The following is a 67,582-nucleotide window of genomic DNA, read 5'->3' as shown; positions in this document are numbered from 1 at the left end:
TGTAGCCAAAACTGTTCAGATGCTACAGGAAGTTGGCAGATCGGCTGTGCCAACTTCAGACAAGTCCCAAGACGCTTGTGGGGGTTGTAGAGCAAAACAGAACACAATTGTGTTCATGAGAGTCTCATCGGTCCATAGATGGGTCATAATTAGTAGGCCAAATCGGACGCTACAGACAATTGTGAGAAGACTGATTTTTGGGATGTCTCATGGTCTGACAAACACCGCTGTAGCTCTGTCACCACAGATGTGGAAGTGCGACAGGCGCATGCAGTGGACTGAGATGTATCCAATGCAAAAAAACATCTCTTAAACTGACAGATTTTTATTACTATCCTAATTAGATTTCCGCAAGGGCATCGACCTTAGGGCGTTAAAGAGCAACTTCCCCTAAAAATCAACTTCTCACTTAGAAAACAGCCTTTGGTATCGGTATTTACACTGACTACAAAGTGTAAATAGGATCATTTTGGTCATAGTCAGTCAAGTGCAAAGCAGAGTTGTGTGAGACTTCACAACATAAATGGGGTCAGTTCGGGATAGTCAGTAAATTACACATGGGACAATGTTAAAATTCCAATAGCTCCAAATTACTTAAACCTGAAACCAACTAAATTGTATTAATTCATTTACCAATACTGAAAGCATTTAATGAGAAAACTAAAAAGTGTGCAACTTGAACATTGTGTAATTTATTGACAGTCCCTAACTAGCCCCGAGACACCCACAAACCAAAGGTTATTTTTTTTACCTCTATTTAACTTGGCAAGTCAGTTAAGAACAAATTCTTATTTACAATGACGGCCTACCGGGGAACAGTGGGTTAACTGCCTTGTTCAAGGGCAGAACGACAGATTTTTACCTTGTCAGCTCAGGGATTTGATCCAACAACCTTTCGGTTACTGGCCCAACACTAACCACTACTGTAGGCTGTCACCCCGAAACAAACTCCTGTTTGAATTCAGTCATGGCCGCTATAATTTGTTAATGAACCAAATCTAAACGACACCAAATTAGGAAGTTCAATTGCCTTGTAAAAAGGTCCAATGCAGTCGTTCTTAATATCAAATCATTTCTGGGTAACAATTATGTACATTAGTGATTGTTTTCAATTAAAATGGAAAAGAAATGAAAAACAAAAATAGCTTCTTAGCAAAGAGTAATTTCTCAAGCAAGAATTTAGTCAGGAATGTCTAGGAGTGGTGTGAGTGGGGAGGGGAAAACTATCTGTATTGGCAGAGAGGTTTGGATCTCTTTCTTATTGGTCTACTAACTCATTTACCACCACATAACAGGCTGAAATTCATGTGGTTTTATTAAAACAGCTCTTACACCAAATTGGAATTATCAATTTTCACAGTACTATTCCAACCTCAGTGTTGAAATATGTATATAGAAAAACACAGGAAAATTACCTTGACTGCACTGGGCCTTTAAGACTCCATAATGCTCAACAACTGTGGGAGGCATCGAGTCAACATGGGCCAGCATCCCTGTGGAATGCTTGACACCTTGTAGAGTCCATGCCCCAACGAATTGAGGCTATTTTGAGATCAAAAGTGGGTGCAACTCAAAATTAAGGTGTTCCTAATTTTTTGTTCACTCAGTGTATTGTTGAACATAAAACACTCTACAGAAGTGGTCAAACTCTTGAGTCAAGATTACTTTTGCAGTCAAAAAGCAAGTCTAACTTTGATAACAACATAGATCAGTTGGTGTAGCACTTGCAGGGCACAGCTGAGCATACATTTTAATAATTTGCTTTATGTTACAGGACTGACGGTACACTACATGACCAAAACTATGTGGTCACCTGCCCGTCGAACATCTCATTCCAAAATCATGGGCATTTATGAAGTTGGTCCCCCCTTTGCTGCTATAACAGCCTCCAGTCTTCTGGGAAGGCTTTCATCTAAAATGTTGGAACAATGAAAACAAGTCCCCGCAGCATTCATCCAGAAGAGCATTAGTGAGGTTGGGCACTGATGTTTGGCGATTGCCCTGGCTCGCAGTCAGCATTCCAATTCATCCCAAAGGTGTTTGATGGGGTTGAGGTCAGGCCAGTCAAGTTCTTCCACACTAAACTCAACAAACCATTTCTGTATGGACCTCACCTTTGTGCACGGGGGCATTGTCATGCTGAAACAGGAAAGGGCCTTCCCCAAATTGTTGCCACAAAGTTGGAAACACAAAATCGTCTAGAATGTCATTGTACACTGTGGCGAAATCCTGCACGGAGCCGTCACCGTGCGCTGCCACTTTAAGAAAGCATCAGCAGTAAGGAAGGAGGAAATAAAGACAGCTCTTTCAGCTCTCTGGGGAGGAGCTCTTGGTTGGCGCGACAGTTTGATTGTGTGTGCTATGCTGCAGATGTCCTTGTTTATTTTCAGCGTGTGTAGTTTATAAAGTATTTAACTCAATCATCGGTGTGACCACTAGGTCGTGGTTGTATCGCATGGATTAGTAGCAACATTGTTGCGAAGCTTTGACATACAAACCAACAAACCATCGGATGGTCAGACAGGACAACTACAAGCCTGAAGACCACAGCTCTCGCTTGCCCGCTCTCTTTCTTCCCTCTATCGTTCCAGTGCTTTACACTGCAGTAGACTTTATACTTTTTCAACTGCACTTCCCATTGATGTTCATTTGAGCTGGACTATTGCCCTGCCAGAAGTATTTGGGTGAACATTTTAGTTAAAAGGGAGGTTGCTTGCAAGTTGTGTATTGTTAGTTTAACTGTATTGAGGTGGTGTGTACTAATGACATGTGGCCGAGAAGATTGTGGACATTTAGGGCCTTTGTTTTGTCTATGAACACCCCCCACATTCATACCCTCTGCACTCCACTGGAAGATAATACAGATTATTGCAAATCCTCTGATGACTGGGTTCTTTCTTGTAAATTGTTTCTATTAAGTTGCTGTTCATTTGCTCTGCCATTATTATTATTATTATTGTATGAGGTATTCTTGGTGGGGTTACCCCTGTGCTGTGCTGTGGGTATTATAGCCAGTGGAGAGAATACACCCCCCATCTGGTAAACAGGCTACACTCTAGGCAGTCTCTTCTGCTGATGTGTGTGGGTCTGGTAGTGGTACTCTCGCTATTCTACTCTTTTCCTTTCGGCATGGTTAATACCTGCCTGGCGCCCGAACAAAATCTCTCTTTACCCCTCTCTAATAAATACCGCTACAACTGTAGCATTAAGATTTCCCTTCACTGGAACTAAGGGGCCTAGTCCGAACCATGATTTGTCCATTGGACTGCCAGATGGTGAAGCAAGATTCATCACTCCAGAGAACGCGTTTCCACTGCTCCAAAGTCCAATGGCGGCGAGCTTTACACCACCCATCCGACACTTGGCATTGCGCATAGTGATCTTAGGCTTGTGTACGGCTGCTCGGCCATAGAAACCCATTACATGAAGCTCCTGATGAACAGTTCTTGAGCTGACGATGCTTCCAGAGGCAGTTTGGAACTCAGTAGTGAGTGTTGCAAGCGAGGACAGACGATTTTTACAGGCTACGCGCTTCAGCACTCGGCAGTCCCATTCTGTGAGCTTGTGAGACCCACTTCACAGCTGTTGCTCCTAGACATTTCCACTTCACAATAACAGCACTTACAGTTGACCGGGGCATCTCTAGCAGGGTAGCAATTTGACAAAGACTTGTTGGAAAGGTGGCATCCTAAGACAGTGCCACGTTGAAAGTCACTGAGCTCTTCAGCAAGGCCGATCTACTACCAATGCTTCCCTATGGAGATTGCATTACTGTGTGCTCCATGTTATACACCTGCCAGCAACGGGTGTGGCTAAAATAGCTGAATTCACTAATTTTAAGGGGTGTCCACATACTTTTGTGTATATAGCGTAAGTACCTGTCGCTGATGATCATGGTGCTTTCAAGACAACTGGGAATTTGTACAAAAATTATGACATCAGTGAACTTCAGGTCGGAAAGAGCTCTAGAAAGGTGCCAGAGTTTCCGAGTTGGATGACAGTTCAAAACAATGTTTCTCAGTTGTATTTAAAAACATTTTCCCCGAGTACTCCGTTGTCTTGAACTCACTGAAGTTGGAAGTCTGAGATTTCTGAGTTCCCAGTTGTTTTGAACACAGCATTAGTCTCAGCAGAGAGAGGGCAGCAGAGGATCTGCCTCTCACGGTCCCACTCTCTCCTTCCTTTCCTCCAGCAAGGCTGACCAGAAAGAGGGGACACAGTCTTCCACCTGATGGCGAATCTCCAGTCGCACCACATCTGCCTCAGGAACAAATTCATGTTGTTCCTATGACCAGATAGTGAAATATTCCTCTAAAATAGACAGGACTAGCTGCTAATAATAATAAAACCGCAGGGCTATCAGCTACTCATTCATTGCAGCTGCAGCGCGAGCAGAAGTAGAGAGAAGCTTGTTTTATGTTTTGTAGTAGTGTTGAATAACAAAAAGTGTTGACAGTGTTGAATAAAACTTAGACATGAACTCACTCAAAAACAGCAGCTCTTTGCTGTATTATTTGAGTCTCTCTAGTCATGAAATCTATCATAGGCTAGTATCGAACTTTGCTGTGGCCGGGGTCATGGACCTATACGTAGGCACGGTGATAACTAAAAGTAGCAGAGATCACACTCTGGAACTTCGATATGTAAAGTATATTATGTTCAACAATATTGAATTTTATATATCAATTTATATTTTCAATATTCATGATTCTATTTTTATATTCATAAATGCATGTAAGAAATGTTATTGAAATCAATACTACTCATATTACAGAGAAAGCGGCAAAGCGTCATGTGATACCAACTTTTGCTTTGTAGCACCTACAGATTAAACACTATGGAGTTTTAAAGGAAGCCTGGGTTAGGCTAAAATGTCAGAAATATGCCGACTTTGATGAATTATTTCTCAATTATGCTTCCAGATACAACTGGCAAATACATGTCAACAATCCTTCCACCAAAGGACCCTTCTATGGATATAATTTAGTGAAATGGTCTTTGTTTGATGATATAGTTTCATGAGGAATGACCCATTAGTCTGAACAGTTTGAACTGTTGCACTGACACTATCAAATCATTGGAGACATGCATGGAATGCAGTGTTTGAAGGTATGTGTATTCTCTCCCAGTACAAAAAAAAAAAATGAAATGTATGCATTCACTACTGTAAGTCGCTCTGGATAAGAGCGTCTGCTAAATGACTAAAATGTAAAAATGTCTCTCTCGCTCAAAGATATTTTTTTTCTTTCAGACAATGAGTAATCTACTGGTGGCATCAACATATACACTTTACATTATGTACGTTATGTGAAATGTGTTGTCTCGTGATGTATCGCCAGAGGGATTCCTGGAGTGTGTGTGAGCATATTAGTGCATGCATTAGAGATATAGATATGGCATTGAAAGACTGTCACCATCAGGTGTAGAGCATCAGGAGGCTGCTCAGGGGAAGATGGCTCGTAATAATGGCTGGAACGGTGCAAATGGAATGGCATCAAACGTGAACAAAAATGTGTTTGATACCATTCTCTAGATTCCACTCATTACCACGAGCCCATCCTCCTCAGTTCACCCCTGGGGAGGACGCGTACTCCTGCAGTGTAGAGTATGTCATGATACTCCTGCAGTGTAGAGTATGTCATGATACTCCTGCAGTGTAGAGTATGTCATGATACTCCTGCAGTGTAGAGTATCATATTGATCAAGCATACATTGATAATGATCCATAAGTACCCAGTGAGCATTCCTACATATACATTACTTTTCTAGTCATGGTTACATGTAAAACCACTCTCGCCATAGCCACAGTGGGTAGGAGAAAGTGTTCTGTTACTTTAACCTGAGTCTATCATGTTCTGTAGGGAGGGGTGAACTGGTTGTAGCCTGGAGCACTGAACTCCATGCATGTTTCATTCATACATTAACCTACACCTCATACCTGTAATCCTGCCATGTATGGTCATATACTCAGGCATCAAATGCTCTCTCTCTTATGCAAAAAAATAAGTTATGTTCCTTTAGAATGCAAAATAGTTGATCACTGACCTTCTACAGTTAGTGCAGAGGGCGAGGATGATGGAGAGGAGGAGGAAGAGCAGAGAGAACACGACGAAATCTGAAGAGAATGACCCCAACCCTGGAACTGCCCATGGACCCATGACCTCTCTCACCTGCACCATGGCAACTGCTGTTTTAAGGGGACAAGTTAGTGAGCGAGGTGGAGAGAAAGTGGGTAGGTGAATACATGCTTTCGTGTGCTTGGTTGAAATACAAGCGTTTCATCTACTGAAATAAGTGTTTAGTTTGTGTATAGTTGGATTGATTGTCAATATGGACACATTTATGGTTACATGATCAAAGAAAAGTTGCCAGAGCAGAGTACACATTTGTACACAGGATTTAGCTACACCCTACCCATGTACAGTTTGCACATAATATTATTGAAGTAATGTTTAGAGTTCTTTGTATATTCACAATGTTGACTTAATTCTCATTGGGTGATTCCTTACGAAGCTATAGGACAAAAAGACCATGTTTTGAGGATTTTCAAAAAATGTAATCCAAGAATGGTTCTTTGGATGAAGGATTGTTGACATATCTAAAAGCATAATTAAGAAATAATAAAAGCTGGTATATTTCTGACATCTGGCCTAACCCAGGCTTCCTTTAAAACTCCATAATGTTTCACCTGTAGCTGCTACAAAGCAAAAATTGGTGTCATGTGAAGATTTACCTCTTGCTCTAATACGAGTAGTATTTTGATTTCAATAAATTTCCTTACAGTAAGTTATGAATATTGAAAATTATAAACATAATATTGAAAAAAATGGCTTATTTTTCAATAAATTGTTGAACATAATATACTCTACAGGCATTTCAAAATTACGGATACAAATGTTAATTATTTTTCCAAAAGGAAAAAGTAAGAGTGACAGACTTGTCTTGCCCTAGTTTAGTAAGGAATCACCCTATTGTCATGTAAAACCCAGCTCTGTCTGCACCCATATCTACTTTAAGGAGGTGTTGGCTGCTTGCTTATGCACGTGAGGGTGAGAGCCTGCTTAGCCCCTTACAGTAGATGGTAAGACAGCAAAAACATTGCCATGATTTTAAACAAAATAGTGAGGGATTTATATTGCTGGCAGTAATCAGCACCAATATTTCAACAAAAAGAAAGAAAATGGGCTTAAAATAATAAATGTGCACATGAACAAAAACAAATATTTAAAAAAATTATTAAATGATTACCACCTCCCGGACCACATCACTTACTGATGATTAAGTAAGAGTAGCTGACTTTTCCAATCACTTACTGATGATTAAGTAAGAGTAGCTGACTTTTCCAATCACTTACTGATGATTAAGTAAGAGTAGCTGACTTTTCCAATCACTTACTGCACTTGCTCAATCAATGATTGTGATAGCAGCAAAAAGAGTGTCTGTAGGTAAATGCAGTGTTATCAACAAGTGTGCAAAACATTTAATCAAAGTAAAACAAATTGAAATGGTGATAAACACATGTTCATTATATACATGGCTTCTACAGATAGTTTGTAACAAAGCTACATTATTTCATACAAAATAGCTTACCTTGTGATTCACAGGGATAATGTGTTGATTGTTACAATCCAATCAAATGCATAACCCAAGGCCATCTGTCAACATCCTGTGTGTCCAATAGCAGAAAGAAAAATACTCAGTTAACATTCAGATCAAATAAACATCTGACAACTGATATCATTAAGATTGTTTATATTCTACCATTCCAAGTGTGACCTAATGTCAGTTCCATTATGTGTTCTCTGAAACACTTTCACCTGGTGGGAGGGGTCTCACTGCCAATCAATAACCCATTGATTTGAGCCAATCAAAATGGGATGCTGTTAATTGAAACACATTTTTATAGGATGATACAAAAGCCGGTGCTCGTTTTACTCCTCGCTCTGTACCTGGGGTGCATTCACGAGGAACAGAACAGAAACAGAACAAAATGGGGAAGGGCCTACATGTATTTGTAAAATAGAATGTTTTTGTTGTAAAACACAACTATTTAACAGTTTGGACTAATGATTACACCCCTGATGCAAACAATCACAAAATCCAAACAGTGCATTGCAGATAAATATTGAAATAATTTTGAAATGTAACATTTTCGTCCATGTAACCGATGAGCAAACACTGATCCTTACACACACACACCATGCATGCTTGCACAAAGGAACAGGTTGTTTCGGCCACACCAGAAAACTCACACTTCAAAGAACAGTGTTAATGAACAGGTATTACCTGACACCTAAAGCTTTGACTGTAGCCTACGGCAATCTTGCAATTCACAATGTGACCGCGCCACTGTATCGAAACAGAATTCTCCCTCCTCGAAAGCCAGCCAGCTTGACAGCCTTGAACACACAGGACAGAGGGCAAATACTGAACAATACTGGCATTTGTACGTGTTAAAGGTACATGACTAACTTTCACTGTACAGACTGAAGGCTGTAATCCTGAAACACACCATCTTTCTCTCGCTCTCTTTCATTCATCTCTTTCAAGAGGCTCTTGTTTTGTTGTGTGTCTTGTGTTCTGGAAATTGTGATCAAGCAGTTGATGTTCTCGTACAAGACCGACAGAGTATCTCTTGCTGTGCATGCATTTGGGACAGATAAGGAGTTACTGTACAATGATATCAAACTGACAACTATTTTATCAGTGCACAGCAGCCGCCAACTGACGTTTAACCCTTGATCACTGGTGGTGTGTGTGCCACTGAGATGATAGAGGGAGAGAAAGGAGATGAGAAATACCGATAGTGTATGACACATGACAGTTTTAGGAGATTTAAAATGTGAACAAGCATATAGTTTTCATGGAGTATACAGTATTCACACAAGGTCCACAAGCACACACACGTAAAAAAAAAACTAACAGGTGAAGAGAAATTATTACAAAGATTAAAAATCTTTTGCAGGGTCAGACCTCTGACCTTGTCACAGAGAGCAACACCTCACCCAAATGTGCAATGTCAAACGGCAGAAGCTTTTTTTCCTTTAACGAGTCCGACGAGCCCAACATGAACGACGTACTGCTTTCCCGGGAACAGGCCCAAATCCCCGTAAGTTGCGTGAAGAGACGATGGAGAAAGAGGACGGAGGTCGGGCTGCCTTCTGAGAATTCGTAGGCGAATTCCATTCTTCTAGCTAACGCGCAATCATTGGAAAATAAAATCGCCGACCTACAAGGAAGATTAAACTACCAACGGGACATTTAAAACTAATATCTTATGCTTCACGGAGTAGTGGCTGAACGATGACATTATCAACATACAGCTGGCTGGTTATACGCTGTATCGGCAGGATAGAATGGCGGCGTCTGGTAAGACGAGGGGTGGCGGACTATGCATATATGTAAACAACAGCTGGTGCACAATATCAAAGGAAGTCTCAAGGTTTTGCTCGCCTGAGGTAGGGTGGTCTACAGCTTATCATGAGAAACGCCATCTGTATTTTTCATAGCTGTCTACATACCACCACAGACCAATGCTGGCACTAAGAACGCACTCAATGAGCTGTATTCCGCATTACGCAAACAGGAAAACGCTCATCCAGAGGCGGCGCTCCTAGTGGCCATGGACTTTAATGCAGGGAAACTTAAATCTGTTTTACCAAATTTCAGCATACTAAATGTGCAACCAGAGTGGGAAAAAAACTCTACACCACCTTTAGTCCACACAGACATGTACAAAGCTCTCCCTCGCCATCCATTTTGCAAATCTGACCATAATTCTATCCTCCCGATTCCTGCATACAAGCAAAAATTAAAGCAGGAAGCACCAGTGACTCAGTCAATAAAAAAGTGGTCAGATGAAGCAGATGCTACAGCACTGTTTTGCTAGCACAGAATGGAATATGTTCCGGGAGTCTTCCTATGGCATTGAGGAGTACGCCACATCAGTCATTGGCTTCATCAATAAGCGCATCGATGATGTTGTCCCCACAGTGACCGTACGTACATATCCCAACCAGAAGCCATGGATTACAGGCAACATCTGCACTGAGCTAAAGGTTAGCTGCTGCTTTCAAGAAGAGGGACTCTAACAGGGAAGCTTCTAAGAAATCCCGCTATGCCCTGTGATGAACCATCAAACAGGCAAAGTGTCAATACAGGACTAAGATCGAATCGTACTACACCGGATCCGACGCTCGTCGGATGTGTCAGGGCTTGCAAACTATTACAGACTAAAGGGAAGCACAGGCGAGAGCTGCCCAGTGACACAAGCCTACCAGATGAGCTAAACTACTTCTATGCTCGCTTTGAGGCAAATAACACTGAAACATGCATGAGAGCACCAGATGTTCCGGACGACTGTGTGATCACGCTCTCCGCAGCCGATGTGAGTAAGACCTTTAAACAAGTCAACATTCACAAGGCCGCAGGTCAGAGACCTGGCAATGTGGTGCCAGGAAAACAACCTCTCCCTCAACGTGATCAAGTCAAAGGAGATGATTGTGGACTAGAGGAAAAGGAGGAGCGAGCATGCCCCCATTCTCATTGACGGGGCTGTAGTGGAGCAGGTTGAGAGCTTCAAGGTCCTTGGTGTCCACATCACCAACAAACTAACATGGTCCAAGCACACCAAGACAGTTGTGGAAAGGGCATGACAAAACCTATTCTACACCTGTTGTATTCGGCGCATGTGACTAATAAAATCTGATTTTATTTGTATATGGTACACTACAGCCACCACTTCTCTTTGTCCGTCTCTGTCACAGTAACTTTCTGTCTGTTCACTTCTCACTGATATCTGATTCCATGTGTCACTCAGCAGCAAGTAACTTTTGAACTTTACTTCCTCATTCCCAACTCTCTCTCACTCAATGTGACACACTTGTCATATTCTGGCATGCTTTATCCCTTTCTCTCACCCGTATCACCTTCCTGATAAGAGTTAACATGTCTGCCTTTAGCTTTCAGAATCACAACTACCAGAGCTGAACTTTATTACGTTAAGTTTATGAATATTTTGTATGGTAAGACCTGCACAGATTTTTGTAATTTTATGAAACACTTTACATTCAACCCTTACATTAGTGTTTTTTTATTACTGGGAAAGTCTTACTCTTAAAACAGTGCAACGAGTTTATTAAGTGTTGTTGCACTGTGCTTACAGCAGTGAAAAGTACTTACATCTTATAAAGCAGTAAAAGCCCAGTGTCATTATGTAAGAGATGAATACAGTGTGCAGGTGGCATTTCTTGACCTGTAGGCAGCTCGTCATAAAATCTGATTTTAAACCTAACCTCAATCTTAACCACACTGCTAATCCTAATGCCTAACCTTAAATTAAGACCAAGAAGCTTTCATGAATTTTTACAATATAGACAGTTTTGACTTTGCAGCTGACCCATCTAGTGTTAGTGTGCCATTATGTGAGAGGTAAATACAGTGGCTGTGTGTTTGAGGCGAAGCTAGAATGTTGTAGAGGAGAAACATAGTAAATCAATCAAATGTATTTTATAAAGCCCTTTTTACATCAACAGTTGTCACAAAGTGCGTTACAGATACCCAGCCTAAAACCACAAAGCATTGCACAGTGGCTAATACAAACTCCCTAGACAGGCAGGAACATAGGAATAAACCGAGGGGTAGCCTGTCCTCTTCTGGCTGTGCCCAGTGTAGTCACAGAATCATTGTTCTTGGTGAAAAAGTATTTATATTTGCTTCACAACGCTCCCTGCAGTAGATAGTAATGACACACTGCCTCCCTGTGGCCAAAGGTGCACACTACAAATTAAACCACCATGAACATTTTTTAACATGCTGACCACACCAATCACGTTGCAAAATAAATGTACACATACATGTTCTTCAATCATTGCACCCACACTGCTCGCGCACGTCAATGAGCATCTGCATAGCCAGGTGCTAAAATAGAACTTGATTCTATTTGTGAAGCTTGACTCGCTGCAAGTCCTGCCTCTCCCATCTCCTCATTGGTTTTTAGGAGCATATACCCATGTGGGTGATTGAAAGATGAACTGAGGTCCACACTCCAGTCCAGTTGGTGGTGGTAATGCACCTTAAGGTTGGTTGACAACCGCCACATAAAGTCCCAAGAAAAGTAAGTCTGAAGGAAGAGAGATTACTAGAAACTAACTCAGTTTACCCTTTTATCTGTGGATTAATTGTCAGAGTAGAGGACCTTGTGCATTTCAGGTAAAATAACAAACCAATGTTTATATCCCAGGACAAATTTAGCTAGCCACAGCAAGCTAGCTAGATAATTTGCCATACATGTTTAATGCTTTTTGACCTGTCCCCAAATAAATATAGTTGGTTCAGAGTTCGTTTTGATATTCAACCTTCATGTCCTGATCACGTCTGGTGTGGGTGGATAAAATCAACATGCGATGGCACGGTGTGGTCAGCATGTAAGCCTATGATCATCAATGGCTTAAAGTTAGATATCAAGTCATCGTAGGAAGGCCTTGCAATGTATTACAAATCCCAAATCTCTGTATCCTTCCTCTTTTACCCCTTCTTCCTCTGCTCTCTACCTCCTTCCATCCTCTCTTCCCTCCCACATCCTCCTTCCTCAGCCTCCTCTTCACCCATCTCCTCCTGACCACAGCTGTCAGCGTGCTACAGAACACCTGTACAGGATATTACATGGCTGCCATCAGGAGGCGGCACTCCACGTGCTCACTCGTCAGGGACACCCGAGGAAGTGGAAGAGCTGGTGCCCGTGGCCGATGACGCGCTGGGAAGGAACACTCAGAAATGGAGAGGAAAAGCAGAATGCTGCCAAGTGGAACAGCAACACCTGTGTGTGATATCAGTGTCAACAAATGCATTCTACAGGCAGAATCTCTCTCTCTCTCTCTCTCTCTCACCTGAATTGCTTGTAGTGTCATAGCAGAGTCGTCTCCCCAGGTCCCGCTGGCCAGGGGACTGAAGTTTGCATGTACGCCAGACCGGTTTTCACAACCTGGAATCACTTGCGGCAGAGTGGGTACGGGCGGCGGTAACAGAGTTTGGCAAAGCAGCAGCATGCACAGGGCAGCCAAGACCCCAAGTGGTGCACGTTTTGTTTTTTTGCCCTAGCACTACACAGCTGATTCAAATAATCAACTAATCATTAAGCTTTGATCATTTGAATCAGCTGTGTAGTGTTACGGCAAAAACCAAAACATGCCTTGGAGTCCCGAGGACCGAGTTTGGGAAACGCTGTGATATTGAGTTAGGTAGCGTTTTTTGAGGTGTTGCTTTGCCAAAAACATTGTAAACACAATAAGAGTTGTACAGGATCTCTACATTTTATCCTCTGGCATACAATGTTCCTCTTTCATATCAAGCACGGGTACCATAGCAACCGGCTCAAAACAACATCAACAACATCAACATGGTACTGATTAATCAGGTTACATTTTCTTAACAGTGACATCACAAAGACAGACAAGGAAGTCAACTTTGTGAATATTGTAGAATATGCTAACATTTAGCAGTAAACATACTTTTAGATGTCCTGAATAAACATATAAACGCAACATGCAACAATTTCAGGGATTTTACTGAGTTACAGTTCATATAAGGAAATCAGTCAATTGAAATAAATTCATTAGACCCTAATCTATGGATTTCAAATGACTGGGCACGGGCGCAGCCAAGGGTGGACCTGTGAGGGCATAGGCCACCCACTTAGGAACCAGGTCCACCCACTGGGGAGCCTGGCCCAGCAAATCAGAATTATTTCTTCCCCACAAAATGGGTTTATTACAGACAGAAAAGGTCCTCAGTTTCATCAGCTGTCCAGTTGGCAGGTCTCAGAAACTCTTGCAGTTGAAGAAGCCGGATGTGGAGGTCCTGGGCTGGCATGGTTACACAAGGTCTGCGGTTGTGAGGCCGGTTGCTGACAAATTCTCAAAAATGACGTTGGAGGAGGCTTATGGTATAGAAATTAACATTCAATTATCTGGCAACAGCTCTGATGGACATTCCTGCAGTCAGCATGCCAATGGTACGCTCCCTCAACTTGAGACATCTGTGGCATTGTGTTGTGTGACAAAACTGTACATTTTAGAGTGGCCTTTTATTGTCCCCGTCACAAGGTGCACCTGTGTAATGATCATGATTTTTAATCAGTTTCTTGATAAGCCACACCTGTCAGGTGGATGGATTATCTTGGCAAAGGAGAAATGCTCACTAACAGGGATGTAAACACATTTGTTCACACAATTTAAGAGAAATACACTTTTTGTGCATATGGAAAATTTCTGGGGTCTTTTATTTCAGCTCATGAAACATAGGACAACACTTTACATGTTGCGCTAATATTTTTGTTCAGTATAAAAGCACAACCAAATTATAATATAAAAATGTCATATTTTTGGTTTAGTTGTCATTTAAATTAGTTATTACTGCACTTTCAATCATTTAATAATAATTGGGTGGGTGCTTACATTTCTCCTATTTCACACATGTACAAATGTGTATTATATGTGAATTGGATTTTTTTTATTTTTTTGCATATCCCACTCTCCCTGAGACACCCTCGGAGAGTGGGGTCATGGCCAGGGATCATCCATTATTAACGGTGACCCTGGAGCAATTCGGGATAAGTGCCTTGCTCAAGGGCACATCGACAGATTTTTCAACTAACCGGCTCAGGGACCCGAACCAGTGACTTTACGATCACTGGCCCAACCTCTCTTAACCGCTAGGCTACCTGCCACTCAAAAGTCACAGCGAAGTTCAAATGCTTATGAGGGAGGTGTTGCTGTATATATTCAGAGTCATATCCCTGTAATTCTTAGTGAAGATCTTATGTCAAGTGTTATTGAAGTGTTGTGGTTGCAGGTTCACCTGGCACATCTAAAGCCTTTTCTTTTGGGGTTTTGCTATAGGCCATCAAGTGCTAACAGTCAGTATCTAAATATGTGTGAAATGCTTGATAGTGTACAGTATTTGATTCAAACAGAGGTCTACTTTCTTGGGAACCTGAATATTGACTGGTTTTCATCAAATTGTCCACTCAAGAGGATGGTTCTTGCTGTAACTAGTGCCTGAAATCTTGTTCAGGTTATTAATCAACCTATCAGGGTGTTTACAAACACTACAGGAACAAGATCATCCACATATATTGATCACATTTTTACTAATACTGTAGAACTTTGTTCTAAAGTTGTATCTGTACCCATTGGATGCAGTGATTACAATGTAGAGGCTATATCCAGCAAAGTCCTAAAAGCTGGGCCTAAAATGGTGTATAAGAGATTATACAAAAGATTTAGCTGTGACTCTTATGTGGATGGTGTTAAAAATATTGTGGACAAACTTAGGCAAGAAATGCCAACAACAAATGTATAAAAAATAATAATAATGGAAGAAAAGCATTGCAAGTTTGAATTTTGTAAAGGTAGTGTGGGAGAGGTGGGGAAATTATTGTTATCGATCAACAATGACAAACCTGGCATTGACAACTTAGATGGAAAGCTACTAGGTAGCTGACTATAGCCACTCCTATCTGTCATATTTTTGAGGAAAGTCTTTGTCCTCAGGCCTGGTGAGGAGCCAAAGTCATTCCACTACCCAAGAGTTGTAAAGTAGCCTTTACTGCTTCTAACAGCGGACCTATCAGCTTGCTGCCAGCTCTTAGCAAGCTCTTGGAAAAAATGGTGTTCGACCAAATATAATGCGACTTCTCTGTTAATTAACAAATTAACAACAGACTTTCAGCATGCTTTTAGAGAAGGGCAATCAACATGTACTGCACTGAGACAAATGACTGATTGGTTGAAAGAAATTGATAACAAGAAGATTGTGGGAGCTGTACTGTTAGATTTCAGTGCAGCCTTTGACATTATTGACCATAACCTGTTGTTGTCACACCCTGATCTGTCTCACCTGTCTTTGTGATTGTCTCCACCCCTCTCCAGGTCTCGCCCATCTTCCCCATTATCCCCTGTGTATTTATACCTGTGTTCTGTTTGTCTGTTGCCAGTTCGTTTTGTTCATCATACCTACCAGCGGGTTTCCCCTTGCTCCTGTCTTGTCCATAGTTCCTGGTTTGACCTTTCTGCCTGCCCTGACCTTGAGCCTGCCTGCCGTCCTGTACCTTTGCCCCACTACTCTAGATTACCGATCTCTGCCTGACCTGAGCCTGCCTGCAGTCCTCTACCTTTGCCTGCCCGTGTTCGATTTAATAAACTTTTGTTACTTCGACACTGTCTGCACCTGGGTCTTACCTTCAAACCTGATAGTACGAACTGGCCATGACTGACCCAGCAGACCCGGGCCAGCTGTGCAACGTCATCTCCTCCCAAGGAGCCACCATCAGTAGGCACGAGGAACTGCTTCGTGGCCTTATGGAGGGGGTCCAAATGTTGGCTGAACGCCATGACCGGGCAGTGGCCATTTTGCTGGAGCAATTCCGCGGGTTGTCTGGGAGGCAGCCTACCATGGTGGTAGCCCCACAGCCCCTCAGTAACTCGGCTGTTAGCAGCGCCGTCTCATCGTTCACTCCACCTTCTCGGGAGCCACGCTTACCTCTCCCGGAACACTTCAATGGAGAGCCGAGCACCTGTCAGGCGTTTCTAGCTCAGTGTGCCCTCATCTTCGAGCCCTCCTTCCCCTTGGATCGCTTGAAGATAGCCTACCTCATCACGCTGATGTCTGGGCTACTGCTGTATGGTGAACAACTGCCGGTCATATGTGTTAGCCTGGTGGGGTTCGTGGGAGAGGTGAAGGTTTTTGATGCACCGTTCTCCGGGACAGAAGTTGCCCGTAAGCTAATCCAGCTTCTGCAGGACTCCCGCAGTGTGGCAGACTATGCAGTGGATTTCCACACGTTGGCAGCAGAGTGCTTGGAACCAGGAAGTGCTGTTCGACATGTTCCTGCACGGCGTCTTGGAGGAGGTCAAGGACGAGCTTGCTGCTTGGGAGTTACCTACGGATCTTGATTCCCTCATCGCTTTGAACATCCGAATCGATGGGCAGTTACGGGAACAATGGAGGGATAGGAAATTCAATTTCGCGTGCATGTCCAGGGATTCCACTTTGCCTCCGACTCATCCCGGAAGTCCCCAACTTCCCGACCTCCCCCGACAGTAGCCAAAGATGGCTGAGTCGCCGCTTCGCGAGGCAATGTAAACTAGGCAGAGCTGGGCTGTCGCCAGGGGAAATGGCAATACAGGATCAACACAAAGAGTTGTCTGTATTGTGGGACTCTTGGTCACTTAGGGTCCTTTAAAAGAACAGGCTCACCGGTAGGAGCGAGTATTCTGGTGGGCCATATGGAGAACTTTTCTGCTTCCCTTGCTTGCACCCCTTTTCATGCCATTCTGCTGTGGGGAAACCAGGCTAAATCTCTTCGGGTCCTCATAGACTCTGGAGCCGATGAGAGCTTTTAGGATGCTACCCTGGCTTCCGAGCTGAACATCCCCACTCAGCCCCTCTTCATTCCCATGGATGTTAGAGCGCTGGACGACTGCTCTATAGGCCAGGTCACTCATAATAACACTCCCATCAACCTATTGGTGTCAGGGAATCACAGTGAGACTATTCAATTTCTGCTTATTAAGTCTCCTCAGATTCCCATGGTTTTGAGATTCTCCTGGCTCCAGCGACACAATCCCCTCATCAACTGGTCTACTGGTGCAATCATGGGCTGGAGTCCGTTCTGCCACACCCATTGTCTGAAGTCAGCGCAACCTCTTCCTGGGGGCTTGGAAGGTGCCCCGGACCTCTCCGCCATTCCCGCGGAATACCAGGACATTCGAGAGGTGTTCAACAAGGCCCGGGCCACTTCGCTTCTGCTGCACCGACCATATGACTGCGGGATTGACCGTCTCCCTAGCATCACTCTGCCCCGGGGACGACTGTACTCGCTGTTGGGACCGGAGACCAAGGCTATGGAGACCTACATTGGGGACTCCCTAGCTGCAGGATTTATCCGTCCTTTGTCCTCTCCCGCCGGCGCAGAAGGACAAGACCCTGTGCCCGTGCATCCCGGTCCGGGAGGCGCAGCGTTACCAGCCGAACCCCAGGGGTGGTCCAGATAACCTGATGTTTGTGGCTGACGTGGTCCGCTCCAGGGCCCACTCCTCCAGACTGGCCTGCCACCCAGGCTCCCGTCGGACCCTGGCTTTTGTGCGACAACGCTTTTGGTGGTCTACCATGGTCCCTGATGTCTACGCATTCGTTGCCGCTTCCACAGTTTGTGCACAAAACAAGACTCCTCAACAAGCTCCGGCTGGTCTCCTCCAACCTCTGCCTGTCCCTCACCGTCCCTGGTCTCATATCTCCCTGGACTTTGTCACGGGTCTTCCCCCATCTGATGGCAACACTGCCATCTTGACAGTGGTAGATCGGTTTTCCAAAGCAGCCCACTTCCTTCCTCTTCCCAAACTACCCTCTGCCAAAGAGACGGCCCAGCTCATGTTGCAGCACATCTTCTGGATCCATGGACTACCAGTCCTCAGTTCTCATTCTGGAAAGTGTTCTGCACCCTCATTGGGTCATCGGCTAGTCTGTCCTCCGGGCTTCACCCCCAGTCCAATGGCCAGTCGGAGTGAGCCAACCAGGACCTAGAGACTACTCTGTGCTGCCTGGTCTCCGCCAACCCCACCACCTGGAGCCAGAAGCTGGTGTGGGTCGAATATGCCCGCAACACCCTTCCCTGCTCTACCACCGGCCTATCTCCCTTTGAGTGTTCCCTGGGGTATCAGCCCCCACTCTTCCCTGAGCAGAAAGAAGAGGTTGGCATTTCTTCTGCCCAGATGTTTGTCCGCCACTGTCGTTGTACCTGGTGGAGAGCCCAGCCCCCATCAAGACCACATCCAGGTATCGACGACATGCGGATCGCCACCGGACCCCGGCTTCCCGGTATTGTCTCGGGCAGCGGATATGGCTGTCAACCCGGGATCTACCCCTCCGGGTGGAATCCCGCAAACTCTCCCCCCCGTTTCCCATCCCCAAAATCATTAGCCCCTCTGCTGTTCATCTTCTGTTGCTCCGGACCCTTCGTATACATCCTACCTTTCATGTGTCCAGAGTTAAATCCACGTCCCATTGCCCTTTGTCTCCTGCTTTTCCATTGCTCCTGTCTTGTCTATAGTTCATATTTTCCCAATTTTTCTACTTTCCCTGAGCCTGCCTTCCGTCCTGTACCGTTTTCTGCCCATGTTCAATTTAATAAACGTTTGTTACTTTGACACCATCTGCACCTGGGGTCTTACCTTCAAACCTGATAGTGCTTGAGAAAACGTATGTTTTATGGCTTTTCAACCTCTGCCATATCATGGATTCAGAGCTATCTATCTAATAGAACTCAGATGATTTTCTTTAATGGAAGCTTCTTTAATGTCAAACATGTAAAGTGTGGTGTACCACAGGGCAGCTCTCTAGGCCTTCTACTCTTTATTTTTACCAATGACCTACCACTGGCATTAAATAAAGCATGTGTGTCCATGTATGCTGATGATTCATTCAACCATATCAGCAACCACAGCTAATGAAGTCACTGAAACCCTTTATAAAGAGTTGTCTGTTTTGGAATGGGTGGCCAGTAATAAACTGGTCCTGAACATCTCTAAAACTAAGAGTATTGTATTTGATACAAATCATTCCCTAAGTTTTAGACCTCAGCTGAATCTGGTGTGGTTATTAAACAAGTTAAGGAGACTAAATTACTTGGTGTTACCTTAGATTCTAAACTGTCATGGTCAAAACATATAGATTCAATGGTTGTAAAGATGGGGAGAGGTCTGGCCGTAATAAAGAGATGCTCTGCATTTTTGACACCACACTCCACAAAAAGTCCTGCAGGCTCTAGTTTTATCTTATCTTGATTATTGTATATGCTACAAAGAAGGACCTAGTAAAGCTGCAGCTGTCCCAGTACTTGCTCTTCATTGTAATATGAGGGCTAATATTAATATTATGCATGCCAGTCTCTTTTGGCTAAGAGTTGAGGAAAGACCGATTGCTTTACTTCTGTTTTTTATAAGAAACAATGTGTTCGAAATTCCAAATTGTTTGCATAGTAAACTTACACACAGCACTGGTTACAATGATGACATACTAATCATGTGGTTGAAATTCCACCCTCAATGCAACAGATTTTTGGTTGCGATGGAGACGTGAATAAAATCCAGTGTATTTTCCATGTAGAGTCCACAATACTATTATAGTATATTATAAACATATATATGGTTCAAAAAGTGTAAGAGAAGTGGGGTTTTAAAATGCTTTTATTGCTCAAGTGGAAAACATTTATGAATACATAACATTTTAATGGTGATATTTTTCTTGAATTCTACTCAATTATTCACCATCAATTCTTCTGGCTTTGTGGGATCAACAAATATTGGACTTCCTTGGAAGCTTTAAATTAAAATACATGAAATAACATTTTGATTGAATTAAATTAATAGCCAAACAAAGAAAGACCATAGATATACTGTTCTGCAGACTACATCAAGAGGTTCTAGCCCAGGCACAGGTGCACCCCACGGCCACGGACAGGAAGGAGACGCTGTAGCACTTCCTAGTGGCTGAGATATGGAGCACCAGGACCTTCTGGTAGATAGGTACAGAGTTCTGCCGGTAGCCCACGGCCTGGCTGCTGTTGGTGGGGTAGACACAGTACATAGAGCTGCACTTGGCCTCCCAAATGGTCAGAGGAATACGGTCCTCCACTGTAATGGGTCTAGAGAAGGAACAGAAGGAGAGAAAAACCACTTAAGCAATAAATCAACAACAAATATTTAAACAGTAAAACTTACTAAATACTGTTTTAAGGGATACATTTTTTTTTATTAACATTTTAAGACAGTCACATAACTCCTCCCGAAGTCAGCATTTCTGAAAACTATCCCTTTAAGTACAGTATCAAATACTTTAGTGTATGTGTTGCTGTAAACTTACTTCCAGGTCCAGGGGGACAGGGAGCGTGTGTTGATGTTCCCGTTTCCCTCTGATGCCTCTGAAGGAGTCTTGTAGTAGTCTGAAGGAATGGTCAGTGTGTCCTCACACCTCTCCTTCTCCCCCACCTTCCCTTTGCCCATGGTCAGGCCCAGCAGCATAGACACACAGCACACAACCTGAGGATGGGAAGAGATGGAAATACAAGTAAATATTACAAGTTATGTAACAAATTAATAGTGCTGAAACTTAAGCAGAAACAGGCCGGATAATCAAAAACCATGGGACAGAAACTATTCTACTTGCATTTTCATCAATTAAATGAATATATTTGTCCAAATCGGATGTGATGCTGCAGTGTACTAATGAATACATGAGGCAAACAATTTTTTAATATAAGATAAATCAACCAGCACATCAGAAGTATATGGCAACAAAAGTATGGCAAATGAATCAATTATTACCTGTGATTTTCAGTATAACAAAAAACCTTAGTAGTTGCTTTCTCACACATGCTGTCCATTTTACTCACCAGGTATTTCGACGCGTTGTTTTTGAGCTCCATCTCTGATGTCTTCCACATCCTTCTGTCTCCCGGAGTGGTGTATTTATATGATTGCCTTGAGTGGAGGAACTGCAAGTACTATTGATTAGAAATGTGATAATATTACATTTTTTATCTTTGACCTGCATGTCGATGGTAGACCATTGGAAACAACGGGAGATTCTGCAGATCTAAGTTAGTTGGCCTTATCACCTTATCTACTACCAATGTCTTTGGGTGTTAAAGGGCATTTCCGCTACTTTTCAACCTCATAGTCATTATCTCCAGCACCATACCACTGTCTACATATGTGAAAATGGCACGTTTTATATGATCTGTGTTTAAAAAGTTTTGAAAAAATGCTTCTCTGTAACCAGTGGTGACCGGTCGTCCTGTTTTGAGCCCCACATAGTATTTAGCAAAAAATAAATACAATAAAAATAATATTTATTTTGTGGGAGGGGGGGCCTTGCCTGTTTTGCATGTTATTTTGGCATTAATACATGTCACATATCAGTTTGAAAACAATGTAAAAAAAAATATATATTTTTTTTTTTGCCATATGTATGTGTGTGTGTGTGTTTGTGTATATATGTATGTGTGTGTGTATATGTGTGTGTAAATATGTGTGTGTAAATATATATATATATTTATTAACTCATATATATATATATATATATGAGTTAATAAAGTCGCATACAAACATGGCCTCTTTTTTGTTTTCTTGAGTAAGGCAGGTGTTTCAGCATAGCTCAGTGCTTTCTGTGGTGGTGGGGCAAGACAGCAGAAAATACGGAGCGTTGTGCCATGATTAGCTCAGTGTTCTGTCACTCATGGGGACACCACATCACTGCCAAGACTAATAGGCTGACCACACTGCTCACGTCGCGTGCGCGAGCATTGCAAAATAAATGTAGAAATCTATGTTATTCAATTATTTCACCCACACTGCTCGCGCACGTCAACGAGTGTCTGCGTTGCCAAGCGCTAAAACAGAACTCCTTTCTATTTCTGACGCAGATCGCGCTGCAAGTCCTGCCTCTCCCATCTCCTCATTGGTTTATAGAAGCAGGTACCCACGTGCCATCAACTCATTGGTTATACCCACGTGGGTGATTGAAAGATGAACTGTGTTACCGGTTGGTGTAGGAATACTATGAACGTTTAGATGCCAATCAACATATAAGTTCAAAGATGAAAAAGCCTGGAAGGAGGAAAGATAACTAGAAACAATTCGGTTGACCGTTTTATGTGTGGATTAATTGTCGGAGTAGAGGACCTTGTGTATTTCAGGTAAAATAACAACTCAATGTTTATATCCCAGGACAAATTAGCTAGCAACAGCAAGCTAGCTAAATAGGACAAATTAGCTAGCAAGTGCAAGCTAACTAGCTAAATTGCCATAAATGTTTTATGCTTTTCGACCTGTTCCCAAATTAATGTAATTGGTTCAGAGTTTGTTTTGATATTTTAACCTGCGTGTCGTGATCGCGTTTGGTGTAGGGGGACAAATTAAATGTATGCATGATGGTGCACGCGCGCAGCCGGTTTGGGTTCCGTGTAAGCGTAGACCTCGAAGATTGTAGCCCTTGAGTGCTGCCATAGAGTTGCATTAGAAGTGCCCATCCAAGAAGGCTCAAGGTCATTGGCCACAGATAAAGGGACGTCAAATCACGTTATATCAGCAGTAGCTTTGATTGGACTGACATGTTAACATCATACTTTCAAAATCTTACCTAGCAGTCATCATCATGAATCAAGTCGACAATCTACTGGCAAATCTTTTTAACCCTTGTCATATGAAGATAAATAATGAAGATAGATTATAGATAAAACACGTTGGTGCTCATCAGCCATTGGACGTAAACATTACACAGCAAGGGGGGGACCAGTACGGAGAAATAATGTATGAAATGTATGCATTCACTACTGTAAGTCGCTCTGGATAAGAGCGTCTGCTAAATGACTAAAATGTAAAATGTAAATGTGAAATTGCAAAATCAACAATGAGTGGTTTGGAAGGAATCAGTGACAGTGGCTGTGTGGTCCCAAATCTGGGATTAAGGGGCTCTTTACCAAGTTTAAAATTATAAACAACAACCTTGACTTTGGCCATGCTGTCAATGAGGCATGATTTGTGCCGCGCTCAAAACAAAAGTTAACTTGGAACTGCGAAAACTTGACTTCAGTGAGTTCAAGACAACTGGGAAGTTGGAAAATAAACGAGCTGCGACTGGGAAAATACATTTTGAACGGTCATCCAACTCGGACTTGTAAATCCGGCCCCTTTCTAGAGCTACGACCAATGACGTCATCAAGATTCAACTTTTTTTTCAAGGTCCCAGTTGTTTTGAAAGCACATCAATCCAGATAATGCCATACATTGATGAAAAATTTTTCACATGAAGGACCGCCGTGCCACCTTCCTGTTCAAGTGAACACAGCACAACAAGGTGAGTCTAAAAATATATTGTAAGCTACTGCATAAATTATGTAATAAGCCAGGGAGGTATGTATACTGTAGCTAAGAATGTAATACTAAGTGTATGTTGTTTTGTAGTAAGATGTTAGTAGCTCATCTGCCTCTAATAATTTGGGTCTATTTACCCCTCTTAATTTTGCCTACTGTTCTGACTTGGTGGTGCACATGTAGCCTATAACCTGTTGAGGATCTTATCCCGATCTTATCCCGGTATTGGGATTCATTGTCATGTGACCATGGCGGGGAATTCAAAACTGCAAGAGTAATCATTTCAAAAAATCAAATAATCAACTATTTTCCTCCATTTGAAAGATATATCTCCTAAATCTAACCACGCTGTCCGATTTTCAGAGGCATTACGGAGAATGCATAAAGTTAGGTTATGTGAGGAGAGTACATTGACAATAGCTGCGTGTAATGTTTAGCCAATTCAAAGAAGGGCATCAACAGACAGAAAACTAGCTAGAATTATGCACTTACCTTTGACAATCTGCATCAGATGACACTCATAGGACATTATGTTATACAATACATGCATTTTTAGTTCCATCAAGTTCATATTTATATCCAAAAACAGCATTTACAGTCGCGGTGAAATTCAGAATTTTTTTCGGCTCGAATGCACCCAGTGAATCCAGCATTACAAATCACGGAATTACTATTCGAAAACATTGGTAAATTATAATATTGTCATTCAAAGAATAATATATTATCATCTCGTAATTGCTACCGAATGGCCAGATCTCAAAATAACTTTACTGGGAAATCACATTTTGCATAAACTGGGTCCTATGCTAACAACAATAAGCTATATGCTAAGCTAAGCTAAGCTATACCGTTAGCATTAGCATCATCTAATATCGATAATAACATTCTAAATATCCCCTTACCTTTGATTATCTCCATCAGAAGGCGCTGCCAGAGATCCCAGGTCCAGAACAAATGTGGTTTCTTTTGACAAAGTTCATAATTTATGTCCAAATAGTTAGCGTTCAGTAGGCTCCCACAAAATGAGGTGGGCAGTGTAAAGTCACGTCAAAAAGCTAAAGAAAACCTAGTAAATAATCTATTTACGTTTGTTTAAACATGTCAAACGTTGTTCATCATTAATCTTTTGTTCCATTTTTAACGTGAAACATCAGTAAACATCAGTAATATTTTCACACAACCTATCAAGTGTCTAGAATAAACGATAATGACAAAGGCACTCTTCTCAGATTCATGCGCAGGCGCAAAAAATGAAGTGATGACGTGTCAACTTGTAAGCTTTCTTATTCGGTCTGTATTCATCACAGATGCTTCCAACAACTTTCTAAAGATCGTTGACATCTAGTGGAAGCAGTAGGAGTTGCGAACTGAATCCTTTCTCACTGTGGTATCTTTAAAACAATGACACTAAATAGTACAGTCACAAAATTCTCATTTTTTTTAATCTATTTTTCACAGGTTTTTGCCTGCAATATGAGTTTTGTTATACTTACAGACACCATTCAAACTGTTTTAGAAAATTCAGAGTGTTTTCTATCCGAATGTGTTAATAATATGCATATCCTAGCTTCTGAGTTGGTGTAGGAGGCAGTTAAAAATTGCCACATATTTTTTTCAAAATTCTCAATACTGCCCCCGTGGCCCGTAGAGGATAACCTGTTTTAGAGAAATGTAATCATTGAATATTGTAAGAGCTTTCATTGTCTGCTTATTCCCCTTTTATTTATCCTACGGTTCTGACTTGGTGTACAGGGAGAACACTGTAAGAATGGCCCATGTGCTCAATTCTGTCGCTGTACATTTCAAAAGTGCTAAACAAATAGTTATATTGACTATGTCCATCCTAGCTCGCTCATTAATGTCTTAATCGAAATTACGGATTGCCTCTTAACCGCTTGCCCCACCAAGATTTATATGCTAAAATCGCCACTATCTATAACATCTCAGGGTAGGATTAAAAGTAAGAAAAACTGTGATTTTCAAGACTAACGAGTTTCTAGCCAGAGGGAGGGTATTTTCTTGTTCCCCACATCCCCGCAGATCTCATAGTGTTTGAAAATTACTGCTTTTGTGCTGTTGAAAATGAGGTTGAAAAGTGGCTGAGTTGCCCTTTAAAACTGGATTACTAATTTCCCTCACGGATATTGTGCACCCTGTAAATCAAATAAAATACAATTTTATGCACATGGTTAGCAGATGTTATTAATGCAGGTGTAGTGAAATGCTTGTGCTTCTAGTTCCGACAGTGCAGTAATATTTAAAAAGTAACCTAACAGTTCCCCAACAACTACCTAATACACACAAATCTAAAGGGGTGAATGAGAATATATACATTTAAATATATGGATGAGCGATGGCCGAGCGGCACAGGCAAGGTGCAATAGATGGTATAAAATAGTGTATATACATGTGATATGAGTAATGTAAGACATGTAAAGTGATTAAAGTGTAATTATTAAAGTGGCATCGTTTGAAGTGACAAGTGTTCCATTTATTAAAGTGGCCAGTGATTGGGTCTCAATGTAGGCAGCAGCCACTCTGAGTTAGTGATTTCTGTTTAGCAGTCTGATGGCCTTGAGATAGAAGCTGTTTTTAAGTCTCGCAGTCCCAGCTTTAATGCACCTGTACTGACCTCGCCTTCTGGATGGTAGCGGTGTGAACAGGGAGTGGCTCGGGTGGTTGTTGTCCTTGATGATCTTTTTGGCATTCCTGTGACATCGGGTGCTGTAGGTGTCATGGAGGGCAGGTAGTTTGCCCCCGATGATGCATTGTGCAGACCACACCACCCTCTGGAGAGCCTTGCGGTTGAGGGTGGTGCAGTTGCCGTACAAGGTTGTGATATAGCCCAACAGGATGCTCTCAATTGTGCATCTGTAAAATTTTGTCAGGGTTTTGGGTGACAAGCCAAATTTCTTCAGCCTCCTGAGGTTGAAGAGGCGCTGTTGGGTGGACCATTTCAGTTTGTCTGTGATGTGTACGCCGAGGAACTTAAAACTTTCCACCTTCTCCACTACTGTCCTTTCGATGCAGATAGGGGGATGCTCCCTCTGCTGTTTCCTGAAGTCCACGATCATCTCCTTTTGTTTTGTTGGCGTTGAGTGAGAGGTTGTTTTCCTGACACCACACTCCGAGTGCCCTCACCGCCTCCCTGTAGGCTCTCATCGTTGTTGGTAATCACACTACTGTTCTGCTGTCGACAAACTTGATGATTGAGTTGGAGGCGTGCATGGCCACACAGTCGTGGGTGAACAGGGAGTACAGGAGGGGGCTGAGCACGCAACCTTGTGGGGCCCCAGTGTTAAAGGTCAGCGAAGTGGAGATGTTGTTTCCTACATTCACCACCTGGGAGCGGCCCGTCAGGAAGTCCAGGACCCAATTGCACAGGGACCCAGGGCCTCCAGCTTGATGATGAGCTTGGAGGGTACTATGGTGTTGAATGCTGAGCTGTAGTCAATGAACAGCATTCTTACATAGGTATTCCTCTTGTCCAGATGGGATATGGCAGTGTGCAGTGTGATGGAGATTGTATCGTCTGTGGACCTGTTGGGGCGGTTTGCAAACTGAAGTGGGTCTAGGGTGGCCGGTAAGGTGGAGGTGATATGATCCTTGACTAGTCTCTCAAAGCACTTCATGGTGACAGAACTGAGTGCTACGGGGCGATAGTCATTTAGTTCAGTTATCTTTGCCTTCTTGAGTACAGGAGCAATGGTGACCATCTTGAAGCATGTGGGGACAGCAGACTGGGATATGGAGTGATTGAATATGTCCGTAAACACACCAGCCAGCTGGTCTGCGCATAATCTGAGGACACAGCTTGGGATGTCGTTTGGGCCAGCAGCCTTGCGAGTGTTTACACGTTTAAATGTTTTACTCACGTCGGCCACGGAGAAAGAAAGGGGGAGCGCAAGACGGTGGCACTGTAGCCAGTCCTTGTTAGCGGGCCGCGACGGTGGCACTATATTATCCTCAAAGCAGGCAAAGAAGGTGTTTAGTTTGTCTGGAAGCGTGATGTCAGTGTCCGTGACATGGCTGGTTTTATTTTTGTAGTCTGTGATTTCCTGTAGACCCTGCCACATACGTCTCGAGTCTGAGCCGTTGAATTGCGACTCCACTTTGTCCCTGTACTGGCATTTTGTTCCCTTTCTTGTGAAGGGAATAACTACACTGTTTATATTCAGCCATATTCCCAGACCTCTTTCCATGGTTCAACGCAGTGGTTCGCGCTTTCAATTTTGCGTGAATGCCGCCATCCATCCACGGTTTCTGGTTAGGGTAGGTTTTAATAGCAACAGTGGGTACAACATCTCCAATGCACTTCCGTATAAACTCACTCACTGAGTCAGTGTATAGATCGATGTTGTTTTCTGAGGCTGACCGGAACACATCCCAGTCCGCATGATCAAAACAATCTTGAAGCGTGGATTCCTGTTGCTCAGACCAGCGTTGAATGGTTCTTGTCACTGGTACATCCTGTTTGAGTTTCTGCCTATAAGACGGTAGGATCAAGATGGTTGGATTTGCCTAAGGGAGGGTCGGGGAGGGAGGGCTTTGTATGCATCGCGTAAATTAGAGGAGCAGTGATTCTTAGAAGGGATGACTAGATTATATGATCTCTTGTGTGGCTCTGTTTGCTTCTCCTAGTGCAATGTTCTTGATTGCTGGTCATGGGGACCTACAGTTTGTGCATGCTTTTCTTACAGCTCAGGGCCCAGTTTCACGAGAGCGATGGAATTTAGGTTTAGGAGTGTTTTAACGATGCATCTTTCCTACAATGGCCGAAGATGTAACATGCGTTTCCCAAAGCACCACACAGAGATGACAGTTGCTAAGTGCATCGTTGGAGCATGTCTCAACTGATAGGATCGAAAGGAAGTCAGGGCTGATCTTGGATCAGTTTTCTCAATTTAAATGTTACCTTAACATTAGCATTATGTCACAATACTGATTATGGATCAGTTTCTATTACCACCTACAGCTGCAAATACTGAGGGCGCTTATTCTAATGCTTACCTAATAAAATGCACTAAGTCACCATTAGGCTACACATTACACATCATTAAATATATTGAGACAAATTACAGACAGTAGCCTACAAGTAGGAAAATGGAACTCAATTGATTGAACATGAAATGTATTTCGATAGGACTGAAATAGGCCTATAGCCTACTGTATTTATATTTTAACACAGTCATCTCGGTTTTCACTTCATTCATGCTTGTTTGTATCAATTGCAAAGACATTGGCAACTATATTTATAGTACATTTTGTTCTGAAGTTATCAGCTGTCACAGAGAGCTGGATAAACCATGTGATTCTATGATTAGCGGAGATCTTCTATGTATAAAGTGACGCGGGAGGGCAAAAAAGCATCTAACGATGCACTGTTCTATGAGTGGTCTGAGGCAGGCAGTAAATTTTGAGCGTTTTCAAGTGAAATATTAATAGCAATGGTTTTGGGAGATTAAATGTTGCTCTTTTGAAGTTTCTAACTATGAATTTAGCCTTAAAATGCTTTTGGGGAACAGGGCCCATCTCTGCAAAAAACACACCTGATTCAACTAGTGAATTCATCAAGATCTTGTTAAGGTAAATCGTGTACTATTGCTGGGCTGGAATGTAAGCCTGCACACACAGCGGTTATTGTACTATGGATGGTCATTCCTGTAGCCAGTTGCATGCATCCATCTTCTTATCTCAGTGATCAACCACATAGGTTGAAAAGATCATATCAGAGAAGCAACGGTTGTGTGATACTCCTACCTCCTCCTACCCGGTTGTTGTCTAGTCATTCCCGTACACACTAGGCTATGAACTACACAACAGCTTTGCTATCTATCTCTCCATCTAGACGAAACTCTGTTCTAGATAGATGCCTCCAATGATATGGTTTCCCCATGTGCTCTCTACCAATCAACCACTGCACAACATCACACAGATGAGTGAGAGGCTGACTGCATCCAGCCACTGTCCTATTTTAGAACAGGCTACATCTACCACCACTACATCTACCATCTACCACCACCCAGAATGAGAGCGAGAGATGGAGAGAGAGCTCTTACGGGTACTGTACTATACAGTACTTTCCTTTATGGACTTCACCAACTTCCTGTGTCTTTCCTGCTGGTCTTGCCTCTTCCTGTGATGCCACCTTGTCACCCTGTGTGATGTGGTTCCTAGCGTCCCCTGTTGAGGTCTCTGTCAGAAGGTGTCGAGGTGTCATTCTGAGTCTGCTGCAGTGACTGGTTAGAGTCTTGCGTGTTGCTCAGGGCCTGTACAGCTTGGAAGCGTATCAGCACTTCTGTGACCCCATTTTGTCTGGAGAGAGGATGTGTGCATGTCGATATATAAAATGCGGCTTATTTATCTGCTACCCATGAGACAACAAAACACAAATAAAATGAACATTTTATTTGGAGTGCGGAGTGCAATAGAGATTGCCTCATCTGTGGATCTGTAGGGGCGGTATGCAAATTAGAGTGGATCTAGGGTGTCTGGGATGATGGTGTTGATGTGAGCCATGACCAGCCTTTAAAAGCATTTCAATGGCTATTTGATGAGAGTGCTACGGAGCGTTAGTCATTTAGTCAAGTTTCCTTGGCTTCTTGGGCACAGGGACTATGGCGGTCTGCTTGAAACATGTAGGTATTACAAACAGGGCCAGGGATAGGTTGAAAATGTCAGTGAAGACACTTGCCAGTTGGTCAGCGAATGCTCTGAGTACGCGTCCTGGTATTCCGTCTGGCCCCCCGGCCTTGCGAATGTTAACCTGTTTAAAGGTCTTACTCATATCGAGCGAAATCACACAGTAGTCTGGAACAGCTGATTCTCTCATGCATGGTTCAGTGTTGCTTGCCTCGAAGCAAGCATAGAAGGCATTTAGCTTGTCTGGTACAGTAGGCTCGTGTCGCTGCGCAGCTCGCGGCTGGGTTTTCCTTTTGTAATCCATGATAGTTTGCAAGCCCTGACATAGCCGGGGTGGTAGGATTGGATCTTATTACTGTATTGACGCTTTGCCTGTTTGATGGTTCATCGGAGGTTGTAGTGGCATTTCTCATAAGCGTCCGGATTAGCATCCCGCTCTTTGAAAGCGGCAGCTCTTGTCTTTAGCTCAGTGAGGATGCTCACTGCCCTATCCCATCTGGGCAAGAGGAATACCTATGTAAGGATGCTGTTCATTGACTATAGCTCAGCCTTCAACACAATAATACTGTACCCTCCAAGCTCATCATTAAGCTCGGGGCCCTGAGTCTGAACCCCGCCCTGTGCAACTGGGTCCTGGACTTCCTGACGGGCCGCCCTCAGGTGGTGAAGATAGGAAACAACACCTCCACTATGCTGATCCTCAACACAGGGGCCCCACAACGGTGTGTGCTCAGCTCCCTCCTGTACTCCATGTTCACCCACAACTGCGTGGCCATGCACACCTCCAACTCAATCAAGGTTGCAGATGACACAACAGTAGTAGGCCTGATTATCAACAATGACAAGACAGCCTACAGGCAGGAAGTGAGGGCCCTGGTGGAGTGGTGCCAGGAAAACAACCTCTCCCTCAATGTCAACAAAACGAAGGAGCTGATCGTGGACTTCAGGAGACAACAGATAGAGCACGTCCCTATTCACATAGAGGGGACCGCAGTGGAGAAGGTGAAAAGCTTCAAGTTCCTCAGTGTACACATCACTGACAATCTGAAATGGTCCACCCACACAGACAGTATGGTGAAGAAGGCACAACAGCACCTCTTCAACCTCAGGAGGCTGAAGAAATTTGACTTGGCCACTAAGACCCTCACAAACTTTTACAGATGTACAATTGAGAGCATCCTATCGGGCTGTATCACCACCTGGTACGGCAACTGCAGCGCCCAACGCATCACCAGGGGCACAGTGCCTGCCCTCCAGGAAATCTACAGCACCCGAGCCAGGGCCTGTTCACCCCGGTATCATCCAGAAGGTGAGGTCCGTACTGGTCTCTCAAAGCTGGGACCGAGAGACTGAAACAACCTCTATGTCAAGTCTATCAGACTGTTTAAATAGCCATCACTAGCCGGCTACCACCCGATTACTCAACCCTGCACCTTAGAGGATGCTGCCCTATGTAAATAGACAAGGAATCACTGGTCACTTTAAATGGAACACAATTCATTTTAATAATGTTTGCATACTGTTTACTCATTTCATATGTATATACTGTACTCTACTGTATTTTAGTCAATGCCACTCAGACATTTCTCGTCCTAATATTTATATATTTCTGAATTTCATTATTTTACTTTTAGATTTGTGTGTATTGTTGTGAATTGTTAGATACTACTGCACTGTTGGAGCTAGGAACACAAGCATTTTGCTATACCCCCATAACATCTGCTAAATATGTGTATGTGACCAATACAATTTGCTTTTATTAGATTTTTGTAATCCATGGCTTCTGGTTGGGGTATGTACAGTCACTGTGGTGATGACGTTGTTGATGCCCTTATTAATGAGGTCGGTGACTGATGTGGTACTCAATGTTATTGGATGAATCCAATAACTAATCAATGTTATTGGATGAATGCCAGGACATAGTCCAGTCTGTGCTAGTGAAACAGTTCTGTAGCTTAGCATCCGCTTCATCGGACCACATCCGATGAACTTCCTGTTTGAGTTTTTGCTTGGAAGCAGGAGGATAGAGTTAGAGGGAGGGCCTTGTATGCGTTTCTGCGTGTGGAGTAAAGGTGATCTAGAGTTTTGGCGCCTCCAGTTGCACTGGTGACATGCTGGTAAACATTAGGCAAAACGGATTTCAGTTTCCCTGCATTAAAATCACAAACACCGCATCTGAATGCCCATTGTCTTGTTTGCTTATGGCCATATACAGCTAGTTGAGTGTGGTCTTAGCATCGGTTTGTGGTGGTAAATAGACAGCTATGAAAAATATAGATGAAAACTCTAAGTAAATAGTATGGTCTACAGCTTATCATGAGCTTGTACCTGGAAACAGCTGATTTTTAATGGAATATCTACATAGGCATACAGAGGCCCATTATTAGAAGCCATCACGCCTGTGTTCCGATGGCACATTGTGTTAGCTAATCCAAGTTTATAATTTTATAAGGCTAATTGATCATTAGATAACCTTTTTTGCTATTATTTTAGCACAGCTGAAAACTGTTGTCCTGATTAAAGAAGCAATAAAACTGGCCTTCTTTAGACTAGTTCAGTATCTGGACCATCAGCATTTATGGGTTCGATTACAGGCTCAAAATGGCCAGAAACGAAACTTTCTTCTGAAACTCATCAGTCTATTCTTGTTCTGAGAAATGAAGGCTATTCCATGCGAGAAATTGCCAAGAAACTGAAGATCTCGTACAACCACTGTCACACCCTGATCAGTTTCATCTGTCCTTGTTATTGTCTCCACCCCCTCCAGGTGTAGCTTGTTATCCCTAGTGTATATATCCCTATTTCCTGTCTCTCTGTGCCAGTTTGTGTTGTATGTTCCAAGTCAACCAGTGTGGTTTTCCAGTTCGCATGCCTTTTTCTATTCTCTTTTACAAGTCCTCCCAGTTTTGACCCTTGCCTGTTTTCTCGCTGCCTAACCATTCTGCCTGCCCTGACCTCGAGCCTGCCTGCCACTCTGTACCTCCTGGACTCTGAACTGGTTTTGACCTTTTGCCTGTCCACTACCATTCTCTTGCCTACACCTTTTGGATGTAATAAATATCAAAGACTCAAACCATCTGCCTCCCGTGTCTGCATCTGGGTCTCGCCTTGTGCCCTTATAACCACGTCAGCCACGTCTCTGAGAAACATAGGATATTACAGTTTTTCAGGTCCCTTTGATACGATATTCTTGAACAACGCTCATCCAGTTTGTTTTCCAGTAACTGCACATTTGCCAACAGAACGGAGGTCAATGGCGTCTATTTGTTTGCTGACGTAGTCTCGGCAGGATGCCATTTCGCCTGCCTCTTTTTCTGCCGCTACTTCCTCTTTCAAGTCCCGGGCATTAGGGCCTGGTCTGGAGTAAGCATAACATCCAGAGCTGCCAACTCGTTGAAGTAGAAATTCTCATCCAAATCGAGGTTAGTGATCGCTGTCTGATGTCCAGAAGCTGTTTTTGGTCATAGGAAATGATGTCAGAGACATTGTGTACAAAAAACATTAAGATCAGCTTCAAGAAAACACAAAATAGCGGAATTGGTCTGGAGCCTGTATGACAGCTGCTATCCACTTAGAGAAGTCAGGAAAGGAAAGAGATATTTGTGACTTGTTCTCAGCTCTTGATTGACCAGTGTGAGCCACAGATAACCAGGTTTTAAATCCATATAATTGATATAAAATGCAATAGTTCAAAAATATGTTTTACAATTGTTTTTGGGGTCAGGTGACGAGGTTCCTAGATATTACTTAGCCCACACTGGTAGGTTTAGTGAAGGAAGAAGAAGCAACTTCAGAGATTCCTGGATGTTTAGAAACCCCCATGTAGCTTAACCCTGGGCCTGACGTCCATATTTCCTCTGACTGGGGTGTCATAGATTGTCGCACTGTGTTGACATAACAAGTAGAAAGTCCTAGAAGGTCTGAGCCACATAAAACACAGGCAAGCCTTTCTGGAGTACCTGAACTGTCACTCTAAGATCTCTCGCTTTCCATTACTTTATGTATCGCAAACTGAATATCAAACCGGTTACAGTTTTGCAACTATGAGAATATGACCTTTTACTTCAGAAAGGGCTGTAAATGACTCGCCTAAAGCTTTTGGATTTTTCTTGTAACTGAATCAAACCAATGTGTCTGGCCTAAACTCAGTCCTTTGATGTGACCAAAGGGGAACTAGTCATGTCCAGGCCCACTATTTGGGACACACTGTGTTAGGGTTCAGCTCTGTACAGTGAAAGGAATCATCCAAAACGCATCTAGATATTATCTATCATGAATAGTTGGGAATCTACCCTTGCTGTTTTGTAAATGCCAATTGATACCAAAATATAACTACATTGTCTCGATATGATGTTGAACACGATCCGGGAGTGCAAAACCATGACAAAGCAATGTGAAATGTAAGGATGGAAACTCACAGTGCGGTCCTTCTGAATCTCTGCGTTTTGGTTACATAGTGATCGGCATGGCAATCCAGGTCAGAGGCTGGTTTTATTATGTTCTGAGTGTTGACGCGTGGGCGTATCAAGAGCGAGGAAGTGTACGGTGTCTATGATTGCATAGTTGTATTATTACTGTTATACGATTTTAACTTTGCTATTTTCCCAGGACAGTGAACATTGAGTCCTCAAAAATATTTTGATATCAAATTGCAGACAGACATACATCCTCATTTGAAGCACATGACCAAATTAATTCCCCCCCTGGTGGGATAATAAAGTTGATCTGATCTCCAAAAGTCAGACTCAAATGATAATCACATGGCTTGACAATGGCTGTTTAAACTGACATACTGTTGCTGTGACATAGATATCTTCTTACCTATCAGAGCTATTCATGACAAACTCTGGCCCATAACCATACATCTTGCCACAGCTGGCTGGTTGGCTAATGTTAGTATAAAATTATTTGGCAAACACTTTGTTGAGACCTACATAAGTGATTTCTAGGCATAGACTAGAAATCACTGGGCACTTTAAGGAATGGAACACTAGTCACTTTAATAATGTTTACATATCTGGCATTACTCATATGTGTATATACTGTATTCTATACTATTCTACGGTATCGTACTCACTTAATAATGTTTCCATATCTTGCATTAATCATATGTGTATATACTGTACTGTATTCTATACTATTCTACAGTATCTTAGTCACTTAATGTTTACATATCTGGGATTGTTCATCTCATGTGTATACTATTCTACGATATATCATTCACTTAATAATGTTTACATATCTGGCATTACTCATCTCATATGTATATACTGTTTTCTATACTATTCTACTGTATCTTAGTCACTTAATGTTTACATATCTGGCATTATTCATCTCATATGTATATACTGTTTTCTATACTATTCTACTGTATCTGTCTGTTCTGCTCTGATAGTGCTCGTCCATATGTATATTGTCATAATTCATTCCTACTTAGATTTGTGTGTATTGGGTATATGTTGTGTAATTTGGTAGATATTACTTGTTAGATGTTACTGCACTGTTGGAGCTAGAAGCACAAGCATTTCGCTACACTCGCAATAACATCTGCTATCACGTGTATGTGACTAATAAAATCAACTACATTTTTTTTGTCACGTGTTGAATACAACAGTTACCGTGAAATACTTACTTACAAGCCCTTAACTAGCAATGTAGAGTTTTTAAAAAGTAAATACGAAAAATTTGCTGAATAAATTAAGGAAAAATAGTAACACAATAAAATAACGAGGCTTAATACAAGGGGTAACTGTACCGAGTCAATGTGCAGGGGTACGGGCTAGTCGAGGTAATTGGTACTGTACATATTACAGTATCTCAATCAAAAGTTTGGACACACCTGCTCATTCAAGGGTTTTTATTTATTTGTACTATTTTCTACATTGTAGAATAATAGTGAAGACATCACAACTATAAAATAACACATGGAATCTTTTAAGCAAAAAAGTGTTAAATCAAAATATATTTGACATTCTTCAAAGCAGCAACCATTTGCCTTGATGACAGCTTTGCACACTCGAGGTAGTCACCTGGAATGCATTTAAATTAGCAGGTGTGCTTTGTTAAAAGTTAATTTGTTGAATTTATTTTCTTCGTAATTCTTATACCTAAGATAGCCCTATTTAAGATAGCCCTATTTGGTAGAAGACCAAGTCCATGTTATGGCAAGAACAGCTTAAATAAGCAAAGAGAAACGACAGTCCATAATTACTTTAAGACATGATGGTCAGTCAATCCGGAAGATTTCAAGAACTGAAAGTTTCAAGTGCAGTCGCAAAAACCATCAAGCGCTATGATGAAACTGGCTCTCATGAGGACCACCACAGGAAAGGAAGACTCAGAGTTACCTCTGCTGCAGAGGATAAGTTCATTAGAGTTAACTGCACCTCAGATTGCAGCCCAAATAAATGCTTCAGAGTTCAAGTAACAGACACATCTCAATATCAGCTGTTCAGAGGAGACTGCGTGAATCAGGCCTTCATGGTCTAATTGCTTCAAAGAAACCACTACTAAAGAACTCCAATAAGAAGAAGAGACTTGCTTGGGCCAAGAAACACAAGGAATGGACATTTTACCGGTGGAAATCTGTCCTCAAAGCATGCAGACCAGCTGGCTGGTGTGTTTACAGATATATTAAATCGCTCCCTATCCCAGTCTGTTGTCCCCACATGCTTCAAGATGGCCACCATTGTTCCTGTACCCAAGAAGGCAAAGAACTGAACTAAATGACTACTGCCCAATAGCACTCAGTTCTGTCATCATGAAGTGCTTTGAGAGACTAGTCAAGGATCATATCACCTCCACCTTACCGGCCACCCTAGACCCACTTCACTTTGCATACCGATCCAACAGGTCCACAGACGACGCAATCACCATCACACTGCCCTATCCCACCTGGACAAGAGGAATACCTATGTAAGAATGCTGTTCATTGACTACAGCTCAGCATTCAACACCATAGTACCCTCCAAGCTCATCATCAAGCTGGAGGCCCTGGGTCTCAACCTGGCCCTGTGCAATTGGGTCCTGGACTTCCTGACAGGCCACCCCTAGGTGGTGAAGGTAAGAAACATCTCCACTTCGCTGACCCTCAACGCTGAGGCCCCACAAGGTGCGTGCTCAGCCCCCTCTTGTACTCCGTTCACCCACGACTGCTTGGCCATGCACGCCTCCAACTCAATCAAGTTTGCATACGACACAACAGTAGTGGGCTTGATTACCAACAACGACGAGATAGCCTACAGGGAGGAGGTGAGGGCACTCAGAGTGTGGTGTCAGGAAAACAACCTCTTACTCAACATCAACAAAACAAAGGAGATGATCGTAGACTTCAGGAAACAGCAGAGGGAGCAGCCCCCTATCCACATCGAAGAGACAGCAGTGGAGAAGGTGGAAAGTTTTTTAAAAAAATGTACATTTTTTTTTTTAAGGTCCTCAGCGTACACATCACAGACAAACTGAAATGGTCCACCCACATAGACAGTATGGTGAAGAAGGCGCAACAGCACCTCTTCAAACTCAGGAGGCTGAAGAAATGTTTCTTGTCACCCAAAACCCTGACAAACTTTTACAGATGCACAATCGAGAGCATCCTGTCAGGCTGGTACGGCAACTGCACCGCCCTGAAACGCAAGGCTCTCCAGAGGGTGGTGTGGTGTGCACAACGCATCACCGGGGTCAAACTACCTGCCCGCCATGACACCTTCAGCACCCGATATCACAGGCAGCCCAAAAAGATCATCAAGGACACCCCCCAAGCCACTGCCTGTTCACACCGTTACCATCCAGAAGGCGAGGTCAGTACAGGTGCATCAAAGCTGGGACCGGGAGACTGAAAAACAGCTTCAAGGCCATCAGACTGTTAAACAGCAATTACTAACTCATTTGAGGCTGCTGCCTACATTGAGACCAAATCACTGGCCAATTTAATAAATGGGTCACTAGTCACTTTATACAATGCACTCTAAATAATGCCACTTTAATGTTTACCTATCTTACATTACTCATATCACATGTACAGTTGAAGTCGGAAGTTTACATACACCTTAGCCAAATACATTTAAACTCAGTTTTTCACAATTCCTAGTAAAAATTCCCTGTCTTAGGTCAGTTAGGATCACCACTTTATTTTAAGAAAGTGAAATATCAGAATAATAGTGGAGAGAATAATTTATTTTAACTTTTTTATTTCTTTCATCACATTCCCAGTGGGTCACAAGTTTAAATACACTCAATTAGTATTTGGTAGCATTGCCTCTAAGTTGTTTAACTTGGGTCAAACATTTCAGGTAGCCTTCTACAAGCTTCCCACAATAAGTTGGGTGAATTTTGGCCCATTCCTCCTGACAGAGCTGGTGTAACTGAGTCAGGTTTGTAGGCCTCCTTGCTCGCACATGCTTTTTCAGTTCTGCCAACAAATGTTCTATAGGACTGAGGTCAGGGCTTTGTGATGGCCACTCCATTATCTTGACTTTGTCCTTAAGCCATTTTGCCACAACTTTGGAAGTATGCTTGGGGTCATTGTCCATTTGGAAGACCCAGTTGCGACCAAGCTTTAACTTCCTGACTGATGTCTTGATGTTGCTTCAATATATACACATAATTTTCCTACCTCTTGATGCCATCTATTATGTGAAGTGCACCAGTCCCTCCTGCAGCAAAGCACCCCCACAACATGATGCTGCCACCCCCGTGCCTCACAGTTTGGATGGTGTTCTTCGGCTTGCAAGCCTACCCCTTTTTCCTCCAAACATAACGATGGTCATAATGGCCAAACAGTTCTATTTCTGTTTCATCAGACCAGAGGACATTTCTCCAAAAAGTACAATCTTTGTCCCCATGTGCAGTTGCAACTGTAGTCTGGATTTTATGGCAGTTTTGGAGCAGTGGCTTCTTCCTTGCTGAGCGGCCTTTCAGGTTATATCGATATAGGACTCATTTTACTGTGGATATACATACTTTTGTACCTGTTTCCTCCAGCATCTTCACAAGGTCCTTTGCTGTGGTTCTGGGATTGATTTGCACTTTTCGCACCAAAGTACGTTCATCTCTAGGAGACCGAACACGTCTCCTTCCTGAGTGGTATGACGGCTGCTTGGTCCCATGGTGTTTATACTTGCGTACTATTGTTTGTACAGATGAACGTGGTACCTTCAGGCATTTGGAAATTGCTCCCAAGGATGAACCAGACTTGTGGAGGTCTACAATTTTTTTCTGAGGTCTTGGCTGATTTCTTTTGTTTTTTTTATGTTAAGCAAAGAGGCACTGAGTTTGAAGGTAGGCCTTGAAATACATCCACAGGTACACCTCCAATTAACTCAAATGATGTCAATTAGCCGATCAGAATCTCCTAAAGCCATGACATATTTTTCTGGATTTTTCCAAACTGTTTAAAGGCACAGTCAACTTCGTGTATGTAAACTTCTGACTCACTGGAATTGTGATTAAGTGAAATCTGTATGTAAACAATTGTTGGGAAAATGACTTGTATCATGCACAAAGTAGATGTCCTAACCAACTTGCCAAAACTATAGTTTATAAACAAGAAATTTGTGGAGTGGTTGAAAAACAAATTTTAATGACTCCAACCTTTGTATGTAAACTTGCGACTTCAACTGTATATACTGTATTTTATACCATCTATTGCACTTTGCCTATGCCACTCGGCCATCGCTCATCCATATACTTACATATTCTCATTCACCCCTTTTAGATTTGTGTATATTAGGTAGTTGTTGGGAATTGTTAGATATTACTGCACTGTCTATCATGACACTAGGCGAGACCAAAATGCAGACACAGGAGGCAGATGGTTGGAGTTTTATAAATCCAAAAGGAATATTCAAAAGAATGGTCGTGGACAGGCAAAAGGTCAAAACCAGTTCAGAGTCCAGGAGGTACAGAGTGGCAGGCAGGCTCGTGGTCAGGACAGGCAGAATGGTTAGGCAGGCGTGTACAGTCCAGAAAACAGGCAAGGGTCAAAACCGGGAGGACTAGAAAAAGGAGAAAAGGCAAAGCAGGAAAATGGGGAAAAAACGCTGGTAGGCTTGGACATACAAGATGAACTGGCATGGAGAGACAGGAAACAAGGAAATAAATACACTGGGGATAACAAGCGACACCTGCAGGGGGTGGAGACAATAACAAGGACAGGTGAAACAGATCAGGGTGTGACACTGTCGGAACTAGAAGCACAAGCATTTCGCTACACTCACATTAACATCTGCTAACCATGTGTATGTGACAAATGAAATTTGATTTGAGTCCAAATTTGAGATTTTTGGTTCCAACCGCCGTGTCTTTGTGAGACGAAGAGTAGGTGAACGATTTGTTACTCGAGTCCAAGTCATGTGACTCGAGTCCACACTTCTACTTTGCTTGTAACTTTGTTTGTGACACTGTTAATGATTTATTTAGAATTTAAGGCCCACTTAACCAGCATTGCTACCACAGCATTCTGCAGCGATTCGCCATTCCATCTGGTTTGCAATTAGTCCCACTATCATTTGTTTTTCAACTCCTTCTAGACTGTTGGAAAAGCATTCCAGGTGAAGCTGGTTCAGAGAATGCCAAGAGTGTGCAAAGCTGTCATCAAAGCAAAGGGTGGCTACTTTGAAGAATCTCAAATATATTTTTATTTTAACACTTTTTTTGTTAACTACATGATTCCATCTGTGTAATTTCCTAGTTTTGATGTCTTCACTATTATTCTACAATGTATAAAATAGTAAAAAATAAATAAAAACCCTTGAATGAGTAGGTGTCCAAACTTTTGACTGGTAGTATACATGTAGGTAAGGGTAAAGTGACTGTCCATAGATAATAAACAGAGTGTAGCAGCAGCGTATGTGTTGGGTGTGTGTGTTGGAGTGTCATTGTAGTATGTGTTAGTGTCCAGTGAGTGTACATTGAGACTGTGCAATGATAATGATAAAAATGATAATACTTGCCATTAACTAATTCTTGTCATTAACTAAGTCCTCAACTGATATTAGCCTTTTGCCACTGACTTTGTCATGGAACAAAGTTATCTGGCCCAAATATGGACCACACAATGGACTTGAAATTCCCAAAATAAGACAACAACATTTCCATATGTCAGCAGTATCTATGTGCACTACTTTTCATGCTGTGTGGTTACTTAGTGCTTACTAAGCACAGGATGAAAGTCAATCGCAGCGTCACAGGAAGTGAACCAAGTGACGAAGACACGTGGTCACTAGGCAACTACAGTATAAAACTAACAGCATCACATCAGACAACCAGACCAGGACCACAACACAGCAACAGAACAACCAGACCACAGTACAACATAGCATCATGGTATCTACTTTAAGCTTCCAGTCTTTGACGGTAAGTGATGATTTTAGTTTCTTCAAGATATTACTGGATTTTGCCACTGGTGTCTGTATCAGCTGGGGAAGACATTAAAATGTGTGCTGTTTGAAAAGTAAAAGTCCCAATGAAACCTGGGGTAAAGATCCATTTCAGAGGTGATACCAGGCTACTAACAGTCCCTCGGTTCCTCAGGTGCTGTGTATGAAGGGGATGTTGGTGATGATGATAGGGGCAGAGGTGGCCCCCCGTGCCCATTCAGAGAAGACAGAGAGCCACACACGGACCACACTGCAGACACACAAGAAGCCTACAGAGTCAGAGTCTACAGGTCCCGACACAGTAATTCTCCCCCTGCACCTAGACCCAAATGACTTGGTTCCTTTCCATTCCATCAGACCCATTTGGAACCATTCAATATCCCCATGGACTTACAAGTAAGAACCAACAAGTAGCTTACACATACACAATGCAAATGTCACAATACAAGGGGACATCGATACCAACACCAAGACACACACACGTTTTGTTCTTCTATCCTCGTGGGGACCTCAAATGTATTTGCATTCAAAATCCTATTTTCCCTAACCTTAAACCTAACCATTAACCCCTTACCCTAACCATAATTCTAAACCTAACCCTTAAAAGCTTAAAATAGCCTTTGTCCTCATGGGGAGGTGGGACATTTTCCTTGTTGTACTCACTGTTTTTATACCTTTCATACCTTTAAGATGCTTGCTTTAAAATAAGTATGAGAAATTCTCGACTGTGCTCTGTTGAATACATTGATCTCTAATATCGTCCTCTCTCTCCAGCACTACCTATGACGATAGACGCTTTCCCCCCATCATCTCGGAGGTCAGGTGCTCTCTCAAGGGATGTCTGAACATCAAGGGTAAGGAGGACAGGAACCTGATGTCCAAACCCATCTTCTACCAGATCCTGGTCCTGAGGAAGGTGATGGGAAGTGGGAAGAAATGCCACTACCGGCTGGAGTCAAAGGTCATCTCGGTGGGCTGCACCTGTGTCAGGCCTACCATCGAACAGTAATGATATTAGAGTGACGAGGTCCAGCCTGGTGGCACAGCTGGTTGGGCCATGGTGCTGGCAATATCACGGTTGAAGGCTCAATCCCTACTTTCGTAGAATGTATTGAAAGTATTTGTGTAGCTTTGGCTGTCATTAAAAGATTGATTTGAGTAATCAAATATGGATATATTTTCTATTGAGCTTTAAAATGCACAATTGATTATGTATTGTTTATTTTGTGGTTATTTAATGTATTGGATAATATTTTCGTATTTATTTCAATAAAGAAATTCACATATTCAAAACAATTCTTTTTATTCCTTTTTGTCATCTGAAATGGAGCACAATTTCTGTACAGTAACAAACAGCCACATCATACCCTGACCTCTGTTCATCTCAGTAGAGTTACAATGATGTTGGCTCAGACAGACTCAAGTTTACAAACCAAACTCATTCATGAAATTTAAGTTAAAACCTTGCCTGAAAGTGTGAGCTCAAAGCACAATGTGATATCAAAGTGGTTTTACTGAAGCATACACACTCAGGCTCATACTTACGCTCACGCACATGCCCCCACTTCCCCCGGCCCTCCAACCACAAACTCCACACACACACCAATGGCACTGTCGGCACATTACTGAGAATCCTGAGCACAACTCTTGATGTTTCAGCTCAATCTTTTTTGTTGTACTGGTCAGATCCTAAAACATTCCGCTTCAGTCGTTGACTTGACCACCTCTCTCATGTGTCATCATTAAAATCTCATAGTCTCAGTCTTTTCTCCAAACAACTGAACCCAGAGGGCTACAGGCTGGCGAATGGCCTCCCAAAATGGCTTCCAAAATAAGTTCAGCTTGTGTTGTGATCAGGCCGTCATGACACCTACAACACAGAGTTCAGAGATAGGGCAGTTAGCTAAGACACAAGCGCACGCACACACGTGACTAGTGCACATGTAAGTAAGCATACAAACAACAAGGATCTCTTATACTGACTTTTACTTTTTAATTGATATTGAGTGACATATCACATACATCTGTAAGTAGTACATATACGTGCAATGCAGTCTATTCTACGACTAATCACAACTACTATGACTGAAAACATACAAAGAAACTAGCAGTACAGATGTAGGATCTTAGTTTGCCACAACAGGAAAATAATCCTGCAGCAACAGGAAATGTGATTATAATTCATAGAGATTTTGTGGGGGTTGATACATTTTTCATTAGGGCAAATCAAGTCTGATATTTCAAAGTGGAAATTACAAACTTTAGAAGCCTTTTAAAACTGAAATACATCACAAGTTGCATTTCAGCATGTTTTAGCTTGCGTAATACAGTACTAGGAGTTTTAGTTACCTAAAACATCAACCTCTAAGAAAAATGTCAGAGGCAATAACTTGTTTTTCTGCTTCTAGTACTGTAGTCAGCTGAGTTAATTCATATATTTTTTCCATATCATACCTATATCTTTCACTACTGCAGAGAGAGAATACTCTCCTTAAAAACCCTTATTTTAATATAAATTCTCAGCAACAAAAGAGTGATCAAATTAAGATCCTACATCTGTACAAAAGATCAACACCAGACTACTCACTTATTTATGTACATAAGCTGACATGCCAAAACGTGGTGAAAAGTGTGATCCAGCATGATGTGTAGAATGCTTTCAATTTAAGTATGTGTGTCAGTGATTTTATTGACCAGAATATATTTCAATTTCTTGCAAATAATGATGAATTAATTTTATTGTATTTTCATTTTATTTAGCCAGGATAGTCCACTCAGTTACAATTTCCACTGTTTTCAAGGGAGTCCTGGGTTCATGGTCTATTATAAATGCCAAGCCTATAAAATGTGCCAATATCTACTCAGTGTGGTTTATAAATTGTGCATAGCGCTCTTATACTCCGCTACACTCAAGGGCACTACAAAAGTACAACTTGATTTTCTGTCTCTCCACCATTGCTCTGAGGAAACCACCTCAGCCTGCTCTGAAAATAACCAACTTCCATTTTTTGCTTTTGTTGACACAAAAAGATTGTATGCACACTTCCTATTCCATCACTGTGAATTCTCATATGTCAAACAAATCCCATTTTCATTTTAAGAAACTGTCTTTTTTTGTTGTCTTTTCTCTTCTCTCCTTTTCTCACTCAACAAAACAGAGGCCCCACGCTCTCTCTCCATCTCTCTCTCTCTACCCGCTCTCCTCCTTGTGCTCTCTGTTTTTCCTCACCTCCACAGCGTGCTTGTCCTGAAAAAGAAACACAGAAACCACCCTTTAGATTTCCTGTCCGTTTCATATCAGGGAAGAAAATATTGGTCAAAAGTAATGATGATCTATGGATGTTTAGTCAGTAGAGTGTATCTCAATTACATGTGCATGTCTTGATTGTTTCTCAAACCAGCTACATTAGAAAGGGACAATAATAGTTTCAAATGTGTTACACAGTATTCATTCTGAACTTTAATATCACAAAAAAGAACATATCTCAACTGACTAGAACTATTCTGCAATAATATAGATGATATCCATAACAGATTAAAAAAAGGGAGCTAGAGTCAGGGTTGGACTCGATTCCTCTTAAATTCACTTCCTGTATTGAGTGAATTGAAATGGAATGGACCCCAACCCTGCCTAGGGTATCAGCTGAGTGTAACTCTACCTTCTCCTGCAGGCGTTCCAGCATGGCGGCCAGGTGTGCCTCCCGTTTCTCCTTGTTGTGCTCCATGCGCAGCTCCAGCCGCTCCTTGGCCAGCCGGATGAAGCTGTTGTGTTCCTCCAGGGCCTTCTGGGCCACCTCACGCTCATGTTCCCGCTTTTCTGCCAAGTGCTTCAGCAACTCAGCCTCCTGGCCCTAGGGGGTGATAGAGGGGTGGAAGAGAGAGGGGTGAGTGGATAAACAGAGACCAGAGTGGGCAGAGAGCCCCACCACAATCCCTATCCCTTCGATAAAACAAAGCAGTCCCAATTAACAGTGCAAGAACTTCCATCTATACCCCAACAAACTGGGAACAGACAATTCTGACCAACCTTCTGTGAGCAATCCACCATACCAATCTAGAAACAGTCAATGCCGTCTTTCTGTCTGTCCTTTCTGACCCCTCACCTTTCTCCTCTCCTCCGCGGCGTCCAGCTTCCTCTGGATCTCCTCCAGGGAGGGCTCCCTGCGTGGGGGTGTGATGGCGAGGGTGTTCGGACCCCCGTCGAACGAGGGTGGCTTCAGGATGACCTCGAAGGCCTGGCCGGACCTTCTCTTGTTCAGCTCAATCACCTCCATATCCCTGATGATGCACAGGTTCAGGTCCACCACACCTGCAGAGGGCAGGCAGAGATGAAGTAAAATGTGAGATTGTATAAAGGAAGAACCCAAAGGAAATTGGGGACCAATGAAGGGGGGGTTGCCATTTGTGTAGCTGCCATTTTTAGCGGCCTCAAAAAACAATATTATATTTTTCTGATTACTGGCTCATTGACTGAAATGGCTTATATGATGTGCTGTGGGAATGGTAGGTTGATGATTGTGTTAGAATTGTGTAAAACCGTTTACCTTCTTTCTTGGTGGGCTTTTCTTTGGGTTCAGATAGGATGCAGGAACAGAAGATGGAAGCTAGAGGGAGCTCCCGCATCTTGTCTCTGTACGCTGCAGGGGAGAGAATATTAAGTGAGATCAGCATTAGTCTCTCTCACTCACACACGAGCACGCAAGCACACACACACACACACACACGTACCTGCAAGAGTCATTCTGCCTCTTGTTTTTCTTCTAAAGACACTGTGGTGAATCAGATATTTCTGAAAGGCGAGACAAAGAAAGTTGCTTTATCATCAGATCCTGAAATCTGCAAACACATGTTAAATCGCTGTATTGCTACAGAATCCCACCACCATTACAATAAAACTGGCCCATTGTGAGCTACTGTTAAGCCTTCATTCAAACCCACTCATCAAGAGCACTTGAGGCCCTGCGCTTGTCACGAAACGAGATAGGGAGGGGTGTGAAAGAGATCGGGGGGTGGAGGGAGAATGGGTGAGAGTACCATCTGTATTCTACCGCAGAAGTGACCTAACCATTCTCAAGCCCTCTGTCTCTCCTCGTGATAATCAGATGGACAGATCACACTCATTATCAGAGCATGATGGTACTGTATTGTTATGATAAAACAAGGCAGGGCCTACATAGCTTGCTCACATAACATACAGGCCTTATTGTCTACAGCAAAAAGAAGAGAGTGATGGAAGGAGAGAAAAATACATCTATTAAATTCTTGATAATAACTTAAATAGATGTTAGATCCTGCTCTTCAAGCAATCACTGTGACTCACTTGTGGTCCATTCATTTCACCACAAAGACAACAAAAGAATCCACACTCAGAGAATCTGAATATTTTCTCTCGCTCTCTATTTGTTTTTTCTCCTTTTTCTCTCCCTCCACTCTCTTTCTTACTGCCCCCTCATCTCACATGCTTACACAAAGCTACTTCACAACAGTAGCTAGGCCACTAGGCCACACAATACATTCCCCCCTACATACCCAGGAAGAGTAGCTGCTGATTTCGCAACAGCTAGTATGGATCCTAATAAAATACCCTCAAAAAAACTTCAGTCACAACTAGCTGTAGGACTACTGTTCCATATTGAACATTGCTGTTGTTGAGCCTGCCTACTGTGAGCATTGACTGAGAAGTAAATCCTTCACCTACTTGAAGTCAACATGCTTTTCTGACTTACACTGGCTTCCAAACCAAAGGCCCCCACACTATTTTACACACAGGCGTGAACATGCACACACACATACGCTGAGATCTCTCTCCACTATTCAGACTCACAATCTCTTCATTGCATAACAACATGCATAAAGTCATCTCAAACATCTTGTACTGATCATCAACGTCAGCTTTCTCACATTAAACTGTTTTGTCAACAAGTAAAGCACTTTTTAATAAATGCATAATAAGCAATGCACACTGTATGAATTGCATAAACTGCATTTATGTGAATTAAAGCCACTTTACAAAATCATCTAGGGCAGACTGTTTCTTGTAAGCATCACTACATTTCAATGTATTATCTCCATCTGTGGTTAATCTGTTCAGCCAAACACTGAGCACACACCTCTACAGCAGAGGTGATGTAAACTCCCTGTGCATCTCGGGGGATGTCATAGTCAGTGTTGCACAGAGAATGTCCATCATCTGACTGCAGCAGAGAGGCATCTCATACATACACTCAGATAGCTAAAGCCTTTTCAAATATGAAATAGCCCAATATTTAGTGAACACACAACAGACAGACTTAAATCAGCAAAATATACAACAAAATTGTTTTGGAAATTAATATAAAATTGTTGAAATTAATATAATAGGACAATTATCCTGAATGCAGAATGCAACCTGCCATACTTTTTTGTTGTTTCGGTAGTTCAGATGGACTCACCCTGTGCTGAGCAATGCTGGTGGTATTCTCCTATGTCTTTATCTTGCTTTTTTCTTCCCTCTTTCTCTACTGTTTGGGCTGTGCTCTCAGCAGCATCAGCACCACAACCAGCTATTACTGCATGACATCACCTCCTAGCCATCTCATTGGCCCAGAGGAATCCAGGCCCCTGATTGGCTGGAGAGCTGGTGGAGAGGAGGGAGCGGGGGTAATGTGGAGGAGGAATAGGCAGGGGTAACGGGATGTTCTTTAACCATTTGCTGAGTGGAGGCAAGCTGCAAGGATGGATACATCCTAAATAGTGAGAGAAACAAGATAGGGGTATTTAGTTGCATGTACTTTTTCCTTTGCAACGCATCAGGGCTTGACTTGGGCTGAAATAGGTGCCAGTACTAATTTTGGGTGCCGGTACTGTTTATATTTAGGTGCAGGAGATCCACAATACTTTTGAGCAACAGGAGATCAAGCAGTAGAACATTTGAGGTGCTGGTATCCAGCTCCAGTGAGCTCCTGCCCAAGTCAAGCAATGCAACGCATACAATGCAATCTATACAAAAAGTTATTTGCAAAATCAGAATCAGAATAATGTTGAATGAAGAGCTGGTTGTGGCTGGTTTGAGTCAGTCAGGTTTTAGCAGTAAATGTCAGATCTATTACTGTCAGCACAGATGGATCTATGTCTCATCATCTTCAGTCCCAGAGATATTGATGTCTAGACTACACTCACCTCACCAACAGCACTGTCTCGATCAGCTACCGCACGCACACACACGCACAGACACACTGTGTCTGGATCAACTGTGGCCTGTCAAAGGCTATTTAAAACAGTCCATCTGTTCTTCTGGTTCTCCTCCAAGTGTCTCAGTTTTAATGGTATTTAAATAAAGTTGAGATGTAAATTGATTTTTCAAATAGTGATCAATATATACACTGAGTGTAACAAACATTATGAACACTTACTCTTTCCATGACATATACTGACCAGGTGAATCCAGGTGAAAGCTATGACCCCTTACTGATGTAACCTGTTAAATACACTTCAATCAGTGTAGATGAAGGGGAGGAGACAGGTTAAAGCAAGGATTTTTAAGCCTTGAGAAAATTGAGACATTGATTATGTATGTGTGCCATTCAGTGTGTGAATGGGCAATACAAAATATTTAAGTGCCTTTGAACGGGGGTATGGTAGTAGGTGTCAGGCACACTAGTTTCAGTGTTTCAAGAACTGCTGCTGGGTTTTTCCACACTAAACATTTTCCTGTCTGTATCAAGAATGGTTCACCACCCAAAGGAAATCCAGCCTACTTGATACAACTGTGGAATGCATTGGAGTCAACATGGGCCAGCATCCCTATGGAATGTTTTTGACACCTTGTAGAGTCCATGCGCTGATGAATTGAGGCTGTTCTGAAGGCAAAAGGGGGTGCAACTCAATATGAGGAAGGTGTTCTGTTTTGTACCACAGTGTAATTTGCTTGCATTGAAGTACTTTTATTGGTTCCATAATATAATGAAAAACACTAGAGAACATGCAGGGTGTGCAGGTTTTGATTCCAGCCCAGCACTACCACACCTGCCTCACTATCAATGGGATGTGTTTGTTAGTGCTGGGCTGGGCTGGAACAAAAGTCTGCAGACCCTGCAGCACTGTGGGACCAGGACTGTTCAGCCCTGTACTGACAGTGTGAGACACCACGACGCTAGATCCCATTCAAAACTACATGATTCTTGATGCCATGCTTGGAAGCGGTGTATGGAACAGATAGGGTTGCAAAATTCTAGGAACTTTCAATAAATCTCATTTTTGGAGGATTGGAGGATTCCCAGAATCAAGAGGGAATAAGCAGGCAATCTGGAATCCTCCAACCAGGATTTCTGGAAAACCAGGGAATTTATTGAAAGTTCCTGGAATATTGCAACCCTAGGAACAGAACACTAAGTGCTCTAAGAACATCCCAGTCACGTCAGGAACACAGACTCCCAGCATGACCATGTCATCACTCAGGGTTCACAGCACAAACAGGGAGAGACTAGCTGGAGAGAAAACAGATAGGAGGCAGGATATGAGAGCTAAAGAGGGAGAATTTGATACAATAGGATGAAAGGAACCTGAGCCATCCACCAATTTACATCAATTAAATTATCTAAACATTAAAACCTACATTTCTGTGTGAAGACTAACAAGCATCAATAGCAGGCAACATTAATATTGATGATTGTGCCCTCAAGGCGAGAAGTCGGCTGCATTCGAAGATGTCATAATACATGAGTGTTGTAAGGCAGGGGTGGAGGGCAGGGACTGCAGAGTGCAGTGATTCAGGAGGCAAATGAAACAAACCTATTAACACAGCACGCAGTAGAGAGAGGTGGTTTTATCATCTCAAGGTGCATTGTAATTAGACACAGAGTGTTGGGGGTGCAAAGAAGGGAGGGTGCCGACACACACGGTGTCCTCATCTGCTATTCTGCTTGCACCAGCCCAGATGATGTCATGCAGCTTCATGCCAGCAGGAGAGTCGTGTGCAGAGGGGAGAATGTGAGAGACAGAGAGAGAGCGAGAGGGGATGAGAGTGGGTGCTGATGAGAGCCTGTGTGGGTTATGAGCAGAGGAGAGAGATACAGTGCATTTCAAAGGATGCGGAGAGAAAGAAGAGGAAGGAAAGAAAGAAAGAAAGACAGAAAGAAAGACAGAAAGAAAGAAAGAAAGGGCGGAAGAGAGTGGGAGCGGTTATGTGCGGAAGAACAGCCACAGAATTGGAGGCAGGAAAGAGAAAGAGATTGATGGCGAGAAGATGGATGATATTGTTTGTATTACACATCTCCATTGTCTATCACTGCGTTGGACTGTGCAGTCTTACCCCTGCAGAAGTGACACAGCAAACCCATACACATTTATTCAGTGTAAAACAATGACATAAACATTCCTAGAAGGGAAAGAGGGGGATGGGAAGAGGAGAGGAGGCTAGGGTAGATGACGATGTGTTGCAAGGAAAGCCTAATCATCACCAGTAACACTCCAACTATGTCATTTCCAGCCAATCACGGATGCTTCCTCTTGTCTTTGCAGATGCAGTGCATGTATCTGACCCCTAATCCACATAGATCACATAATGACACAGCAAACAATGAGGACAATGTCACAAGGAAAGATAGGCATTATTTCACTGAAATGTAAAAATCATAAATACCAGACGTCAGATGATGCAACAACAGTCATGTTTGCATGGGGTGGAGTGGAGACCCACATGGTTTAACAGTAAATCTATATAAGGGGTGTGAGGGGAGAAGGGGGACACAGGTTTTCAGTGCTATAACGTGTTTGTAAGGGGGTGGCACAAAGGTGACATAGGTTTACGATAAAGATATTAATTTAGCTTGGTATGGTGGGACAGTCTCTTGTTTGTGTGAAGGGGTGGGGAGGTCTGCAGTAAATCTATAAGTGCTGTTTGGGGAGTTGGGGTGGGGGGCTTGTCGGTCTGCAGCGAGCCTCTGTGTAGTGGGATGATGAACTCACTGCTTCAGTCCCGTGCTGTTGACCACTCACCCATACCAAACTCCATCCACTATTCATTAGACTGTCATTATTCCTCTCTCTCTCTCTCTCTCATTATACAGCCTCTGCAGTGACATTAGAATTCAGGGTTTCAATCAATCAAATTATTATCTGAAAGAGCCTAGGGCAGGATATAGAAGAAGAGGACAGAACAGAAATAATATGTAATATGTACGCCACAGCAATGCATATCATTCCTTTCATCTCCATCAGATACAGTACGAATGGATGATATGCTGTATTCCAGAGGGCCAGGTCAACACCCTTCCTGAATCCACTTAACCTCCTCACACTCCAAACCCAGAGGATTATGTCATAAGGTAAGACTCAATATTGTAATGGCGGCATGAGTCATCTGGCTAAGTGAGACTGCTGGACCAAAGTTACCCTAACGATAAATCATATGAAATTAATTCTATGACGTAAACCTTATTTCATATTTCTAATATGCCCGCAGGACAATATAATGATGACATCTTGCAGAATGCATGTCGTCATTGGACACAACAGATATATCCTCTTCACTGAAAACAAAGCTTAGGTCTTTGTTACGACGTGAGAAATTAAACGTGAAGGCAAGTTAATGCATGAAATAGGAAGCACAAAGTTAATGTTATTGCATGAAAAAGATAAGTCCGCTATGTTGTGCACAGACAAAAGCTTATATGACATTTGACCGCATTCTCTAGTCCCCAAAAAGAGTTCAGTTGTGTCAACTTGTCGTGCAAACTAGATTTCTGTTGGTTGTAGTTACACCATCCTCATCATACAGCTTTGGCTTTTTCCTTGTAGACGTGATCACTAGTAGGTGTTTTGACATTTTCCTGCTGTGAACTCCTCTGCCACTCTCCATATCCTGTTTTAGTTCTGTGTCTAGCGGAATTTGTAGTCCACGAGCTGTGAGGGGAGCGGAGGGTGTCAGGGAGAGGGCTGAGTGTGAAGTGTCCTGTAAATGCCATTGCGGAGGTGAGTCACCATCGCCGGAAGAACACAGCGACACGAGGCGTCTGGCTGCTGCAATTGTTTGTATTGTCACAACACTTTTATCTTATCTCTTCTGACAGTCGGGGATTGTGTGTGTGTGTGTGTGTGTGTGTGAATCTGTGGTAAAACCCATCTACCTCCCTTATCTCACATCATTTGCTCACATTGTATATAGTCTTATTTTTTTCTACTGCATCATTGATTGTATGTTGTTTTACTCCATGTGTAACTCTGTGTTGTTGTGTGTGTCGAACTGCTTTGCTTTATCTTGGCCAGGTCGCAATTGTAAATGAGAACTTGTTCTCAACTTGCCTACCTGGTTAAATAAAGGTGAAATAAATAAATAAATAAAAATGAATCTTGAACAAACTAAGGGAAACTTTGGCCATTAAGAGTAAAGACCGATCCGTGATATAATCCACCCGTCTCTCTTAAGGCTAAATCAATTATTGTTGTGCAAAAAGAAGAGTTGTCAGAGCAGATGAAAACTACATCTACGGTACAGATCTGGAAACATTGAAGAGTTAGGGCTGCATGGAGAGTCAGGGTGTGATTGGGCCCAGCCGACTCACCTAAGGCACTAACAAATGTGCTAAAAGTCATAAGCGGTTCTTCTGTAGGCTAATGATGTCATTTGCCTGCAGAAAGGCAAAAGGCTGTATTCTCAGTCTTCACAGAATACCATGCTGCTGTATTTGTGAACGTGGGAGAGACCGTTTGATTCTTAAGCCAGGAGAGAAGGCGTCGAATCCAGAATATTCTGTCTGTCCTCCCTCCACGTTTCATTCACATATGGCAGTATGCATCTCACGCAGCCAGCCACACAAGACTAGGATGAACACATTCATAACCACTTTATTTTTATTTTAGAGGATCGAGACAACCAATACCGAAGAACTTTCACAAACATGAGTACATTTGTAATACAATAGAAAAAAAAACGACTTGTTAGATCATGATATAAAAATATATATTGCGTCCTACCTGACAGGTCGCTCCTACCAGGTGGCGTGGCGAGAATCTGTCTCCGCACCACGTGCTCTCACCACTGGTGTCACCCAGGGCTCTGTTCTAGGCCCTCTCCTATTCTCACTATACACCAAGTCACTTGGCTCGGTCATATCCTCACATGGTCTCTCCTATCATTGCTACGCAGACGACACACAATTAATCTTCTCCTTTCCCCCTTCTGATAACCAGGTGGCGAATCGCATCTCTGCATGTCTGGCAGACATATCAGTGTGGATGACGGCTCACCACCTCAAGCTGAACCTCGGCAAGACGGAGCTGCTCCTCCTCCCAGGGAAGGACTGCCCGTTCCATGATCTCGCCATCACGGTTGACAACTCCCTTGTGTCCTCCTCCCAGAGTGCTAAGAACCTTGGCGTGACCCTGGACAACACCCTGTCGTTCTCCACTAACATCAAGGCGGTGACCCGATCCTGTAGGTTCATGCTCTACAACATTCGCAGAGTACGACCCTGCCTCACACAGGAAGCGGCGCAGGTCCTAGTCCAGGCACTTGTCATCTCCCGTCTGGATTACTGCAACTCGCTGTTGGCTGGGCTCCCTGCCTGTGCCATTAAACCCCTACAACTCATCCAGAACGCCGCAGCCCGTCTGGTGTTCAACCTTCCCAAGTTCTCTCACGTCAACCCGCTCCTCCGCTCTCTCCACTGGCTTCCAGTTGAAGCTCGCATCCACTACAAGACCATGGTGCTTGCCTACGGAGCTGTGAGGGGAACGGCACCTCCGTACCTTCAGGCTCTGATCAGGCCCTACACCCAAACAAGGGCACTGCGTTCATCCACCTCTGGCCTGCTCGCCTCCCTACCTCTGAGAAAGCACAGCTCCCGCTCAGCCCAGTCAAAACTGTTCGCTGCTCTGGCACCCCAATGGTGGAACAAGCTCCCTCACGACGCCATGACAGCGGAGTCAATCACCACCTTCCGGAAACACCTGAAACCCCACCTCTTTAAGGAATACCTGGGATAGGATAAAGTAATCCTTCTACCCCCCCCCCCCCCGAAAGATTTAGATGCACTATTGTAAAGTGGTTGTTCCACTGGATATCTTAAGGTGAAAGCACCAATTTGTAAGTCGCTCTGGATAAGAGCGTCTGCTAAATGACTTAAATGTACATGTAATATACACTACCGGTCAAAACGCTCATGGCATTCTCTCAATCAGCTTCACCTGGAATGCTTTTCCAAAAGTCTAGAGGGAGTTCCCACATCTGCTGAGCCCTTGTTAGCTGCTTTTCCTTCACTCTGCAGTCCAACTCATCCCAAACCATCTCCATTTCATTGAGGTTGGGGGATTGTGGAGGCCAGGTCATCTGATGCAGCTCTCCATCACTCTCCTTCTTGGTAAAATAGCCCTTACACAGGCTGGAGTTGTGTTGGGTCATTGCCCTGTTGAAAAACAAATGATAGTCCCACTAAGCGCAAACCAGTTGGGATGATGTATCGCTGTAGAATGCTGTGGTAGCCATGCTGGTTAAGTGTGCCTTGAATTCAAAATAAATCACAGTGTCACCAGCAAAGCACCCCAACACCTCCTCCTCCATGCTTTACGGTGGGAAATACACATACGGAGATCATCCGTTCACTCACACTGTGTCTCACAAAGACATGGCAGTTGGAACCAAAAATCTCCAATATGAACTCCACACCAAATAACAAATTTCCACCGGTCTAATGTCCATTGCTCGTATTTCTTGGCCCAAGCAAGTCTCTTCTTATTATTGGTGTCCTTTAGTAGTGGTTGCTTTGCAGCAATTCGACCATGAAGGCTTGATTCATGCAGTCTCCTCTGAACAGTTGATGTTGAGATGTGTCTGTTACTTGAACTCTGAAGCATTTATTTGGGCTGCAATTTCTGAGGCTGGTAACTCTAATGACCTTATCCGTTGCAGCAGAGGTAACTCTGTGTCTTCCATTCATGTGGCGGTCCTCATGAGAGCCAGTTTCATCATAACACTTGATGGTTTTTGTGACTGCACCTGAAGACATTTTCAAAGTTCTTGAAATGTTCTGTATTGACTGACCTTGTCTTAAAGTAATGATGGACTGTCATTTCTCTTTGCTTATTTGAGCTGTTCTTGCCATAATATGGACTTGGAGTTACCAAATAGGGCTATCTTCTGTATACCCCACTACCTTGTCATAACGCAACTGATTAGCTCAAATGCATTGAGGAAATAAATTCCACAATTTAACTTTTAAGAAGGCACACCTGTTAATTGAAATGCATTCCAGGTGACTACCTCATGGAGCTGGTTGGGAGAACGCCAAGAGTGTGCAAAGCTGTCATCAAGGCAAAGGGTGGCTATTTGAATAATCTCAAATCTCAAATATATTCTGATTTGTTTTAACACTTTTTTGGTTACTACATGATTCCATATGTGTTATTTCATAGTTGTGATGTCTTCACTATTATCCTACAATGTAGAATAATAGTTAAAAATAAAGAAAATCCCTTGAATGAGTAGGTGTTCTTAAACTTCACTGGTAGTGTACTTTCAGGACTCAACATGACTGTTGATGAGCAGGAATGTAGGAATGGCTAACAGATGGGTGTTTTCTTCCAATGAAGAAAAAGCTTCATAGTGTTCGGTTCTAAATAAAGAGTAAAAACTCAGACGATTAGTAAAGCTCAAACCAAGTTTATTCCCCCAATGGGTCAGACAGCTGAACAGGCAAAGACGTTTCCACTACCACAAGTATATATACACCCCAATTTGGATGAAGTCTCCTCCTTCCCTATAAACATTACATCTTTATTGCTAGGCAGGAAGCTAAGTGAGGCGGGTAATAAACTGTTCCTTCTCCCTTAATGTGACCTGACCTCGGCCCCCATTCCTCACTAATCCACAGCTCTCCACCTTTATCAGTGACTGCAACCATGTGATCGCCTTTCCTTTACTCTGTACAGTCCAAGCCCGTGGCTCTTATCCAACCTTAATTGACCCCACCATATACATTCCTCCTACAGATAACCATTAACTTATGGTGTAGAAACCAGACTGTGGCACTCCTCATTTCCATAGGATACCTGATTATTAACAATATTTCAAGTTTAGAAGTCAGAACCCATCAATATAATTAACATACACTAAACAAAATATAACAAAACCATTTACAGATGAGGATATTCATTTGAGGCAGTTTCCTACAGCAGGCAACAGGAAATATGAATTATGTGGATTATAATTAAATGTATGTTTTTGTATGGGTTGATAAATTTTTTTGAAAAGGGAAAATTCAAGTCTGCAATTTCAAAGTGGAAATTATAAACTTTAGATGGCTTTTTAAACAAACACACTACAAGTTATAAATTCTCCTGCAACAGGGTGATCAAATTAAGATCCTACATCTGTAAAATAAAAAAAGGATACAAGCACATTATTCCATCAGTCATTACCCCACCTTTTTAACAAAATGAGTTTCAAACTTCTGACAAGAAAACAGGAAACAAGGGGTTCACTTTGTCCAACCTTTATGCAAAAACATCACTTGTTAAGTTTCAGTCAGTAAGAGCAAACAAAAAACTTACTTAAGTGGCACTGCAACACTGCAATAGTCCAAGGAGCTTCAGCAGTTCTGAAGCGGGGACCAGTAGGCATGCAGGTAGGGATAGAATTCCCAGTAGCCAACACACCAAGGTGCATCTTCATAATCTAAAATGGCCTCCTAACATCCTCTCCTTCAGTTGTTGCTGAATGGAGTGAGCTGGTAGGACTATACTACATCACACCTTACCTGAGTGGTTACAGTAGATCAGTGCAGATGAAGAAGAGGGAACCACATTGGACTAATGAGATACAGCCCTTCCCATTTGATTAATGGGGGGGGGGGGTCTTACAGGTGAAGTATGAAAGTTCAGGGTCCTGCGGTAGTCACTGAGACTTCCTGTTTCGTACCTGCACCCATTCCTTTCTCTATTTCAGGAAGTTCCCAAAGCCCGTGCCCTACTTGCTTTCCTCACTCACTGGAAGGGAAGATGGGTAACCTTAACAGGGGAATTTATGTTTCTCTTTATTTTTACTACAGAATGCCAAGAGTGTGAAAAGCTATCAAAGGCAAAGGGTGGCTGCTTTGAAGAATCTAAAAGATATTTTCATTTGTTTAACACTTTCTTGATTACTATTTGATTCCATGTGTTAATTCATAGTTTGGATATCTTCACTATTATTTTACAATGTAGAAAATAGTCAAAATAAAGAAAAACCCTGAAATGAGTAGGTGTGTCCAAACTTTTGACAGGTACTGTACTTATTCATTTTTGGTACTGGGGGTCAGACGGGTCTTGTGCGGCCTGTGGGTGTCCTAGAGAAAAACAACATGTTGGTGAGAGTCTCACCTTTCCACAGCGGGGTAATGTTAGTGAGTAGCCCGAACTGTTCGGATGCTACAAACAGAAGTTAGCAGATCGGCGGTACCGACTTCAGACGTGGGGGTCGTAGAGCGAAACGGAGAACACGTGAGAGTCTCAAGGTCTGACAAATACAGCTGTAGCTCTGCCACCTTTTACTGTGGATGCGGAGGATGTGGTGGATTGAAACCAGATATCTCTATCTTAAACAGGCAGATTTTTATGGGGCGGGACATCGACTCATGTGGGTTATGTCTTGCCCCCGTGGAAATCTAATTAGCATAAAAAAATCCCTCTACAAATCCGTTAATTTAGGGGCTTCCGAGTGGCGCAGTGGTCTACACTGCATCTCAGCACAAGAGGCGTCACCTGGTTCGAATCCAGGCTGCATCACATCCGGCCGTGATTGGGAGTCCCATAGGGCTGCGCACAATTGGCCCAGCGTCGTCTGGGGTAGGCCGTCATTGTAAATAAGAATTTGTTCTTAACTGACTTGCCTAGTTAAAGGTTAAATAAAAAATAAAAAGTTTAAGCTGGAGACAAGTTTTTTTGCACTGGATGCTTCTCAATCCACTGCATCCACCAAAGTCGCACTTCTGCATTTGCGGTCTGGTTTCGAATCATACAACACTGTTCAGTCCAGAACATTGAGAGATATACTGTATTATTAAATCATAATCCAGACAGAATTATCTTCGGTCATCGTCATTCACCCTCAAGTGGATACCATGACGGCTCTCAAGGAACTACACTGGAGTTTGTGCAGCCAGGAAACCACATATCTGCATTTATTGCAGCTGATGACTTTAACAAAGCAAATCTGAGGAAAACACTACCAAAGTTCTATCAACACATTGGCCTGTAGTACTCGTGCTTCAAAAACTCTCGACCATTGTTGCTCTCCCTTAACGATGGCTACAAGGCCTTCCCCCGCCCTCCTTTCGGCAAATCAGATCACGACTCCATTCTGCTCCTCCCTTCCTATAGGCAGAAACTCAAATCAAATCAAAGTTTATTTGTCACGTGCGCCGAATACAACAGGTGTAGACCTTACAGTGAAATACTAACTTACAGGCTCTAACCAATAGTGCAAAAAAAGGTATTAGGTGAACAATAGGTAAGTAAAGAAATAAAAACAACAGTAAAAAGACAGTGAAAAATAACAGTAGCAAGGCTATATACAGTAGCGAGGCTACATACAAATCCGCCAGTTTAACCTAGATACAGTGTCTCAATCCACCGGATTCGCCAATGTTGCACTTCCACATCTGTGGTGAAAGGTGGCAGAGCTAGAGCGGTGTTTGTCAGACCACGAGACATCCTAAAAATCAGTCTTCTCACAAAAACGTCTGTTGCGTCCGAACTATTACGACAGCTCCATGGAATGGGGAGACTCACGAACATGATAGTCATCGCCGTTCTGCTATACGACCCCCACAAGTGTCACGAGACTCGTCTGAAGGTAACCGGTACCAGTTTAAAAAAAAAAAAAAAAATGGAAGTATGACGTAGTTTTGTACCTACCCCAAAAAAGCGGTTAAATGTGTGTAAAAGAAATATATGTATTTCCTGAGCTTTCTTATAGTGCATCTCTTAGCTATATGACAAACACTTTAAAACCTTGTTTCTTGTGATTTATTTTTTGACTGTCTTTTTTGCCATTTATGAATGTGTTATTCAAAGCGTTTCTCTGGGCTATAGTATTAAAGGCAAAATTCAATACTTTTATAAAATAACAATATATTTTTTTTTTATACCTAAAATGTGTCCTATAATTCAAATAGCTAAATGATCCATAGTATAAACCATCTTAAAAACGTAGAATTTTGCACGACTTCAAAATGGAATTTCAATTAATGGAATTTAGAACAATAGTGTAAGAATTTATATTCCTCTGTCCAGCACGCACACACCCTGAAAAATACACTTATTTTTTTGTATTTTAGTATTACATACTAAAACTGTTGTTACACTAAGGGTTTTATTCTAAGAGAAACTAAAATGTTCAATTATATTCCATGATATTCTTCAAATATGTGTTGACTGAATATAAGCAAGTGAGGTCTGCTAAATAATCAAGTTGATGGCGCAGTCATTTTTCCTCGCTCACTTTAGATTATTTGAAAATGAAAATCTCCAAAATATAGTTATTTTTTAAACAAAGGAATTATTATTATTAATTTAGAATGATATAAAAGTCCCTTAGATATTCTCACAGATATCTTATTAACCCTGTTTTCCACCAGCGTAGCAGGCTGGGAATTCTGCAAACAACGTTTCTAGGATGGGCTATTAGCAGGACAATATATATTGGTCATATTGATCATGGCTCCCGAGTGGCGCACAATGGGATTGCCTTGCAGTTCTCCAGCTTTATCCACTGAGATTGCGGTGGGCGCACGAGGTTCAAGGCACGATGGCAGGGGGCACGGGACAGTCTGCAGAGCAGCGCACAGAAGACGGACTTAGCCCATGTGGAAGGGAGGAGGAAGGGGGGATTGCATCATCCGCCCCACTGGGTAGCACAGAGCAACACTTTAAGGGGCATTGCACTAATAATGGCACTGACTAGGGAAACGTTCCCGCTGTTCTTAGTGCCTGTCTGCAAGTTCAAACTAACTAATAATGGTGCAAAAAATGCCCCTTAGATATGAATTCGGAGGGCAGAAATGATCAAATATTAAAGCATTAGACCTCTCACTAAAGGCGCCTCTCACTCAAGTTACACTTAAATCTGGATTTTATGAAAAATGACATGAAAAGCGCACATCTGAAAATCCCAAACTCTAAAAGTAATTGGAAAGGTAGATACAAATGATTTGTGACATTGTTACAATAAAGAATGTAAACAAGACGCTGTGTTTTTATTTACAGTAGTGATTGACAGCTGGAGGCATTTTGAAAACACTATAGTACTGTAGTGGGTGTAGCACTATTAGCAGGACAGTAGACTCTTTATAGCCCGGCTACTGTTGGTGTGAAAATCTCCCAACTTGCAATGCATTCGATGCTTAAGTACTCTAAAGTGTTACATTTCTCACTCAAAACAGCAGTACAGTATTTCTTCATCAACATCTTTGTGCTTTCGTTAAAACCTCTACAGGATCGGTGGGTCCCCTGTGGGACAGTTGAGCTAACGTATGCTAATGTGATTAGCATGAGGTTGTAAGTAAAATTCTCTAGTACATCCAATATTGAAGGCTATCAAATGCTTCTCAAAGATGCACTCTGGTGGTCAAACTAGCACATGGTAACAATGGCTGACAATTAGAATTCTGTGGCAGCCCGCAAGGTGTGCTGCAGTATGACAACTTTTACAGGAAGAACCACTGTAAGTGGCAGGGACTCCAGACAATCCCGGATTACAAAGGGAACCAGCCACGTCGCGGACACCGACGCCGTACTCTCAGACAAGCTAAACACCTTCTTCGCCCGCTTTGAGGATAACACAGTGCCACAGACGTGGGTCGCTCCTGAGGACTGTGAGCTCTTGTTCTTCGTGGTCGACGCAAGACATTTAAGCTCGTTAACCCTCGCAAGGCTGCCGGGCCCAGACGGCATCCCGCGTTTACGGACATATTCAATCTCTCCCTATCCCAGTCTGCTGTCCCCACTTGCATCAAGATGTCCACCATTGTTCTTGTACCCAAGAAAGCAAAGGTAACATCTAAATTACTATTGCACCGTAGCACTCACATCTGTCATCGTGAAGTGCTTTGAGAGGCTAGTTAAGGATCATGTCACCTCCACCTTACCAGACACCCTAGATTCACTGCAATTTTGATACCGCCCCAATACATCCACGGATGATGCTATCGCACCACACACTGCCCTACCCATCTGGTAAGAATGCTGTTCATTGACTACAGCTGAGCCTTAGTCACTTAGTACCCTCCAAGCTCATCATTATGCTCAGGGCCCTGGGTCTGAACCCCGACTTGTGAAACTGGGTCCTGGACTTCCTGACGGCCCTCCCCCAGGTGACGAAGGCAGGAAACACCTCCACTTTGCTGATCCTCAACATAAGGACCCCAAACGTGTGCAGCCCTCAGCCCCCCTCCTGTGCTCCCTGTTCACCCATGACTGCGTGGCTACGCATGCCTCCATCTCAATCATCAAGTTTGCAGACGTACAACAGTGGTAGGCTTGATCACCAACAAGAAGACAGCCTACAGGAAGGAGGTGAGGCCCCTGGCAGAGTGGTGCCAGAAAAATAACCTCTCCCTCAACAAAACGAAAGAAGTGATCGTAGACTTCAGGAGACCGCAGTTGGAGCACACCCCCATCCACATTGACAGGGCCGCAGTGGAGAAGGGGAAAAGCTTCAAGTTCCTTGGTGTACAAATCACTGACAATCTGAAATGGTCCACCCACAAAGACAGTGTGGTGAAGAAGGCGCAACAGTGCCTCGAACCTCAGGAGGCTGAAGAAATTCAGCTTGGCCCATAAGACCCTCACAAACTTTTACAGATGCACCATTGAGAGTATCCTGTCGGCTGTATCACCGCCTGGTACGGCAACTGCACCGTCCGCAACCGCAGGCCTCTCCAGAGGGTGGTGCGGTCTGCACAACGCCTTACCGGGGCCACACTGCCTTCTCTCCAGGACATCTATAGCACCCGGTGTCACAGGAAGGCCAAGAAGATCATCAAGGACCTCAGCCACCCAAGCCACAGCCTGTTCACCCCGTAAATCATCCAGAAAACGAGGTCAGTGCGGGTGCTTTAGAAGCTGTTTTTCAGTCTCTCTGTCCCAGCTTTATCTCAAGGCCATCAGACTATTAAATAGCCATCACTAGCCAGCTTCCACCCAGTACCCTGCCCTGAACTTAGTCACTAGCTGGCTACTACCCAGTTACTAAACCCTGCACCTTAGAGGCTGCTGCTCTATGTACATAGACATGGAACACTGGTCACTTGAATAATGTTTACATACTGTTTTACCCATTTCATATGTATATACTGTATTCCAGTCAAGGCCATCCTATTCAACTATTGCTGTACATATACTATTCTATCCTACGTATTCTTCAGACATACTACATATTCTATCCACAATGTCTATACATCCCATCCCATCACACACACATACATATTTATATACTCCAGATTCCAACATCACTCATCCTAATATTTCTCAATTCCATTCTTTTAGATTTGTGTATTGTTCGATATTACTGCAGTGTTGGAGCTAGGAACACAAGCATTTCGCTACACCCGCAATAACATCTGCTAAATATGTGTATGCGACCAATAAAATTTGATGTGAAATGGAAAACATGCATTTCCTTTGATCACTTAAACACTTCAGAGTGCCCTCAGTGCAGACCTACAGATGAAAGTGTGATTGTTGAAAGTGTTCCAGCCAATCCATACCTTGTTCATGACGACAATCAAGGGCAGCTTCGTCTTGTACAGAATTCTGCAGTAAAAAAACAACAGTCAGAGTGAATAAGCAAATCAACACCCTACACAGGACCTTAAAATTCCACAAAACTTTGGGATTTGATTGAATTGAAACCCTTGTCTTCACATGTATAATATAACCACAGATGGCTGTAGTAGCTATTGAAAAGCCTGCATAGATAATGCATAGGTAATGTCCCCACAGTTTTGCAGTATCAAAAATCTAAAATGGCCCCTAGTGTGTCATACCTGCAGGCGTAGAGCATGTTAGACATGAAGTTGACGGGGTTGACGCTACGAGACGTATCCATCACGTACACCAGCCCACAAGGGAAGGAAGAGGCCTGAGAACACATTAACACAGACACCAAACATATCACAACACTGATAACACTTTTGTAGAACCTAGTCATATGATTACATGTTTTTAACAATACACGTCACTACTACACACCAGAGTTTCAGTGATGATGCTTCCGGACTCTGACCAGGTAAACACTTCTATTTGTCCAGGAGTGTCAATCAACACATATCTGCGGACAAAGGTCAAAGGTTTGGACAGGTAGGTACTGGGGCTGGGTGATATATCGAATTAATTTGATTAATTCAAATGTATCTTTTTGCGCAATATCCAAATCAAATAATTGTATTGGTCGCATACACATATTTAGCAGATGTTATTGCGGGTGTAGCAAAATGCTTGTGTTTCTAGCTCCAACAGTGCAGTAACATCTAACAATACACACAAATCTAAAAAGTAAAGCAGTTCAAACAGTTGGAGACGGACAGAAGGGTGTGTTCATAATAATTCAACTGTTCTGCCTTGTTAGCTAGCAAATAGATCCAAGTTTGCTAGACTTGAAATATAAAGATTAGCTGGCTACTCACTAGCACATGGGCTTATGAGATTGTTTATGAGACCTGTGTTAATTTTATATAACGCCTGCTACAAGAAGTTAAGGTGCATTATACATGGTTCTGGTTAAAATTGAACAAAAAGGGCATTTTCATTGACAACAAACCAGATCAATGAGTATAGCAAAAAGCAGGATCAACTATTTTGATAAAATAATTAAATTATTAGTGTCTTATGGTTGTGGAAAACTTCGGTATAATTTCACAAGCCCAATATTCATTAGATTATTGCTGACTGTTTGAAATGCAGTGTATTTTACATTTGACTGTACAACAAAGCTTATATCAACAAAACATAAACAAATAGAGATGATTTTTAGGCCATATCACCCAGCCCTAGTAGGGAAACACCAGAACAGTACAATGCTGTACTAAGTACTATAATTCTTCTATGGTTACCAGGAGGTCATCAGCTGACTTTCAGATAAAAAAAATATATAGTTACTCATGATTGTACTGTTTCTTCCCAATGAATTTCATGACCTGAGGCGGCAAAACATGGCGATGTTGATTTATGCAGCCCAAATTGGACAAGTAATAACAATGGTGACATCTATTGGACAGTCAATGTATCAAATAAATACACATCCTATTCTGTTGTGAGCAGAAACTGAGTTAGCCTACCTGATCATATCTTGTCGCGAAGAGATTCAATGACGTGACGATTCATCCATTGGGACCCAGGCCATATTGCTTCATGACTTCTTTGTGTCAAAGATATCTACGAGGGGACAAGGAGGAGCTTTCTGTAACTTATTAGCTACGGTAGCTAATAATAGAATAAGGCAGTGGGTAGACCAACATAATTATAATGATTGAATTCTATGAACAGAACATCCAGGAAAAACTTTTCTGAACATTCAACTAATGATTAGCATTATCGACATGATGCCAGTGCCACACATTATGCAGGGTAGGTGCTTTTAGCAACGCGGGTATATTTACATATACTACCATTGCTTAAAATTGTATTGGGGGGGGGGCAAAAAAACAGTCCGTGAGAAGCCAGAGGTTAAATACAATTCCATTTCAACTTACTCTGCCTGTGGGCAGGACTGTTGGTCATTATGGCAGGGGAAATTAAGAATCATATTATTTTCAGACTTTCCAAGCGTGGGTCTGTTGTAGACCCACTTCCACTCTGCTTAACTCATGTCAAAATAAAAGTCCCAAACAATTTATTCCTTTTCTGTCCGCATATGGCGCACGTGCAGGACTTTTATTTTGACATGAGGTAAGCAGAGACGTTCGGAAAGTCTGTTTAATAATATGCTCCTTAGATATTTTGTCCCTGTCATGAACAACCATCCTAAGTTGAAGTGTAATTGTATTTAAGTTATGACTTCCCACAGACTGTTTTAGTGCAACCAACACTAGTGTAGTTATTTTAATATTCGGCATTGTTAAAAGCACCTATATGCATGGAGCTGGGCTTGATGATTTCTTACCGATGTTGGCTGGGAAAGGGACTTCGTGCACGGCAGGGTCTAGGTTGATAACATATGGAAGAGACTTCTTGGTGTGAAGATGAGCAGTGAGTCACTGAGAAGAAACAATAACAAAGTCAGAGCTAGCATAGCTAGCTAAGTAACGTTAGCATAGCTAGCTACCAGATGGCCGTTACCAATGTGATTTTTGGGGGCACTGAGCAAATTTAAGGTCTTGTGAGCGGAAACTTGAACGTTGTGAGAATTGTGTGCAAGTTCTCATGCGTGTTTACAGTGAACACTGAGGCTGTACCCTTACAGTTTTAGACAGTAGCCAATACTATTGTGGCTATTTGAGCATAATGTAGACCGACCAACAAAACCAATGGAACTTATTTGCATATTCAAGCCCGTCTCAAAATACAACACTGCCCCTTTAATTACGACAAGCGTTTTACCTGATTTGCTTTTCAAAGACAACTTGAAATGTAGCCTACACGTTTTGTGCTCTTGTAGGAAGCAGTAAATCCTCATTTCTGACCTCTACTTATATATAACTGGGCTAATAACTCGCTAACTAGCAAAGAATATCAACAAAAGTCCACACGCGTGACTCTGATCTGAAAAGCGCATTCATTTGCGGGTGATTGACAGACCGCTCCTGGGCTACCCGCCAATAGAAATCTGCTCCCTTGCGCTCTGACTCTGCCTACAACAAAATCAGACTCAATCTTGCAAAGTTAGATTTGTTTTCGTTGCATTGAAAAGAGGCTGCTATAATGTTGATACGATTACGGAAAACACACACACATACACACACATACATACATACACACGTATATATATATATGTATGTGTATATATATATATGTGTGTGTGTGTGTGTGTGTGTATATATATATGTGTGTGTTTGTGTGTGTGTGTGTGTGTGTGTGTGTGTGTGTGTGTGTGTGTGTGTGTGTGTATACACTGCTCAAAAAAATACATATTCTCATTCACCCCTTTAGATTTGTGTGTATTAGGTAGTTGTTGGGAAATTGTTAGATTACTTGTTAGATATTACTGCACTGTCGGAACTAGAAGCACAAGTATTTCGCTACACTCGCATTAACACCTGCTAACCATGTGTATGTGACCAATACAATTTGATTTGAACAATAACTGCTAGGAGGAGAGCACACCTCCCTGTACTAATTGCTGATTGCCCCCCCCCCCCCCCCAGAGACTATTCCAAGTTGAACTTCCCTTTTTTAAGTGCATATTAACAGTGCTCATCAACAATAAATAAAAATAAAAGAATAACCTGAGACCTTTCTCACTTGGAAATAAGCATTAATAAATAAATCATTAACACTATAAAGTAAATCAGAGCAGACATGTATGCCCCTTTAAGAGAGTTTTTTGGTTACTGTATGCAAAACTTTGTAAATGGGAAAAGAGAAAAACTTTCATCTTCATGAGTCTGTAAACAAAATAGGCTTTCTTTTGATCTGATCATACAAGAAAAACTACTACTTTAAATTATTGCGGTACCTGAGTAGTCT

At 42.5% G+C, this 67,582-nt stretch overlaps 3 protein-coding genes across 5 annotated transcripts; 1 reads left to right on the top strand and 2 right to left on the bottom strand.

Annotated features, from left to right (window-relative positions):
• Positions 1–20,469: 20,469 nt before the first annotated feature.
• LOC115162714 (interleukin-17A-like) lies at positions 20,470–35,007 on the bottom strand. The gene is made up of 4 exons (XM_029714183.1): positions 34,991–35,007; positions 21,449–21,550; positions 20,920–21,095; positions 20,470–20,701 (listed from the first exon to the last, which is right to left on the bottom strand). The coding sequence occupies exons 2-4, from the start codon at positions 21,497–21,499 to the stop codon at positions 20,470–20,472; spliced, it is 459 nt and encodes a 152-aa protein (XP_029570043.1). The 5' UTR covers positions 21,500–21,550; positions 34,991–35,007.
• A 6,834-nt stretch (positions 35,008–41,841) lies between these two features.
• LOC115162147 (interleukin-17F) lies at positions 41,842–43,243 on the top strand. The gene is made up of 3 exons (XM_029713168.1): positions 41,842–41,924; positions 42,102–42,343; positions 42,722–43,243. The coding sequence occupies exons 1-3, from the start codon at positions 41,892–41,894 to the stop codon at positions 42,954–42,956; spliced, it is 510 nt and encodes a 169-aa protein (XP_029569028.1). The 5' UTR covers positions 41,842–41,891; the 3' UTR covers positions 42,957–43,243.
• Positions 43,234–66,636, bottom strand: LOC115162146 (stathmin-4). Of its 3 annotated transcripts, XM_029713167.1 has the most exons (13): positions 66,497–66,636; positions 66,060–66,153; positions 65,236–65,332; positions 64,151–64,229; positions 63,946–64,040; positions 63,667–63,712; positions 48,379–48,672; positions 46,676–46,736; positions 46,492–46,584; positions 46,051–46,256; positions 45,607–45,798; positions 45,177–45,194; positions 43,234–43,817 (listed from the first exon to the last, which is right to left on the bottom strand). In XM_029713167.1, the coding sequence occupies exons 8-13, from the start codon at positions 46,686–46,688 to the stop codon at positions 43,809–43,811; spliced, it is 531 nt and encodes a 176-aa protein (XP_029569027.1). In that variant the 5' UTR covers positions 46,689–46,736; positions 48,379–48,672; positions 63,667–63,712; positions 63,946–64,040; positions 64,151–64,229; positions 65,236–65,332; positions 66,060–66,153; positions 66,497–66,636; the 3' UTR covers positions 43,234–43,808. The 3 variants fall into 3 exon arrangements, with proteins under 3 accessions (XP_029569027.1, XP_029569025.1, XP_029569026.1); XM_029713165.1 differs by lacking the exons at positions 43,234–43,817; positions 64,151–64,229 and having other exon boundaries at positions 43,917–45,194; positions 66,497–66,635; XM_029713166.1 differs by lacking the exons at positions 43,234–43,817; positions 63,667–63,712; positions 63,946–64,040; ... (2 more) ...; positions 66,060–66,153; positions 66,497–66,636 and having other exon boundaries at positions 43,917–45,194; positions 48,379–48,742.
• Positions 66,637–67,582: the final 946 nt, after the last annotated feature.

This window comes from Salmo trutta, chromosome 25, assembly GCF_901001165.1.
Source record: "Salmo trutta chromosome 25, fSalTru1.1, whole genome shotgun sequence".
Taxonomy (NCBI): Eukaryota; Metazoa; Chordata; class Actinopteri; order Salmoniformes; family Salmonidae; genus Salmo; species Salmo trutta.
The sequence above is the reverse complement of the archived record's forward strand: the minus strand, read 5'-3'. Positions and strand labels throughout refer to the sequence as shown.

Bases quoted from the DNA above. Each gene is read 5' to 3' on its own strand.
- LOC115162146 (XM_029713165.1), bottom strand. The intron at 46,257-46,491 runs GTAAACGGTTTT...TGCCCTCTGCAG, and splicing joins AAAGCCCACCAAGAAAGAAG to GTGTGGTGGACCTGAACCTG. The intron at 45,799-46,050 runs GTGAGGGGTCAG...ATCACCCCCTAG, and splicing joins CCGCGGAGGAGAGGAGAAAG to GGCCAGGAGGCTGAGTTGCT.
- LOC115162714 (XM_029714183.1), bottom strand. From the start codon at position 21,499: ATGTGGAAGACATCAGAGATGGAGCTCAAAAACAACGCGTCGAAATAC. The intron at 21,096-21,448 runs GTGAGTAAAATG...TCCCATCCTCAG, and splicing joins ACAACGCGTCGAAATACCTG to GTTGTGTGCTGTGTGTCTAT. The intron at 20,702-20,919 runs GTAAGTTTACAG...TTCCTTCTCTAG, and splicing joins CTGTCCCCCTGGACCTGGAA to ACCCATTACAGTGGAGGACC.
- LOC115162147 (XM_029713168.1), top strand. From the start codon at position 41,892: ATGGTATCTACTTTAAGCTTCCAGTCTTTGACG. The intron at 41,925-42,101 runs GTAAGTGATGAT...TCGGTTCCTCAG, and splicing joins TAAGCTTCCAGTCTTTGACG to GTGCTGTGTATGAAGGGGAT. The intron at 42,344-42,721 runs GTAAGAACCAAC...CTCTCTCTCCAG, and splicing joins ATATCCCCATGGACTTACAA to CACTACCTATGACGATAGAC.